Raw genomic sequence first — 72,089 nt, 5'->3', positions numbered from 1 at the left:
TAGGCGATTGGTTACAGTTTTATGAGCTAGACAGTATAGTTACTGACGATAGCGTTACTTTTATATTAAATAGGCTAAAGGGGCGACGAAGCGAACGAGATTACGAATAACCTTCAGCAGGTATGTAAAGTTGTCCCTTCTTTCTTTTGGCATGTCTTAGATTTAAGTGACGAATGATATGAGCTTTGGGGTAATTCTATTCATAAGTTTCGAGTGTGGTTCATGATTCTTATTCACTTCTTGATGTTAGAACTCCTAAAATGATTGAGATTCCCTCTTCAGTTTCCTATACGTTAGACAATAGTCGATATATATAAGCTCATATTCTACGATAACTGATGTCCTTGACTTCTATAAGCTGTTTCATACTATATTGACATATTTCTATGATTCCTAAGGCTCTTTTGATATTGTTTATGATGACATTCGAGGGATATTTGATATGATTGTCGCTATTGATACTCAGGCGTAAATCCCTTCTTCTTATTCTGTTTGAGTCTTGATAATGTTTTAAATTGCATATGGTTGCTCACTACTCTGCTCGTGCATGCCTCAATAAGTCTTTCACCGAGTCCCGGGCCGGGTATGTTATCGTGCACAGTCTCACTGCATTATTTACCGAGTCCCTCACTAGAGGGCCGGAATATGATATATATATATATATGATGGAGTTATGCTGTGTTATGGAGTTATGCTGTGTTATGGCGCCAAAGACGGGGTGGCGACCATGTTCCTCGAGTCCCATAATGGGCCGGATATGATATATGATATTGACATGCATGATTTATGTTTCAAAGGGCAAGTGTTTTGGTATTCTGGACATTGTACTTGTTTTCTGTACTCCTTATTTCAGTTATGATCCTTTTACTGTATTTCATGCTTTATATACTCAGTACATATTCCGTACTGACCCTCTTTCTTCGGGGGGCTGCGTTTCATGCCCACAGGTACAGACAGTTGGTTTGGTGACCCTTCAGCATAGGATTTCTACTCAGCTATTTTGGAGAGCTCCGTTGTTCCGGAGTCTAGACTTTTGGTTCAGATCTTACGATGTATGTTTATCCAGGGGTACGGCGGGGCCCTGTCCCGTCATATTTCATTATCGATACTCTTAGTGGTCTGTAGACATATGTGTGGGTTGTGTATAAGTTCTGTTCAGCTGTGTCTATATAATGTGCTATGATATGATGTCCGTCTGCAGTGGCAGCCTTGTCGGCTTACATATGAAATGATATTGATGAGTAGTGGCAACCTTGTTGGCTTGCGCATCGTCTTATGATTTGATCAGTTATGACTCCTCAGGAGACAGTTTATCTGAATATACATATATGACGACGTTATGAACCGTTGGAGTTCTTTTGCAAGTTTCCATATTGTTCATAGTTTCAGTTTGGCTATATCTAACAGGCACGTATATGAGTGTTGGCCTCGGGCACTAGTCATGGCCCATGGGGTTGGGTCGTGATAATTAGCCAACACATAAAAATTTAAATGACACTATATTAGACTAAACCAAAGCAGACTTCTATTACGAAAGCTAATAACAGGCTAAACTAATTATTAATTTACAAACTAATCTCACACAAATACATATAAATCCGTGAACACCCTTAAAATTACTGAAACTAAACTATAAGGAGGAGGTTTTACCTTCTTCGGGTGCAGCGAAGTGGGGTTTGGCGTCGTCGATATACACTCGAACAGCTGCCAACTTCGAGTTTGCGTACACCGGATTCGCAACAGTAACAGGGAAAAAATAAAAAAGATGAATCAATGCTTCAAATGTCAAGGAAAACAGTGAGCTAATACTTTTAGGAAAAATGGAGGCGGCTCCACAACTTAATATTTTTTTAGGGGATTTCAGGGTTTCAAACTTGTTCCAGAACTTATATTTTAGGGATTTTATGGCGGCTGGAAAACTTCTTTGTTTTTTAGGAATTTTGTGCGGCTAAAAAGACTCTATTTTCAGGGAAGGGTTTTAGGCGATTCCAAAACTTGTCCTAAACGAACCCAGAAAACGATTATTTATAGGGGGAAAATCTAGGGTTTGCTCGGATTACACAGATTTGAGCATGATTTTTTGAAGTTCAAAATACCCTTTCAAGTCAACAACGCTAGGGATTTTTCTATCCTCGATCAAAAACGGATGAAGAAGAATACAAAACCCATTAAAACCCTTGTACCCGAAAGTAAAAAAAAAAAACCAATAAAACGATTTTTTATCACAACTTGACAAAACTCATCAGAATCATTTCAAATTCTCGCAGAAAAGAAAGAAGAAGAGACAATATTTACCCGCGTCAACGATCGAAAAACTGACCCGGGGGGGGTGGTACAAACATTAACTTCGCTTCCCAAATCGACCATGCATAGGTCTGTGAGAAGCGAAAGGCTTCTGTAATTTTGCCATCTTGGTCGTGGAAGAGAAAGGGAGTGAGGAGAGAGAGGAGCGGGAAGAGAGAGAAAAGAGGAAGAGTGCGGCGCTGAAGAGAGGAAGGGAAACCCTAGTGGTTTCCTTATTTTTGACACGGACGGGTCGGGTCCGGGTCAAAAGGTTTAATGGACTGGGCTATTCAAATAAATGATGGGTTGATCTAAAAAATATTAAGTTGTTGATTGTAAATGGACTGAATTAATATGGGCTGGTTTGGAAACAATTGTTTGGGCTCGGACTTGGACTAATAATTCGGCTGATGAAAGAAACAATCTGGGCCTCTAGATTTAAATAAATACCCATTTTAATAACTCTATACTAACGTGTGCTAAAATATTACCTAATATAAAATATGTAATTATTAGTGCTCAGATAATAAAATTATATGACATCGTAATAGCCGTGCAATAATATTTTGAAAATCAACATTTAATTATGCGAAAATAAATGCGATGCTTGTGCATAAGCTGGTAAAAAATGCTGGGATGATTATAATGCGGGTTATAATAATAATACTGATAATAATAATAATAATAATAATAATAATAATAATAATAATAATAATAATAATAATAATAATAATAATAATAATAATGATGATGATGATGATGATGATGATAGTAGTATTAAAAATAATAACAGCTAGTGACCGCAATAGGATAACGAAACGCCGGTATTGATAAGAAGCTAATAATTATAGTAAATATAAATAATTATTTCTTAAGTTGCTAAAAAAGTATTAGAAGCGCAAATAGATATTTCGGAGGAAAGGTGGGACAAAATTGAGTGTCAACAACTTGTCCCTCTTTGCCCGGTAATGATGAAAGAATTTTCAGGCAAAGATGTTGACTCAGTAGCCTATTTTGTCCCGGCTAAAGGATTTTGGAGGACTAAGGGTAAAGAAAATTTAAGAGGGTTACGGCCGAACTCTGGTCTCCGAGTTGCCTACATATCTCGGGTTGCATGAGAATCAGGCCGCGTGTAGTTCTGGGATAACTACGACATCTATGAATAAAAAAATCCCGATTGGCACGAATCTTTGCAAAATTGTCCCGGTGTCGAATCATGATGACACTGGGTATTATGACAGAACTCGAGAATTCTGATGTGCTGGAATGCAAGCGGGATATTTGGAGTTGGAGGCGAGTGTTCGAGGTAGATCTTTGACCCTTGTCGGGAAGTCTGCTTGTCCTTCCCAACGCATTGCCCCAGTTCGCTGCCGATGAAAATAGTTCCACGTTGCGCTAAAGCTCCTGCGAAACTTAAACTAGATAAAATAATCATTAAAAATAAATATCGGGAGTAAAGCGATGTAAAATAAGCCTATAAAAAGCTGCAATGATTTAAATAAATGATAGCCTTTGCTGAGGCTAATGCGAATGAGGTTCTTGGCCGATGATTCATGAGGATGATTCCTTTGGCGATGATTAATGAGGCCTTAAACCGGATCTGAATATGGGCTATTTAAGCCGAATGATTTATGAGAAATGAGGCTTTCTAAGCCGGCGTAATGCGGTGCGTTTGCAGGTCATTTGAAAGTAATAATGCGATAGATGTGCAGTGCGTTTGCGAGCATTGATGCAGTGCGCTTGCAGGGCATCTGAAAGTAATAATGCAATGCAGGTGCGGTGCGTTTGCGAGCATTGATGCAGTGCCTTTGCAGGGCATTTGAAGGTAATAATGCAATGCATGTGCAGTGCGTTTGCGAGCATTGATGCAGTGCCTTTGCAGGGCATTTGAATGCAATTTATTGCGAGCATTCGCAGGGCATTTGAAAGTAATAATGCAATGCATGTGCGGTGCATTTGCGAGCATTCGCAGGGCATTTGAAAGTAATAATGCAATGCATGTGCGGTGCGTTTGCGAGCATTCGCAAGGCATTTGAAAGTAATAATGCAATACATGTGCGGTGCGTTTGCGAGCATTGATGCGGTGCCTTTGCAGGGCATTTGAAGTAACAATGCAATGCATGTGCGGTGCGTTTGCGGGCATTAATGCAGTGCCTTTGCAAGGCATTTGAAAGTAATAATGTAATGCATGTGCGGTGCGTTTGCGGGCATTGATGCAGTGCCTTTGCAGGGCATTTGAAAGTAATAATGCAATTCCTGTGCGGTACGTTTGCGATCATTCGCAGGGCATTTGAAAGTAATAATGCAATGCATGTGCGGTGCGTTTGCGAGCATTCGCAGGGCATTTGAAAGTAATAATGCAATGCATGTGCGGTGCGTTTGCGAGCATTCGCAGGGCATTTGAAAGTAATAATGCAATGCGTGTGCGGTGCGTTTGCGAGCAATGATGCAGTGCGTTTGCAGGGCATTTAAAAGTAATAATGCAGTGCGTTTGTGAGCATTGATGCAGTGCCTTTGCAGGGCATTCGAATGCAATGTATGTGCGGTGCGTTTAATTGATGTTTTCCGGTAATCTAACCGTTGGATCAATCCCAAAATGTAACTGGGTGTTCATAACACATACATATAAAATATGAACGGTGGAGATTGGATTTGGAGGTCCGGAGCAGTACTATACGAGCCACGAACAGTAGCTACGAAAATCAGTGAAAATCCTCTCAAGGTTTCCAAATTCAAAGCTTTTGGAATTCTTCTTCAATGATTCAGACTTTTCTTCAAGTTTTGGAGCGATTAAGGTATGTAGAGTTACTATCTATGTATGGGAACATCATTGTTCTTCCCCACGCCTCATAATCCATAAATTTTGATTCTTTACGAAAACTAGGGTTTCTATACCATGTTCATGATAACCCTAGGTCCATGTCCATGATTATATTATGTATGAATTGTTATAATTCCATCATTGAGTTCTTAATATTTCTTTATGATTATTAAGAATCTGTCCGTAATCTATGAAAAACCCATATACCTCATTCCATGGGTTCATGCATGCTAGTTTATGATATATTATGTTATTTTCAAGAAAATACTATACATGTTTTACAAGTTCATGCAAGCAAGCTATAATTCATGATATCCATGTACAAGAAAGTTATATTCGTGAAAACCATGGGCAGCAAGTGCCACTTATTTTACATGTTCATGTTTTTGGGAGTTGCTTTAATTACCGACAAGGGCTTCAGATAGCCTGAAACTACGTAGCCACCGTAGGATGAGGATCGCTCCACCCATGTCCCGGACGATCTCTCATAATGACTGGATCCTTTCATATTTTATTAAATCTCATGTTCCCAGGCAAGGACTGAGTGTTCTGCTGGTGGGACGCAAGCACCAGACCATGGATCGGTTATAAGTTATTGCTCTCCCTACTTATGATATTTTTACCATGTTATATATAAATATATGTATTCATGTTCATGTCCAGGTTTTCAGTTTCAGTTCTTATCATGTTATTTCATGTCCCATGTTATTTCATTCAGTTGCTTTACGTACCAGTACATTCAATGTGCTGACGTCCCATTTTATTGACTGGGAGCCTGCATTTCATGATGCAGGTACTGATATACAGGACGACACATCTGCTCAGTAGGACAGCATTCGTATCAGCTTATTGGTGAGCCCCATCTCATTCGGGGTTTAGTCAACTTTTGTTTTATGATTAGTTATGCATCTAAGGTATGCTGGGGGCCTTGTCCCAATAAGTATGTTTTCCAGTCAGACTCATGATAGAGGTTTCATAGACTAGACAAGTCAGTTATGTTATGTCAGACATTCGGAGTAGTATAGCCATTTTTCCTCATTCATGTTATTTCCGCACTCACGTTTAAACAAGTATTTTTATTAAGTATTATGACTTACTACGTTTTATAAAGGCTCATCATGCATTCACGTTATATTCCGCTCATGTTATGCCTCATGATGATTCAGCAAGCCATGTGATTCGCTCGGTCACATGCAGTAAGGCACCGAGTGCCGTGTTTCGCCCAGGCCATGGTTCGGGGCGTGACACAGGTGCTCGAGGTGAGTGATATGTTGACTGGGTATGGTAAACGGGAAGGGGAGTGGGTGGAGGTTGGTAGTAAGGCTGAGGGGCTTGGGTGTAGTATGAAGGCTGGGATGAAGGGTATTGGTAGGTTAACATTTGGTTCGGTCTTCGTTCCTGGATGGTCATGATCGCGGACACTCCGTCCCTCTTTTTCTTAGCTGAATCTGCTTGAATTGCCTTATTTGTGGCTTGCATGGCTGCAAGATTTGTAACTCTTCCTGTCTTGATTCCTTCTTCAATGAAATCTCCCATTCTGATGACTTCGGAAAACTTTTGTCCAATGACGCTTAATAGTCTTTCGTAGTATGTGGCATCATTTAAAGACTGCAAAAACAAAGCGTAGTCATCTCACTCTCCGCCATTGGAGGCTGGACTTTTGCGACTTACGCCCTCCAGCGCATAGCATACTCTCGGAAAGTTTCTGTTGATTTCCTTTCCAGCTTCATCAGGTAGAATCTATCTGGGACAGTCTCAGTGTTAAATCTAAATATGTCCATGAATTCTTGGGCCATCTCTCCCCAACTGTGCCATTTCTACAGGTCTTGGCATGTATACCAGTCGAGCGTTTCTCCCGTCAAACTCCTTATGAACAACTTCATCCTGATAGCTTGATCTTTCCCCACTCCGACAAGCTTATCGCAGTATGACCTCAAGTGAGCACGAGGATTTCCCTTCCCATCAAACATATCAAATTTTGGGACGTTATATCCGGCGGGCAACTCGATGTCAGGATGGATACACAGATCTTCATACTCAAGTCCTTCACATCCTTTGTTGGTTTGGATATTTCTAACTGCTTCTCTCAGACTGCGAAGCTCCTTTGCTACATTCTCGTCTGCTCTCGCCCTGGCTTCCCTTTCCATCTCTTCATAAGGGTCAACCTCTGGATGCTGCGCGGCCTGCAACTGAGTAGTGAAAGGTTGAGCTTCTGCTACATATACCGGTGCCACATACTGCGTATTATGGTTAGCGGTATGTGCCAATGGTATGTGTTGAGTTGCTTGGTAGTTTTGGGTAAGTGGGGTAGTTTGGGTAGCTGCAGGCTGAGGAATATAGGGAGTTGTGAAAGGTGGCGGATTGGTTTGTTGGAAGTTAATTTGCTGGGGGGTGGCTTGTTGCGGGTCATTTTGTTGCGGGGTGGTTTGTTGTATGTTGGTTTGTTGCGGAGTGGTCTATTGTGAGTTGAGCGGTGGTGGAATGGCTTGTTGTGGATTTGACTGTTGTGAGATGGTTTGTTTCAGGCTAGTTTGTTGTGGGTCAGGGGGTAAATTGGTGGTGCATGGATTGACTGTGTGAAGTGAAAGGTTTGATGGAAAAGGCTGAGGGGCGGGTGAATCGACAGGTGAAAAAGATGGTGGGATTGTCGCGCTTGTTCTTTGTTCAAGGTGAGGCGTGTTGAGGGTAATGGAGAGGTTGGTAAGATTTCGCAGTCACTCAATTTCACTCTGCATATTGGCTATCTGCTGCACCAGTTGGGCGATAAGTTCATCATTTCCTTCTCCCAAAGCCTCAGGTTCGTCTGGTGAAACAGTGACAAGTCCCAAGCCAGTCTGTTCGGATACCTCTGAATCATTCATATCGTTGGATGCTCGTGCTTTTGATCTTGTAAAGTACGGGTGGTCTGCCAGTTCGCGGTGAACACGAATCAACCGTTGGGGGAAATAATCAAAATAAAAAGAAAAACCTTCAAAAATGAAGAAAACTGCGTTAGTATAGTGCGAATGATTGCTGCTTTAAATAAAATAATGCGGGCATTGGGCAAATAATGTTGAAAGAAGCACATATTGCATAGCAAACAAAATCATAGAGTAAAAGAGAAATATAGCAAACATAGCGCGATCTATTATGCACGGGACCTCTTTTGTGCCAGAGGTAAACCTAACGCCAAATACTCGGGATTATGATAGAGTGATCCAAGCCATTTAATTAAGACACTTGAGTTTGAAAAATAAAAAGGCCAAATTTTATTGAAATAAATAGAAGCGAGTACATCAAAGATGGTAATATGTAAAGACAATCCTAAAACTTGGCCTAAATTTTTTTTTTTTCATGTTGGCGGCTGAACTGAGAATAATGCCTCGTCACTGCTAGGACCTGCTCCCGCATTCCCTTATATTTGTCATTTGATCCCACATCTCGGGAATTTGGGGGACGAAACCCATCCTACAAAAAAAAAGAAAAAGAAATGATTTCCCAAACTTGACGCATCATAATTAGGCTTGGATCCTTCTATCACTATCACGTTACACATAATATGCTTTGTCGGTCGTTGGGTTATAAAAACCCGTCGAAAATTTGGTAGGTTTCTTAATTGTGGAGTTGATACCTGGGACTGACCCACCTAAGGTTTATGCATGCATGACTTAATAAAAATTGGTGGCAAAGCTCTATCTTAAGTTTTCTAAGATTTGGCTTCCTAGACACAAAGTTCCCGAGTGGACTACTCGAGTGAGAAGACTACGTGGTCACCAGAATTCGGACACCCCGCGCCTATGCCAACTCTCCTAAAATTTTGGATTTTTTGAAAAAATTTGCGGGTGCGCAAAACACACCTCGCGTGTATGTGTGATAGTGTGAGTTTCAAGAAGTGGAGAAATATGAACGGAATGCCAGTTTAAGGAAAGCAGTAACATAGAAAATTTCACATAATAAAACAGCCACTTAAAGCATATAAGAAAACAATAAAAACAAAAATGAAGACAAAACACCCAAAACATCCAATTAATTAACCTAAGTTGTTATGGTTAAGAACCTAATATTCCCCAGCGGAGTCGCCAAGCTGTTATACCCCATTTAAATGGGTTAAATTAGGTACAACATATTGGAGATTCCTATATTGATTTATTTTAAGGAGACGCCACCTAATTGATTTTAAGGTGAATTAGGCACCTAACTATTAACTATGGTAAAGTTAGCTAAACCCCGTTAATGGTCTGCTTAAATTTTAATTCTAGGTAAGGGTTCTAATTATCCCAAAGGCAAAGGGGTTAGGCATCCTTTAGAATCCGTTAATTACGGTTTACCGGCCAAACTTAGGTTAATTAATTAAGATTAAATATAGTGCTTAAATTTTAGAAAATGGCTTACAATTATTGCTAAAGTTTTACAAGAAAATAATGTTAGTTAAAATAAGATTTACAGAAAATATAATAATTTGTATAAAAGAAGAACTTTAAAGGCTATTTCTAAATAAGACTTATAAAAGTTGTTAAGGTTTTGAAGAAAGAATATAATAAGACTTCGTAGAATAATTTGCACCAAAGAGAGACGTCAAATGCTATTTAAAATAAAATGTAAATATTTCTATGTTTAAATAATAATGTTATTTTAAAAATGAGACTTGCAAAATATAATGATTTGCATATAAATAGAAGCTTTTAAGAGAAGACCTAGTCAATTTAAACTTGGAATAAAATTATTTTATGTGTAGAAAATCTAGACTTATTTTTACAAATAGAATGCAAAAGGTGATAGAGTTTTCTTTCTCTTTTTACTAACTTTATTTAACTATGCTCGCCTTTTAAAAAAATATGTATAATTTGATAAAATTTGAAGAAATTCTTTAAGAGTGTATTTGAGTTTATATTTGCGTATTAGCGGCGTTTTAATTTTCTAAGGCAATTAGAATAGGATATAATTCCTTTAACTCAAAATATTAATTTACGCTATTGAAAATCAATTATTCTAAAGTAAATATTATAGATATTATAAATAACTTTATTATATATAAAAAAAAAATGAAACTTGTGGGACTAATAGAGAATTTTCTCTTAAATTTACTACTCATTATACTAAAGTCAACCCACTAAATTCGCTAAGGTTCATCTAAACTAAGAAAACAAAACAAAGTAAAAGGTTAGTTGCATAATACAAATTAAATGCAAGAAAATAAAATAAAAGAGCAAATCATATCAAATGGGCCCAGCCCGTTTTGGGACTGCTGGATCTATTTGTTGTTGGGCTTCGGCCCAGCAATTTTTATATTGCTGCGGATTGGGCTGCTGTTGTTAGGCTTAGCCCAGAAATTTTATTTTGCTGCAGATGGGTTGGCACGGGAATGACTCAATAATATTACATTGGCCTTTGGCCCAACAAACATGCGGAAGACGAGTCCCTCGGACTCGTATGCGAGGTTCATGCATAAAAACGAAAGGAAAGGATTAGTATATAATCAATGAATAAGGTTAAACATATAAAAAGCAAACTTAAAACAGATCAGTAGATTATGTATATAACGTGTATATTTAAATATACCTCATGTATGCACATTCACAAGGATGTATAGAAGGTTAATATTGGAAAGCTTTCACCCCCGTCTTCCCGATGTTGCACAAGTTCCAAGGGATTTCATGAATCCCAAGCATGGCTAACACCGGGGAGGGCTCAATCTTGATCCATAATGACCAAATCTAACCTCCCTATTGATGTATTTTCATGAACATACTTCAAATATACATTTATATACATGTTTCAACTGAAATATACTTGCAACAAATGCATAAAATTTAAACGACCCGAACTGAAATTAATAACGTCACGTACAGGGGACTACTTTATGGGCAAACATTCAACAGACTGACTACCTTAGGGCCTTAGCCAAATACAGTCAGGCACACAGACTCAGCAGTCATATTTCACTATCAATATTATATTTCTAGAGCATAGCATTTTTAGAAGTGGACTGAGGCCAGCTCACTATAGAAGCAGTTTAACAAACAGCCTTATGAACATGTAAATAAATAAAAGCATCGATCTGAGACAGGAAATGAATCACGTTGAAAGAACATAGACTGAGCTTAAGATAACAAGCAGTTGTTTTGAACGTACCCCACAGATCCATCCTTAACCGTATGATAGCTTTCTTTTGTCCAATATTAATCTAAACACATGATTGTTTGACAAGGACATATACTCACCAATTGTGCATATGAAACACAGCTCAAATCAAATACAATTCATACTAACCCAACATTTAGCTACACATGATTTGGAAACTCTAACTATCATGTTCCACATAGCGAAGATCTGATTTCATTAAGTAGATAAAAGGAAGAACACGATTATATAATGGTTTGGCTAGCCCACATGTTAGACAGGATCCACCATTTAGCTTAGATGAGTAGTGGCAACCTTGTTGGCTTGCGCATCATCGTCTTATGATTTGATCAGTTATGACTCCTCAGGAGACAGTTTATCTGAATATACATATATGATGACGTTATGAACCGTTGGAGTTCTTTTGCAAGTTTCCATATTGTTCATAGTTTCAGTTTGGCTATATCTAACAGGCACGTATATGAGTGTTGGCCTCGGGCACTAGTCATGGCCCATGGGGTTGGGTCGTGATAATTAGCCAACACATAAAAATTTAAATGACACTATATTAGACTAAACCAAAGCAGACTTCTATTACGAAAGCTAATAACAGGCTAAACTAATTATTAATTTACAAACTAATCTCACACAAATACATATAAATCCGTGAACACCCTTAAAATTACTGAAACTAAACTATAAGGAGGAGGTTTTACCTTCTTCGGGTGCAGCGAAGTGGGGTTTGGCGTCGTCGATATACACTCGAACAGCTGCCAACTTCGAGTTTGCGTACACCGGATTCGCAACAGTAACAGGGAAAAAATAAAAAAGATGAATCAATGCTTCAAATGTCAAGGAAAACAGTGAGCTAATACTTTTAGGAAAAATGGAGGCGGCTCCAAAACTTAATATTTTTTTAGGGGATTTCAGGGTTTCAAACTTGTTCCAGAACTTATATTTTAGGGATTTTATGGCGGCTGGAAAACTTCTTTGTTTTTTAGGAATTTTGTGCGGCTAAAAAGACTCTATTTTCAGGGAAGGGTTTTAGGCGATTCCAAAACTTGTTCTAAACGAACCCAGAAAACGATTATTTATAGGGGGAAAATCTAGGGTTTGCTCGGATTCCACAGATTTGAGCATGATTTTTTGAAGTTCAAAATACCCTTTCAAGTCAACAACGCTAGGGCTTTTTCTATCCTCGATCAAAAACGGATGAAGAAGAATACAAAACCCATTAAAACCCTTGTACCCGAAAGTAAAAAAAAAAAGAACCAATAAAACGATTTTTTATCACAACTTGACAAAACTCATCAGAATCATTTCAAATTCTCGCAGAAAAGAAAGAAGAAGAGACAATATTTACCCGCGTCAACGATCGAAAAACTGACCCGGGGGGGGTGGTACAAACATTAACTTCGCTTCCCAAATCGACCATGCATAGGTCTGTGAGAAGCGAAAGGCTTCTGTAATTTTGCCATCTTGGTCGTGGAAGAGAAAGGGAGTGAGGAGAGAGAGGAGCGGGAAGAGAGAGAAAAGAGGAAGAGTGCGGCGCTGAAGAGAGGAAGGGAAACCCTAGTGGTTTCCTTATTTTTGACACGGACGGGTCGGGTCCGGGTCAAAAGGTTTAATGGACTGGGCTATTCAAATAAATGATGGGTTGATCTAAAAAATATTAAGTTGTTGATTGTAAATGGACTGAATTAATATGGGCTGGTTTGGAAACAATTGTTTGGGCTCGGACTTGGACTAATAATTCGGCTGATGAAAGAAACAATCTGGGCCTCTAGATTTAAATAAATACCCATTTTAATAACCCTATACTAACGTGTGCTAAAATATTACCTAATATAAAATATGTAATTATTAGTGCTCAGATAATAAAATTATATGACGTCGTAATAGCCGTGCAATAATATTTTGAAAATCAACATTTAATTATGCGAAAATAAATGCGATGCGTGTGCATAAGCTGGTAAAAAATGCTTGGATGATTATAATGCGGGTTATAATAATAATACTGGTAATAATAATAATAATAATAATAATAATAATAATAATAATAATAATAATAATAATAATAATAATAATAATAATAATAATAATAATAATAATAATAATAATGATGATGATGATAGTAGTATTAAAAATAATAACAGCTAGTGACCGCAATAGGATAACGAAACGCCGGTATTGATAAGAAGCTAATAATTATAGTAAATATAAATAATTATTTATTAAGTTGATAAAAAAAAATATTAGAAGCGTAAATAGATATTTCGGAGGAAAGGTGCGACAAAATTGGGTGTCAACATCAGTGAGCATGGCAAATGAATCAATTAAATGCTCGGGCAAGTTATGATACCAAATAATCACCCCTTTTGACAGGGTTTCCCTAAATTTCTTAAGTAGCGCTGATTCCCTTTCGTCATCGACGAGATCACTGTCCTTAATAGCACATGTATATGCAGTCACATGTTTATTTGGGTCCGTCGTCCCATTATACTTCAGGATATCGGGCATGCGAAATCTCTTAGGGATTTTCATCGGTGTCGCACTCGGCGGAAATGCCATTTGAACAATTTTTTTCGAATCCGGTCCCTTCAACACTGGTGGAGCCCCCGGAATCTGATCGACCCTCGAGTTGTAGTTCTCCACCTTCTTGTCGTTCGCCTCTATCTTCTTGTCGCCAGACTCGACTCGTTTCGTCAATTCTTCGAGCATTCTTATCAATTCGTTGTTGTGCCCGGGATGGTTCTCGTTACTCCGTAGGACGTGCCTTTCCTCCGTATCCTGGGTCTGTTCAGATGGGGCAATATCGGGTGCCTGACTCCGATTTTGCAATTGCGCTATGATCTCTTGCTGGGCCTGTAACTGAGCCATAGCCATGTCTAACTGGTTTTGGAGTTGTTGCAGCATGGCTCCGTTATTCTCGCCAGCCAGTACGTTGCCCACCGATGATCCGGCTTGAATAGGAGTAACGGGGGGCGCGTTGTTATTTTGTACACCCCCATCGTTATGCTCGTGATGGCTTGGTTCGACTTGGAAGTTGACGGAACAGGAATCCGACATTTCTGGTATACCTGAAATCAAACCTTAAAGAACAAGTGTGAAATATTGAGCGTAACCAGAATGTTGTATTGAACCGCCACTACTATCTCTGGCCCCACGGTGGGCGCCAAACTGTTTAACCTTAAAATGGAGAACAATTAAATTTATGCGTGATGCCAAAGATATGTGGCTAAATTCAATCCGATATTAGATTACGAGATAAACAAATAAATAAATAAAGAAGCGGATCTGACCAAATGTTAATTATGACTGGCCTCAGGTATCGGAACCGAGGTCGAACCCCTTACGGCCGGGTGCTTATACGATGAACAATGAAAATAAACTTAGAAACAATGTCAATGAACTCAGATGATCCTATTGCTTTTTTGTATGAACTCCTTTTCTCTTTTTGTTGCCCCACCACCTACAATGGATGGGAACCTCCTCTTTATATAATAGAGGAGTCCTAACCCTAGTACAATCCTAAGTAAGGAAAAGAAATCTGGTGACAGCTGCTGCCGAGATCGACGCCGAAATATCCGGTTGAGGGCGGATATTTTAGTCTTCTCCTTATGGTAGTTAACCGCCTCTCCTTTAACGCCTCGTCCCAAATCGAGCTCGAAACCTCATTCTCGATGAGTCGGTCGTGTCGTGCCCGAGCATAACCATGACAACGGGAAATCGAGTATGTCTGTATCCTCGGTTTTTACCGGTATACATACCTGACAAAAATGAAGATTTTGGAGCTTATCTGACAAACAAAGATTTGCAGCAATGGAATAAATATATAAATGTATAAGAAGTACTCGACAAAATTGAAGATTTTGACGTGTGACAAAAGTAAAGAATGATAACTGAAAGAATAAATTGTAATGTAGCTTATCAAGTAATAAATGAAGATCTGCACCAACGTGCCACAAAAATAAAGAAAGAAAATTCAACATGCACCAATGTGCCACGAATATACGATAGAAAGGAATGAATAGATAAATGTAGAACAAGTATCAACAAAATTATAGATTTTGCACCAATTCAACAAAAGTAAATATTGATAGAACTTTTTAAAGATATGATGTATCTTGTCGGAAAAAATGAATATTTTGCATGAGCTAACAACCAAAATAAAGAGAGAAAAAAAGGAATTATACCAGTACTAGTTTAAACGATATAAGGGAACTTTTATGATTATCATGCACAAGTTCCACTTAAGAAAAGGAAAGTCACTAAATTACATACACAACAAGTTTAAGAGTTAAAATGAGCAAATGATTTGTATTGATATAAACATCTAAATGCATCAAGAAAAACCCAAGTAAGAACAACTAGTTGAGCACACCGAATTAACTTCATACTTGTACATTTCTAGCTAGGACGATTTACATTCTTATTTCTTTTACTCGTCTTAACTTTTGGTTCATCTTAATTCATCTAATTACATTTCAGCCCTCATCAAATTTACTTGTACTTAAGATGCATGTTATTCAAAGTAAATAGAGCCATTTTGTCCTTTTAGTAACAAATTTACTAAACTTCAAATGGATTATGAATATCCTAGGCACAGTGGCGGATCCAGCATTTTCACCATAGGGGTTCGAAAAATAAAAATGTAGTGTCTGAGATTTTAACCTAATCTCAAGGTAAATTTCGAACCCCCTTAACCAACCTCTAGTCTTGTGTTGAGGCTATTCGAAATCTATATGTACATAAAAAATAAAAACATTACCTTATATATATAGTTTTAATTTTTTGTGGGGGGGTTTCAGGAGAACTTAGATCCACCATGCCTATGCATAGCAATAACACCATAAATTTTTAGAATCGATTAACTTCTTCGCAAGGCCAAGTGACTAATCTGAAATCCCTCTGTGTAAGGCTCATTAAAGGGCGAAACGCTCCCTATCAAGATTTTTTCTAGTCTCAAAGCTCGAACACGAGATCGTCCACATGCTTATTAGATTTGTACACTTCCTTAACGAATCATATACCTAATTAAAAAGTTAAACTAACCTAAAGAAAACCTACTCCATACAGTACTATCGAAAACATGAATTAGCTAAACAACAAGATTCATCGCTAATGCTATTTAGCGACTGATTAGTGAAAAGATTTGTTAGCAACTACCAATTTACTGATAGATTAGCAATGAAGTTCATAGCTTCACGTATAAAACCTATTTTTTAGTGATAATTTGTTTTAGTATGTTGAAATTATATAGATTCTTTATAATCTAATTCTCGCACCACATCATTAAACTGCTCAAAAATATATATCTGAACACCTATTTAGTTACATTGTTACAGCATTAGTTAATGGCTTTATCTCTTTAATCTCTTCCACTTATTTCGATCTTGTTTTTCGAAATCTTAACATTTTTAGTCAGGATGCTCAAAAATTTCACCACTTAATCGTAGCAATATTGGGGTCGTCGTTGATATATACTCAATATATAACAGGTGTATAAAAATTAACTATCAAAATTATTTTTCGTTATATAGACTTTGTTAGGCGTTGTTGTACAGTATAAAAATCCCTAAAAGCCAACACAAACAATCACATAGATTAACAGACATCATCTGTCTTTTAAAACAAAAAGGATCCAGTGTGTGTGTATATATATACGTATGTTACCTCCATAAAAATTCGTGTAGCATCTTCAGGTGTATGAGTGTTGATTATGTTATCTAGAACCCCCTCCTAAAATTAACAAGTAAATAAGAAGTTAACACATCAGCATTACTTGTAAACTCAATTTATATATATATATATATATATATATATATATATATATATGTTACCTCCATAAAAATTCTTGCAGCTTCTTCAAGGGTATGAGTGTTGATTATGTGAAGAACCCTCTTCTAAAATTAATGAGTAAATAACAAGAAGTTAACACATCAGCATTACTTATAAACTCAGTATATATGCATTAGAAAATTCAAAAGAAATTAGGGAGGTTATATATATATATATATCAAAAGTACCTTAAGGGCATTGAATTCTTCTTGAGTTAAAGTCTTGGTGATGGTGTTGATAGCGGTGGTGATAGTGGTGGTGATGATGATAGCGGTGATAATGGTAGTGATGATAGCGGTGATACTGGTGATGATAGTGGTGCAGGGGCGGATCTATTAAGGGTCGGGAGGGTGCCACGCCACCCGCAAGCCTCACCCGAAACCCTGTGTATATATATGTATATATACAGAAGCTATGTACAAATATTTAAAGTGGCACCCCCACTACAAAGTAACCTGCTGGTGCCAGTGGATAGAGGCTTTGATTCTTGCTCTCTGGTCGCGGGATCGAGCCCCAGCGACTGCATAAATGTTTTTATTTTTTTACCCTTGCTGCAGTGCTGCTCAACATATAACAATGAGCAGTAGCAATCTTTGTTGACTTAATTTAATTTATTAATCTTTGACTTGTTTATTTCTTAAAGTTAAAAATAGAATTTTCCCTCTTCCTTCTCATTAAAAAAAAAACACAAACCCTCTCTCTCTTCTCAATTCTCATCAAAGAAACAAACTCTTCTCAATTCTCATCAACTAACAAACCCTCTTCATTGCTCCAAAGTCAAAATCCCATTCGGCTGCTTCCTCCATTGACCCATTGTAAGGATCTTTTTGTCTTTCTTTCTTGATATCTTTTGAGTTTTTTTTCTTACAAAAATGCTTTTTTGTGTTAAAATTGCAATCTTGCTTGTGAGTTTTGTACATTTATGTATAAAAGTTGTCATTTTGCTTGTGGGTTTTGTACATTTACGTATAAAAGTTGTAATCTTGATTGTGGGTTTTGTACATTTATGTATAAAAGTTGTAATTTCTTGTGCGTGTGTACTGTTTTATAGAAAAGTTGTAATCTTGCTTGTGCTTTTTGTAGAGTTATGTATAAAAGTGTAATTTTGCTTGTGGGTATGTACATTTTTGTAAAGAAGTTGGCATATTGCTTTGTGTGTTTTTTGTTGGCTGCTTAAATTTGTGGTGCTTTACTTCAGTTTGTTACATAGAGCGTGATGTATTCACAAATGTAAGTAATGATGTCATCATTGATCATTTTCAGAAGATGAAACCTCGTCGAGGACAATTGTAAATGAATGATGGATATTTATGATATTAGTAATATTATTGAAAGTTTTATGCTTTTCTCTTCTGTATATTGCTATAAATAAATGTTTCATCGGAAAAGACGAATAACCCGAATCAAAGTTCGAAAAGACGAATAATCCGACCCGAAGCCCAAATTGATTGAATGACGCATGGCACCCGGAAACTTCAAATCCTAGATCCGCCTCTGTAGTGGTGGTCATGAAAGCGATGAGTATGGCGGTGTTAGCGGTGAAAATGGTGGTGATGATAGCGGTGATGGTGGTGGAGACTCCATAAAGTGCTCAAAAAATAATAGAACTAAAAATCGGAGAAGAGATAAATTAAAAAGCCAGAAGAGTATGTTACCTCCATAAAAATTCGTGTAGCCTCTTCAGGTGTATGAGTGTTGATTATGTTATCTAGAACCCCCTCCTAAAATTAACAAGTAAATAAGAAGTTAACACATCAGCATTACTTGTAAACTCAATTTATATATATATATATATATATATATATATATATATATATATATATATATATATATATATATATATATGTTACCTCCATAAAAATTCTTGCAGCTTCTTCAAGGGTATGAGTGTTGATTATGTGAAGAACCCTCTTCTAAAATTAATGAGTAAATAACAAGAAGTTAACACATCAGCATTACTTATAAACTCAGTATATATGCATTAGAAAATTCAAAAGAAATTAGGGAGGTTATATATATATATATATCAAAAGTACCTTAAGGGCATTGAATTCTTCTTGAGTTAAAGTCTTGGTGATGGTGTTGATAGCGGTGGTGATAGTGGTGGTGATGATGATAGCGGTGATAATGGTAGTGATGATAGCGGTGATACTGGTGATGATAGTGGTGCAGGGGCGGATCTATTAAGGGTCGGGAGGGTGCCACGCCACCCGCAAGCCTCACCCGAAACCCTGTGTATATATATGTATATATACAGAAGCTATGTACAAATATTTAAAGTGGCACCCCCACTACAAAGTAACCTGCTGGTGCCAGTGGATAGAGGCTTTGATTCTTGCTCTCTGGTCGCGGGATCGAGCCCTAGCGACTGCATAAATGTTTTTATTTTTTTAACCCTTGCTGCAGTGCTGCTCAACATATAACAATGAGCAGTAGCAATCTTTGTTGACTTAATTTAATTTATTAATCTTTGACTTGTTTATTTCTTAAAGTTAAAAATAGAATTTTCCCTCTTCCTTCTCATTAAAAAAAAAACACAAACCCTCTCTCTCTTCTCAATTCTCATCAAAGAAACAAACTCTTCTCAATTCTCATCAACTAACAAACCCTCTTCATTGCTCCAAAGTCAAAATCCCATTCGGCTGCTTCCTCCATTGACCCATTGTAAGGATCTTTTTGTCTTTCTTTCTTGATATCTTTTGAGTTTTTTTTCTTACAAAAATGCTTTTTTGTGTTAAAATTGCAATCTTGCTTGTGAGTTTTGTACATTTATGTATAAAAGTTGTCATTTTGCTTGTGGGTTTTGTACATTTACGTATAAAAGTTGTAATCTTGATTGTGGGTTTTGTACATTTATGTATAAAAGTTGTAATTTCTTGTGCATGTGTACTGTTTTATAGAAAAGTTGTAATCTTGCTTGTGCTTTTTGTAGAGTTATGTATAAAAGTGTAATTTTGCTTGTGGGTATGTACATTTTTGTAAAGAAGTTGGCATATTGCTTTGTGTGTTTTTTGTTGGCTGCTTAAATTTGTGGTGCTTTACTTCAGTTTGTTACATAGAGCGTGATGTATTCACAAATGTAAGTAATGATGTCATCATTGATCATTTTCAGAAGATGAAACCTCGTCGAGGACAATTGTAAATGAATGATGGATATTTATGATATTAGTAATATTATTGAAAGTTTTATGCTTTTCTCTTCTGTATATTGCTATAAATAAATGTTTCATCGGAAAAGACGAATAACCCGAATCAAAGTTCGAAAAGACGAATAATCCGACCCGAAGCCCAAATTGATTGAATGACGCATGGCACCCGGAAACTTCAAATCCTAGATCCGCCTCTGTAGTGGTGGTCATGAAAGCGGTGAGTATGGCGGTGTTAGCGGTGAAAATGGTGGTGATGATAGCGGTGATGGTGGTGGAGACTCCATAAAGTGCTCAAAAAATAATAGAACTAAAAATCGGAGAAGAGATAAATTAAAAAGCCAGAAGAGTATGTTACCTCCATAAAAATTCGTGTAGCCTCTTCAGGTGTATGAGTGTTGATTATGTTATCTAGAACCCCCTCCTAAAATTAACAAGTAAATAAGAAGTTAACACATCAGCATTACTTGTAAACTCAATTTATATATATATATATATATATATATATATGTTACCTCCATAAAAATTCTTGCAGCTTCTTCAAGGGTATGAGTGTTGATTATGTGAAGAACCCTCTTCTAAAATTAATGAGTAAATAACAAGAAGTTAACACATCAGCATTACTTATAAACTCAGTATATATGCATTAGAAAATTCAAAAGAAATTAGGGAGGTTATATATATATATATATATATATATATATATATATATATCAAAAGTACCTTAAGGGCATTGAATTCTTCTTGAGTTAAAGTCGTGGTGATGGTGTTGATAGCGGTGGTGATAGTGGTGGTGATGATGATAGCGGCGATAGTGGTGGTGATGATGATAGCGGTGATAATGGTAGTGATGATAGCGGTGATACTGGTGATGATAGCGGTGATAGTGGTGGTCATGATAGCGGTGAGTTTGGCGGTGTTAGCGGTGAAAATGGTGGTGATGATAGCGGTGATGGTGGTGGAGACTCCATAAAGTGCTCAAAAAATAATAGAACTAAAAATAGGAGAAGAGATAAATTAAAGAGCCAGAAGAGTATTAGTTTTATGAATTGAAGAAGATATATTAGAAATAAGGATTGGAGAACAGAGAAAGAATGAATATGATAGACAAAAACAAGGGAGATTTTATGAAGAGTGAAGAAGAAAAGGGATAATAAAGAGGGGAAGTGGCAAACGTTACAAAATCTGGCACCATCCATGCATGCCTTGTTCATTATCAACTAAAAAGATTCCAACAATTTCCAGCCTTTTCTCATCTTTCAAGTTTAACATCATCTGATATTTGCCACTTCTTTTTCACCTCTTTCCACTCTATTCCATAAACACACTCGCACTCCCAACAACTTCTTTTTTTTCTCCTTATTTCTCTCTCTCCTACTGGTGAGAACTTATTTTTTGGCGATCGTGAAAATGGAAAATTAGATGGTTCAAAATAATCTTGGAATTATCTTATGAGTTTGAGTTTATGCACTGTTGATATAAGAAATATTACCAACAAGGTTTGTTGTGACATGGATAGGATCCCTAATCAAAGGCCCAATATGACTTTCAGGCTGAATGGGAAACCAAAAAATAATCTTGGAATAATCTTATGAGTTGACTTTTATGCACTGTTGATATGAGAAATATTACCAACAAGGTTTGTTGTGACATGGATAGGATCCCTAATCAAAGGCCCAGTACGACTACCAGACACACTGAATGGAAAATCAAAAAAAGATATAAGAAATATTTACAAAAATCAAGTTAACTATAAAGTAGTTACGGGTAAAATCTCTACGATAAACATAGAAAATGGTGAATACCTTCTACCGTAGGTTAAACTACATTACTTGTGTAAAAAAGAATCTGTGCACTAACTGAGGCAAGTCGGAATTTAAAGTTATGAGTTTTGAACTTGCCACCAAATTCATAACTCGTTTTAATTTCTAGGTTCGTAATTAAATATTTATACATATTTAATGACATTTCTAATACAAATGAGGATCCAAGAAAAAATTATTTGGTTTGGCCAAACTCGTATCTAATATTGTAGTATCGTCCCTGATATATATAATTTAAATATTCTTATCTTATACCCAATGACAATGTTACTATAAACGGATTACTCTGTCGTTGAGTCTTGGTAATGCTTTGTTCATGATGTGTACTTTGCAAATTATGGGAAGCAATTAACCTCTTTATCATCATCACCATAGTGCATCTACTTCAGCTTCACCTTCTCCATCATCGGGTCGTAAAGGAATAAGGTCATGTGCAAGGACAAGACATATAATTGGGCAAACTAAAGCACCAGCTATAGAGTTGAAGGCTTTGATAGCACAAACTCTCGTCTGGTTGCTACGGTTTGAACTTCAATATTAAAATTTGACCATAAAACATGTTCAATGAAGAAGAAATTTGACTAGAAAAAAAAGAAGGGAAGACGGAAATTTTGGACATTAATTAGCAATAGAGGAAAGTTTATGAATTTTCTTGTATATCTTTAATGCAAATATGTCTATCTTAAGCAATTCTTTATGTAAGGGGTATGGTTCATCAATTTTGTTTATTGCCTTTTGTAAATGCATTCGAGTGGTTTTTGACAATTTGAAAATATGTAATATCGTACTGAATGGAATATGTTTCCTTTTTGTACGTGAATGTTTCAGTTAAGTTTCATTTATCCAACGAGCATATAGGTTTCTGGTCGCGTTTTAGGTTCCTTTTCCCCCAAATCAATGAAAAAGAGAGACGCTTTAGCTTCTTTTTCCCCTAATCAATGAAGAAGGGAGACGTAAGTTAATTCTTTCGAAGAATCAAAAGTATAGCTTTATGCAGGGGCACAACGGAAAATGAAATCGCACAGGAAAAAATTAGGGCTCCTAATATTTTTCCACGCTCAACGAGATGGTCTTTAAAAGAAGGAAAAAGATGCAAATATACCCCTCAACTTTGCGATTTAGTGCAGATAAATCCTTTATTAAAAAAGTTATGTATATATACCCCTGCCGTCACAAAAAGGTGCAAATATACCCTTTTTGCTGACGGAATTTTTTGTAAAAATCATTTAGTTTCTTTTTTATTTAAAAAAAAGGCCACGTGCCTTTAAAAAAAGTCTACCCATTTTTTCAGTAGGCATATTTTTCTAAAGCCATATGGTAATTTTTTTTTTCTGGTGGGTCGCGTCTAGTTCATTTTAAAAAATGGATAGACTTATTTTTTTAAAGTCACAGAGATTTTTTTTAAACAAACCAGGCCCCACTCACCAACAAAAATTCTCATGTGGCTTTAGAAAAATATGTCTACTCAAAAAAAAATGGGTAGACCTATTTTAAAAGCCATGTGGCATTTTTTTTAATTAAAATATAAGCTAAATGATTTTTTTTTTAAAATATTGTCAGCGAAGAGGGTATAATTTGCACCATTTGTGTAACAGCAGAAGTATATTTGCACCATTTTGTAACGGCAGAGGTATGTATATACCACTTTTTTAACAAGGGGTATATTTGCTCTAACTCGCAAAGTTGAGGAATATATTTACACCTTTGCCCTTGAAAGAATTGATCAACCATCCTTGAATGAAATTGCTTTCATAAACTTTCCCTTGACTTTACTTTCGCGTTTCATTTTGTAAAACTCATCTAATGATGTGTTGTTGAAGGTTCCAACAACCTCACTTGCAATTCAATTTCTACAACACAAAACAATGGATCAAGTAAACAACAAATACATAACGGGCATTATAACGCCACCCTATCTTGATTATCTCCTTGTATTTCAGTGAAGAAAAATAAAAAGAGAAAAGACATTTCACCCCTGAACTTGGCACGAAAATTCACTTTAGCAACTAAACTTAAGTTGTATTTAAATACCCCCTTAACAACTTTCATCATAATTAAATACAACCCCAAATGCTGACGTGGCAAAAAAAAAACACAAAAAGGTGGACCCGCTGATATATATATATATATATATATATATATATATATATATATATATATATATATATATATATATATTATTATACAATTAAAAAATAAAATAATTATGTTTTTCTTAATTTTTTATTTTCATTTTAGGTTATATTGAATAAAACTAATTTTAATAAAAAGTTTACCTGTGGCTCGACAGTTATATGGGAAGACACCGTTGTCTTGGCAGGCCCATGAGAAAACGCCTGAGTGGGTGGCTCTACTAGACCCGCTGGCGCCGAATCCTAAAATAGAAAATATTACTAAATAATGAGTAACATATATATTTAAAATAAGTAATTTAAATGAACAAATAAGTATTTTAAATACTAACCGGGATCAAAAACTCATCGAAGTCAAGAATCCTGGCTCCCTCTAAATTCCTCGCAGGCCACTCATCAGCTAATGAAGCACGTAACGCCGCCCAATCGACGTTATCACGCTCTTCCATATATGCATTCTGGCTCGGCTATGATGAAGACCCAGGTATCTCAACAAGTAGGAGCACCAGCGTAAACGTAGGTAAGTCCCCAGGTGAGCTGCCACCGGCCTGGAACGGCTGCAGATGGACTAGACCGGGAACATCCTCTACAATGGGATCGGCCTCATCTACCAGATGGTGTCCTCCACCATCAGGTCCTCTAGCAGCAGCACCGCGTCCTCTACGCGCACGGCATCCTCTGGCATCACGGCGTCCTCTGGCAGCACGGCCTCCTCCTCTGCGAGCACCCGGTCCTCCTCTTGGCGCTGGCTGATACTCAGCCTCTGGAACAGGCTCCTCCATGCGCCTAATCTCTCATGCCTGCCGGATACCATCCTCCGATATCCGAACCATCTCCGACGCAAGCCCCGCAAGCCCGGGGTAAGGCATATTAGGGGTGGGCATGGTACGGTATATACCCAATACCATACCGAAATCAAAATTTTTAATACCGCGGTTTTGATATTACGGTATTTGGCATGAATTTTAATATTATTGGGTATTCGGTATGATTTTCGGTATTTATAAAAAGAATACCAAAATACTGTATACCATACCGAAGTTTATACTACACATACAATCCATATATATTATATTTAATACTATTAAATATATAGACTAGTTTTTATACAACAAAATACATCTCATTCAAGTTCGATTTTGGATGTCACTAGGTGGAATTTTTGGTGTAAAATTGTACAGGACTAAGGATTATGCTTAATTTTGGTTAATGTTGTTTAGACTTTGTAACTTCGACTACTCTATCGTGATTCAATGTCATTTTTGTGTAATTGAATAACGAAGAAAATTGTTTGTACTTTCTTTTGAATATGTCAACATGTGTAAGGTGTTAGTTTAATATAATTGAAATGTTCCTTGAAAAGTTGAAGTCATAATCCTTTATTATATGATTATACATGTAAGTTGAAGTCAAACAAACTATGGTTACCGAAAAACCGTACCGAAAAATACCAACACCGAACTTAGAAATACCGAACCATACCGAATTGTTTTGGTATGGTAATGGTATAGTATTTTTAGAAACCAAAAACCGAAGTTTCAAATACCACGCCATACCGTACCATGCACACCCATAAGGCATATGTTGTAACCCCAACATGCGTAATCGTTGTACGGCCACCAGCTGCATTTGTGTTCGTACTGCCTTGTACTGCCAATTAATGCAATTACCAATGCCTCGTACTGCCTCGCAATTACTCTAACAATTAATGCAATTAAATAAATCTAAATACGATAAACTTACCAATGCCTCGTACTGCCCCGCGAGTGCTGAGTATCCTACATCCCTAGCGGGACGCAAAGCTGGGTTGCCGATCAATCGGCGTGTGATCTGATGATACCAGCGCATGTAATCCTCAATGGGAGTCAAATGGCCGACCACCGCTAAAGTGCCCAACCTGTTCTCCCAACGGTGGAGCTGGACAGCCATGAAAGCCAGAAAATCATCATTAACGGCAGCCCGATCGTCCCGCTAGTAGTGTCGAAGCTCATGACAAATGTCAGGGGGTATACTTTGTGTATGCCCAAACTATCGTAAGACACGCTCGGGCATGTGGTCCTCTACGATGTCCAGGTGTATCAATGGTCACCACGACCACCAAACCCCCTGACTTGCCCTGCAAAAGGCCGGCAAACCATCTAATATAACAGCGTACGGCGTCCATATAAATAGTTGCATAACATATAAATACAAATCAGTGATCACCAAGTAGAAAAGACGTTTAATTAAATTAATAATGTAAAGTTAAATAGTTTTACCGCATCGTCCGTCATGTGATCAAGCTGGTCCCGGAATAAAAGAATATTGTGGTGCGTATCCACATCCCGATCAATACCCGTTGTCCACTTCCTCGCATAAGGTATGTCAATCTCGAGGTGATGCCTAAGTATGGGCTGAAAAGGCAGCATCCTCTCCCACGCCCATAACTATAAGTGATATTAGAAAATACGATTTTTTAGTCGTCGTTTCAAGAGGTTTGTTTACATTAAAGGAACGCACACTTAAAATATTACCTGCAGAAGAGCAAAAAATCCATACACATCTCTGACAGCACCAATAGATGCTCGGCATAGGCATCTGTAAAGATATGCCAAAACAGCACCGCCCCAGCTGTAGTCTCCCAAGCAGTCCAGATGCTCAAGAAAATCAAATAACGTAAACTGACAAAGACACCCGATGAGTTCGGGAACAAGATTCCCCCGAATATAATAACCAGGTACAAAAGGGCATGACAATCAATATCGTCCTACTGGGTGCCGTCCACAACCGGATCCAGACCCTCTAAATAAGTGCAGAGTGCACTAAGCTGAACCCAACTTTGTCCCGATATCTGGGCCGCGGCATCAAGCACGTAGTGGGTGAGCCTAGTCAACTCTGTCACCCATGTCCGACCAGTAGGAGGCTCGTACCGAGTGTATAGTGGCTCTCCATCTACCCGCAATCCAAAGAGGACCTCCACATCCTGAAGTGTAATCGTGGTCTCACCAGTGCGAAGATAGAAGGTATGTGTCTCCGGCCTCCACTGCTCAACCATGGCAATAATGAGCGCCCAATCATGTTATACCTGACCAACGGACACGCAACGATAGATGCTGCCCCGAAACAATATCTCTAAGATGCGAGGGTGTGGGGGTGCTCACGTAAAAGAGTCCACGCTCTCTGCAGCCTACGGGGATGGAGCCTAGTCGATATCCCTCTAGTACCAGCCCATAATAACTCTGACCTATGATTGCCTTGCAAAGACAATACTGATCTATCAGCGGGCCCCGAGTGAACAGCGGGCCCTGGGTGATTATCGGGACCAGGGGGAACATTCGGATCCATGAAAAAGTTCGGTCTATACAAACTAAATTAGTCATTATTCTTGAAATGAAAGATAAATTATATTAACTAATTAATAATCTGTAGGGAATATGTGCATTATGTAGTATTATATCTTGGGAATAATTAATATGGGATAAACAATTTCACAAATAAATAAAATAACAATGGCATAATTAACATAATAGGAGATTACTATATTTTGGGGGTATGTAGTCTCTATGTATGTGCGTTGCACGAATATTTCTTGTCGATTTTTATAATATTATTTATATTCTATTGATAAGCAACTTGGAAAAAAAAAATCTACTTATTATCTTGTATACAATATTTATTTTGAATGTATGAATCTTTATTAGATAGTCTTTTCCAAAAATTATTTTCACTCTCCAACCAAATATTGGAATAAAAATAATTATTTTCAACATAACTTTCGTCATATTAAATGTGCGGTAAATTTAATATGTGATAGTAAGGATACATATGTGATGGCAAAGACTTTTAAGTTAATTAGTTTTGAATTATGTGATAGCAAAGATTTTTAAGTTAATTAGTTTGGGAATCGAAATTCAGCGGTAATATTTGTTTAGAACTCTATTTTGAATATGTGATATATTTTTAGTTGACCAAATAGCCAACACAACTATGATAAAATTAGACTAAAAGAGTATCTTCGTCGACCACATATTTTCCTACAAACTTTACATTTTATCATTAACTTATGTATTTATGAAAAGAAGAACTTTAACTATTCTTTTTTAGATAATCTTTTTTTATTGAACATATATATTCATGCTTTTAAAATAATATAGATCAACAATTCATAATCATTTACAACTTGTTTGTGTCACACCCCAACCTTACCCGCTGATTCTTATTACATACTTAATCTCTTTAGACTTCTATCTTAAATAAAATGGAATGCATATTAGGAACTTCCAGAAATATTCTTTTTCGTTGTTCTCAAATCAAACAAAATCTGTGACCATGTGGAATCTGTGACATAATAAATAAAGACACATCGGCTGGTGAAGCCGCTTACAAGACTGACATACTATACCCCGACTCTGTCTGCAAAGTCTCTAACTTCGAACCAGACTTCATAGCGTAGTACTCTGACCCGGCAACACTCCAGAGCAAATGGAGCTTGCCAACTCCGCTGAACCATCTTCTATAATAGCTTCTATTCATCTGGGTGTACCTGCGCGGCATGAAACGCAGCCCCCGAAGAAAAGGGGGTCAGTACGAGCAATGTACTGAGTATGTAATGCATAAATAGTAACATAGTAAGGGATATAAATATGACTAATAACAGAATGGAAACATAGAGCATATCATGAGATAAAATAGTAACCTGTACATCTGAGTGCCTCTTAGGGCGGATGCCATGCATGCTAGCTTCCTTTTGAAAAATAACATATAAATATTTACAAGTAAACTGCCCGACCATATAGGTACGGTGTAATGCTGCCCGGCCATTTAGGCACGGTGTGATCATCATTAGCCCGCGTCCAGGCCTCCCACGTCATGGGTAATCATAAACTGCCCACTGCAGTGGTGTGTCTGCCCGGCCGCCTATTGGACGGCGCGGTGTTATACTGCCCGGCCATGTAGGCACGGTGTTATTAAAATACATACATAATTATAAAGCATGCATGAGAGCCCAAGTGAAAGCTACAACTCTATCGGAGTGACGTAAGGTCGGTAACCTCCGATTACATTATGGAATAACCATGGTCGCTTTGTCTCACCTTGAAGGAACGATAATTATAAGGTGAGACTAGCAACGAATCACAGCGTTAAGAGAACATGTAATAAGATCACAAATCTCATAGGGCGTCGTTTCATATACATATGCACATAGAACAAATTCTTTTGACTCGATGGGTACGTACATAAATCGACACATGAAGGCTCGGAAACAAGTTTCGGGTCAATCCGACTTAGTATAAGGAAGTTAGGAGCGTTTGAAGTACAGAACCTCCTACGAACGTTTCAGAGGCTATTTTTGGAAAATCATTCTTATCATAGTCATCATAGAAATACTCTTATCCTTGATATCATCAATGTCGTTGTAAAACATATCCATCGTTATTGTCATAAAAGCTTACAATACCATAAACCTTTGTTTTGGAAAAAATACGGACATTTTGGAAAACATTGACGGGTTATCGGGAAAGTAATCATGCCTTAGAATCATAGACATCTAACTTTCAAAAACAAGAAAGATATGGAAACAATTATGAAATCAAAACATCGGGATCATGCCTTGAAAGAAAAGGGACGAGCCTTAACATACCTGTTTCATGCCCTATTAGCTACGCTTAATTGTCCAAGCTCGTTATCGCTAGTCTACATTCAAGAAGATTTACATAATCATTAGATTCATCGTCACGCACACTTGTCTTAGTCTTTCAAATAAATTCACTTATGATCTGCCGAAATTTCGGCAGCATTTCCCCTGTAAATACACCATCCCCGAGAATCTAACTCAGCCCAAATCATTAATCAACAATCCGAGAATTCAACTCGGCCAAACTATCAACAACAATATCAACAATCGTGCCAACAACATCAACAATCAATTCAAGACGCACTCTAACATTAACAACCTTTGTCATACCATTCAACGACATTTCATTTATATTCAATTCAATTCACATAACATTCAAAACGACTCAATCAACATACTACTTTACCCGACACCTTCCAAATTCAACAAGAACAATAACAACCTATTTCCTTCTTTCAAATTCAACCACAACAACCCAACTTACAATCTTCCAACACATGTCTCATTTCCAAATTCATGAATTATGTCAATAACCCATACATTAACAAATTTATTCTTACAAATATAAGAAACCACACTAATGTCACACTAACTTCTTCAATAATGCACAAACGATTTCAAATTCATTTCAAGCCACCAAGCCTTCATTTTATATCATGGAATCCACAACACAACAATCAAACTACTAAATAAAATTAATTCATCACTTCTACACAAACAACCACTCACACGGCCACAACCATACACCTATATATTTCATGAATTCCATCCACTTATACATACAACAACATGCATAAACCATCCATAACATATATAAAAGAAGATTGAACCTTACCTTCCTCCACTTGTCTTCTTACTTGGCTAGGGTTTGTAAATCACCCAAATTAGTGCTTGGCTTACTCCAACAACTCCTTCATGTTAATGAGGACCTTCCAATTAGTTGAAATACTAGAAGAAAATAATTTTTCTTGATCAATTTCTATGACCCCAATTTTTGGAGCTATGGCCGAATGGCCCTCTCTTCTTCTTCTTTTCTTTCTTTCTTGAAGTTTCTTGATTTGGAAGGATGAATAATATACCTTGTTATGTAATTACTCATCTATATATATGTGTGTATAGCCCATGGCCGAAAATGGTCCCCCCCCCCCCCCCCCCCTTTCTTTCTTGAAGCTTCTCCAAACTTCTTGATTTAAAAAGATGAATATATCTCATATTTGGCCATCACCCATCTATATATATAATTAAGTCCTACAAATAAAAATATGGACACATGGCCATGGGTGGCTCCTTCAAGAACTTTCTTGAATATTTTGTGAAATTCCCATTTTGCCCCTAGCCTTCCATAATATTACCATGAACCACTTTGTGAATTTCCGTTTTTACCCTTAGCCTTTCTCAATATTTCCATACTAATAGTATCCATAACCAACTTGTACATTAAAACAATTTTGGAAAATGGTCTTGCCCTTAACTTACCACGACCACCTCGAAACATCCGAACGTACAAAATACGGGCTATAACAGTTTGGATGGTTGTTACCTATTGTATTATATTGTGTTGTTAGTTTAAATACAATGTTTGCTTTGATTGTTACTTTAATTTTATTGTATCGTATCGTTAAATCCATCGTTATTTAACGACGAAAGGTCCTATTTTATGTAACGACTGATTGGTCCTATACAGTACAACACAATACGATACATTATGAAACAATACATAACAATCATCCAAACAAAGTGTTAACAAAATAATAATTCATTACCAATCAACTTCTTTCACTTCATAACCAATATTTAACAACTAATTAATTCATAATCAATATTTAACAAATAATCAATTTTCAAAATAATAATCCATTAACAATTAATAATTCATAAATAATTAACAATTCATAAACAATTAACAAATTAACAACTCATAAACATATAACAATTTAACAATTCATAAACATTTAACAAATTAACAATTCATACACATTTAACAATTAATGAATTTGCCAAAAAAAGGGGGGGGGGGGGGGGGGGGAATAGTGGCAAAAGCCACTGCCCAGCCTATCAAACCAAAAAAAAATGAAATTTGACTCTTTTTTTTTTTTGGAAATTAACGACGATTAAATGTTAAACATGCGTGCAATATAATGTATATAACAAATTAATAACAAAAGTTCATAGTAAAAAACCTTAATCGAAGATTTTTTGTAGAGTTGTGTTAATCGAGTTGTACGCCGCTTTTTCCCACAATTCAAGCTTAGAATCTTGCTCCTTGACTTGAATATACCGAGAATCTAAACTTTGCCGATGAAAATTAATAGAAAACGACGTATTTTGATGTGGGGACCACCTTGAAATCGCCTCCAATGGCGATTTTTGAAAATTGTTTTTGCCACTGGAGGGACCAGTGGTGGAACCTGATGGGTTTTTATGTTGGGTGATATAGCGCAGCATTTTACTGCGCTATAGGGGAGAGAAAATATTGTTTAGCGCAGTAAAATACTGCGCTAAAGCACTTAACGGCTCTGTCACGGTTAAGTTTTACTGCGCTAAAGGTACTTCTGTAACCTTTTTTTTTTGTTGGGATATTTTGGTTCAAAAGATTTTTTTTTAGGACATTTTGGTTCCAGACTCGAAGAAAGGTTGGTGGGTGGGAGTTAATGTTGGAAAAAATGTGATTTAGGAATTTTAATAATTGATTAGGAATTAATTAATGTGAAAATATGATTAATATTTTCAGTTGACAAAGATGGGATTTTTCAGTTGGGTTGATTTAAGGAGACGGTGGTTATGGTGGTGGTGGAGGTCGTGGTGGTGATTGCTACAAGTGTGGTGAGGATGAGGAGAAAGAAGAAGAAGAAGAAGAAGAAGAAGAAGAAGAAGAAGAAGAAGAAGAAGAAGAAGAAGAAGAAGAAGAAAGAGAAAGAATAATAAAAGAAAAACAAAAAATGAAGAGTTGGTAATTTTTGACATGGCAATGACGTGACAACGATGTGGCAATGACATAGCGCGAGCAGAGGCGGAGCCAGGATTTCAAGTCTGGGGGTTCGAATCATAAGACAGGACAACGACCTCAAGCTAATGTATAACAACCATTAAACTAACGAACAAGTATCGGTATTTAATATATTCAAAAAGGCGACAAACTACTTATACACTACATAAATATAAGCATTATCATTACAATTGCACTCGACGAGTTGTCATCTTTTGAAAACGATCAATGATCGCATCATTAGGTACACTTTCAAATACTTCATCCTCTATATAACAAACTAAACAATCATTCAAAAATCCATCACTAATTCTACTTCGCAAGTCATTTTTAATAAACTTCATTGAGGAAAAAGCTCTTTCCACTGTTGCAGTAGCCACAGGTAATATATCAAGCTTAACTTCACAAGCAAATAAACAAGTCCCCGTGTCTTGTGCATATTTGATTTAACCAACGCCATCGAAAGATCTCCAAGTCCTTTCAAATTTGAAAAAGCTTTGTCCACTTCTCTCACATAGTAAATATAATTGTCAAGATCAAAACTAAGATCATCAAGCTTGGAAGCACCGAACTCATTTGGATAATAAGTAGCAAGCTTCATGATCCAGTTTTTATCATAATTTGCAAAAGAATTCTCGGGACTCAAACTAGCCATGCCAAGAAGTAGATCAGTATTCACTTCACTAAAACGATTGTTAAGCTCTGAAAGTTGCAAATCAATAACAGCATAAAAAACTTCCACACGCAAATGATGAGAATATATAATTGTCACGACCCAAATCTGACACTCAGGCCGCGACAGGGCACCTGACGAGCTTCTACCCAAAAGGCGAACCCTCTAAGCTAATCATGCGAAAATTAACGAATAAAATGGATAATACGCAAAGTCTCATAATATAAAGAAAAGTGCGGAAGCGACATACAAATACTGAGTCTTGCCATAAACCCCATAAAATGTCTAAGTCATGGAACTACTAGTCTGAATATAAAAGTACGAGACGTAGCTCGGAATACTACTAAGTCAACTAAAGAAGAAGAGGCCGCCATGATCTAATGGTGGCTCACCTCGACTGAACTGGACTGAACGAAGCTGGAATGAATCAAGTATCGGCTACCTGGTCACTGTTAACCACACCTGCACACATACAACATCAACAAGCGTGAGTCTAAAAGACCCAGCAAGATCATCGACACTCTAAGCTTACCCCAAAGACAAGTCTTTGAAATCCCTGATAATGCATAAAAGCAATTACGCAGTACAAGTATATTAAATATATACAAACACTGAAGCTAAAGCTGAAATCATGAAGCATAAACAAGCAAAACATGAAATACTCTAAATCTTAATCTATGCTCACGGAACATAGTACGTATTTATCTATGTCTTACCCCGTTTTCCGGAGAGGGCATTATTTACCCCCATCTTACCCGAACGAGCAATAGATACACTACACTGAATCTGAATTTATGCTCACGGGACATAGTACGTATTTGTCTATGTCTTACCCCGTCTTCCGGAGAGGGCATTATTTACCCCCATCTTACCCGGGTCACTTAAGATTCTAGCATTTATCTCTCACTGAACATCAATGGGACCTATGGAAGTGTGCCCCTCTGAAGATACGATACGTGGAACATACATCCGATCAATACCACTTCTAAACTTTACATTTATATAAATAGTATCTATTTAAGCGAATTTACGCTAAAGGACTCATACGGTCATTACTTTAGAAACTTGGAAATTATCCAATTTAGATCATGCTTGCCCACTCACACGAACTAAACGGTTTAAATGCATACATACAACACAAACCATATGCTTATTATGAAAAGCAAGTAAACTAAGAGTTTAAGCCTCACTTGCCTTATAACCGAAATGCAAACCTCTCTTGAAACGCCAAATTCTCTTCAAACGATCTCCAATAGCCTCAATCTATTCAATAACATAAATGACGGGTCCAAATTAGTCTAGGAAAACTAATCCTATAACTTTAAGTTTAGAACTAAATCTCAACATTCTATACTCCGGTTCTTGAAGTTAAAGATTAAAAACATATCTCATAAATTGCCATTCAACTCAATATTTTATATATAGCTCATACATAACTGTTTGCATGGAAAGAATGATACTTAAACCAAAGACTAAAGAATTCACCTTAATCGTACACTTGCTGTCGCCCAAGAATTGTAAGCCTATGTGAAAGTTTTCTCTTAATCTCTTTGTTGATTCCCTGGCCAAACCAAATGACCCTTTCTTTCCAAGAAAACTCTCACGCAATCATAAATGGATGGAATTGAAATAGCAGTGTTTTGGTTTCCAATAGTGCCGGTGCCGTAATGCTTTTGTTTCTCCAAACTAAAATAAAGGAACCAACTTCACGTTCCTTATTTTCCTTCTTTTAGGCTCTCCACTAGTCAGCCATATAGGATGGGTTTTGGCCCACTTATTAACCCATTAAACTAATGTAAAATTCTATGCACTCTTTACTATTTTCTTAAAACATTATTTAGTTATCTGATCATTAAATCTAACCCACCAACCACTAGTTATTCACAGGTAGATCACATATATACCAGTATTAAATCCCTATAATAAACTTACATATTATATGAATATAATCACTACCCACTTCGATATGTAACCAGTTAAAATTATATAAACTATAAATACAAAAGTAATTCTAAACACTAAAAAATATCGGGTTATTACATTCTCCCTCCCTTAAAATAACGTTCGTCCTCGAACGTAAGAAAAGTTCTACCCGTGGTCAAAGAGGGATGCATTGGCAAACTTTAACCATTTTAACAAGTCTTTTAGGTCTATCGAAATTTCGACAGAATTTCCCCTGTAATTAGGACTAATGTCATTTTTATACGTGTCTCGAATCAGTTGAAGACAACACCAAACATTTATACTTTATAATAACATGTACTACAGAGTTCTAGGAGACTCTGTACCATTCATCCTATGCAGAAATTTAAAATAAGGTATATATAACCATCGGAAAATCTTTAGGTAGCTGCTACTGTAAGCTAAAACAGCAAGTGTTGCATCGAACTAGCTTGACCAACAAGGTCTTGGATTTCCTCATATAAATTTTTGTATATGACCACTCTTATAAGCTGTTAATTAACACACGGTACTTGTTGAACAACTTACTTTATTCATTGAACTTCCCCTTATTGCATAACCATGTAGTAGCCAGATTACACCGTGGTGCTCCTTCACTTGTTGTTAAGCTTTTAGCATTTCTAGAGTCCATAATACCTAATTTTGACAATTTATTCTTCACACTAATAAGACTACATGCATGTCTCCATTACTTGCTCTTGGTTCCCAGCCTGGTGTGCCTGCATAGTTCCCTCTTCCCATTCACGTTCCAGGCTTCTAGTTAGTAAATTAATCGCCATTTTATCCGTGCCCCTACATAATCGTGGTAATTATTGATAACTCCAATTTCAAAAAAATGGAAAATGAAAAAGTTTCTTATACAGTTCCAGATTGTTTTGTCCATCTAGTTTCTGAATCTGATATGTAGTAGCTAATCCCGTGGTCAAATTAGTTTAAAAAAGTGATTCCACTCGCTTTTCTAAACTTCTCAGTCAACTGGTACTATTGATGATACTAATTTTTCCATCATTGTATCTTATTTACTGAAGATTAAATTTGTTGAGGTTGGATGGATTTGTGACAGTTTTGATTTTGATCAATCTTCCTTTGCAACATCACTTACGACCCCTTTAGGACGGTTATCATGGCTAGCTAGTCACTTATTTGGTTCACATTATAGCTAGATACAAATGCCTTTATTTTCCATCCATCAATGGCAAAGGGTGTTCAAAATGTTGAATCAAGGGTCGCGCATTCCATTCTATACGAGAGCATTTTACCATCCTACTGCCCACATCTGGGGGCCCTCCATTGCAATTGCAAAATGTATAAGCATTAGCAGAGACATAATGCACAAACACACATAATAGTTCATCCCGCTCACAGACTCCCCCTTCATTCCTATATTTGAGAATATATTTCGGAACACAAATGCAAGATTAGATATTATTGCCCCCATAATTCAACTTTTAATATCCATCACAATTCCAATTTTTCACATTTAGACCGTGCTTACTCTTTATCCATCTTCTATAGTATTAGAAAGTTCTGAAACATAAGATCATCCTAGTCTGAGCCATATTAAGGCATTTTCTTTAAAAAAAAAAAAACTCACCTTATCCAAGATCGATTACACTAATTCCTAATTCTTTAGCTTCGTCCCCTTGAGCTCCAGCTACTTAACTAGTGGACAACACTGATAGTTCATGATACCCTAGACCAGGTGCGAGAAAATTTACTCACATGTGGTGTTGACATCAAATTGCATTGATGTGTCAATTAAGCAATAAAAGTGAAATACATGTTAACTTAATTATAGTTAAGTGATGAAAGTGTATATAAAAAATACAATCATGTATGTAGAGACATTAGGGATAAAATCTCTAACATAATTAATCACACCTAAAAACTGTTGGAGCTGCTTTGTCATAAAATTAGTGTCTGGGAATTTGAGCAGTTCTTGACCACTATGTGAGAAGCTAGTCTCAAGCAAGCCTTTGTTTCATCACTTCCAAAGATGTTAGCAAGCCGGCCCATGACGATCATTGAGGAGAAATTTCAATCTATAACGATCCCACCGGTCGGCTACATCAGGCAAGCAATATTTCTAGCGTTGGATGATATCAGCACAAAGAGACATATAAATCCTCAAATGACATGGTTTATGCGCACTATCCTTACGTGCAAACTCTTGCTAAACCACTTTTAGTTCTAATGACTATCCAAGTCAAAGTTAGACATCCTCAAAAAGTTTCCAAGTATCACCATTAACCTATTCAGACCGTTCATTAGCGGGTGACCCCAAATATCATCAATTAACTCACATCGGTATCCAAAACACTTGATACCATCGTTCTGGCTGAACGGTGGGCTGTCCCTCAGCAATATCCAATGTGAGAGAGTATCTAATGCAACTGCACAACCTCTTAGGTCCTATATCTATGCAACTATTGTGCTGCCACTATTGAATTCTGCCACAGATGTCCACCTCTCTGAACCTTTAGCTAATGCCAGCACTGAAGTTATCGTCAAAATTATCTCAAATATCCGACAACTTAACTAACACCCAACTGTTCTTCAGAACTGAATACTTATCTAAGTCAACTGAGTCGAAAATGATGTCATAGTCAACGCCTTCAGATGACGATCATCATATTTGGCTAGATACAGAATGTTGTGTACCCCCACGGTGGTAGTGTTTCTATCTGGTACTGAACTGTGCCAATCACTTTAGGATCCATCTAAATCCTATATCTAATCTAAATCCTATATCTAAACTGAACTCATACTATTATTCTATGGTATAAACCTAGAACTTGCTTACTAAGAACTCAACACATAGGTACTCCCGGTATCTGTAAAACTGCTCTCAAATGCTCGTTGCTACAATATGAGTATCAATGCTGGCTCGAACCCTTGGTTCTTAGAATCCACAATGACTGGCCATATGTTGTTTATATCATAGACTCCAAAGCCCTTATCATGACCTCAACAGATCTTGGAAAACTATCTCCAAAACCTCCAACTCTCTTTATTTCTTGGTAGTTACGACAGACTCCAAGTAGATCTCAGAGAGTCAAATTACACCCCATAGTGAATTATTAGATCTAATAGACTTTTGTCGGTAACCCACGTATTTGATCCACCAACACTTCCAACTCATGAAAATGACATATATGTCAGTGTAAGAGCACGTTGATCTGGCGACACATCACCTTAGACTTTTATTACCTCCTTAGACAGATTCTCATAACCCCCGAAGTATCCCCTTTGGAAACTTGCAACCTGTGAGACTGTCTCGAGAGTCAACACTCTACTTTAGTGTTCAAGCTGACACAATTATATACGTCGAACCCATTCTTCTCGATCTTACTCAACATGTCATAAATGACCAACCTTGCCCCTAGGCAACCGTGAACTCACTTCCATATAAAGTTCTAATTTGATTAAACCCATTGCTCCATGCTAAACTTGACTTTCTAGTCAACATAACAAACCACATAAGATCTACCATAATACACTTCCCCACTTAGGGCTGAAACTATATTAACTCATATAGAACTCAAGTTCCATCTCTTTTCATGAGAAATATGGAAACTATCAACATCTTGATTGTTTTCCTCAAACTCATGCTATACGAAGCGTACACATATCGAATCGATTATAGGAATTGGAATCCATGATCGCTAACGGTCATATCACCTACCTTTAAATGTATCAAACATTCTCTGAACTTGTCTCTTTACAAAAAATGTGCAGTAGTAGTTATACTTCAGGTTTTACTCAAGCTGTGATGGAATCATGCCCTGGTGCGCTTAGTCTCATTCTCAACGTCTTACTAGATATAAATGAAGGTACTCTCTGTTATGTTGAATCTCGCACTTCAACTCTCTACTAACTATAAAGGATAACAAAACTGAGATGACAATTATGACACGCTATACTGAGACTGGTGATCAATGTATATATAGTTGTAAAGAGTGGTATGCTGATATTTTTCTCAAGTATAACTTGGATGAACCAAAATTCTTGCTTTTCACATACCTTTTTTTTTAATGTGCTATTGACTGTATAGACAAAGTTGTCGCTTAACTAAAAATGTACCTCTGCTCCCACTTCAAGGGACATACTAAGGTGTTATCTCATGAACTCAACTTAAATCTTTTGAGTCTCCAAAGACTTTATATTAACTCATTCATAACTTCTTCCAGCCTTGGCAGCTAATACTATGTCTCCGGTTGTTCTTTATATATATTTAGGCATGTCCTTTAAACCTGTCACTTATCTCTTGAGACTTCTTTACCACTTCTGTGTGGCATCCTATATTGCTGGTTCGCAATCCAAGGAACATGTTCCCAAATGTCGCTTACGAAGGGAGAATAAAGAATGTTACCATCCCTACTTCAATCTCCATAGCACGAAAGATGAATCAAAGAAAGAAGGGAAATTTCCTAAAATGCCCCTGCAGCCTCTTGTTTATAGATATGGTCGACAACAAATCCATAAACAAAACTCTACTAGGACATTGTTCCATGACTCACAGGACTCTAAAGCCTAAGCTCTGATACCAAGTTTGTCACGACCCAAATCTGACACTCAGGCCGCGACAGGGCACCTGACGAGCTTCTACCCATAAGGCGAACCCTCTAAGCTAATCATGCAAAAATTAACGAATAAAACGGATAATACGCAAAGTCTCATAATATAAAGAAAAGTGAGGAAGCGACATACAAATACTGAGTCTTGCCCATAAACCCCATAAAATGTCTAAGTCATGGAACTACTAGTCTGAATATAAAAGTACGAGACGTAGCTCGGAATACTACTAAGTCAACTAAAGAAGAAGAGGCCGCCATGATCTAACGGTGGCTCACCTCGACTGAACTGGACTGAACGAAGTTGGAATGAATCAAGTATCGGCTACCTGGTCACTGTTAACCACACCTGCACACACATCGGTTTAGGCGAATCCCACATCGGTTGGGGAGGAGAACGAAGAGTGCTTTATAAGTGCTTGGATACCTCTTCCTTGTAGACGCGTTTTAAAACCGTGAAGGGCTGAGGCTCCAAAGCGGACAATTTCTACATGCGGTGGCCTGGGCTGTTACAGTTGGTATCAGAGCCGGTGGTGGGGCAAACCCGGTGGTGGAGCAAACCTCATCGAGGACGCTGAGTCCCAAGGGGGGGTGAGTGTAAGGCTTGCCTTAGGCGAATCCCACATCGGTTGGGGAGGAGAACGAAGAGTGCTTTATAAGTGCTTGGATACCTCTCCCTTGTAGACGCGTTTTAAAACCATGAAGGGCTGAGGCTCCAAAGCGGACAATTTCTACATGCGGTGGCCTGGGCTGTTACAATAACACTTTAGCTTTTACGCTTCGACTTTCCAAGACCATACTTCTCATTCATTTCAGGGATCATAATACCATTCTTTTCACAAAATAAGGAGACGTCTTCTACCAAAGAATTCCATTCAGATTCCCTCATTGATTACAATTTTCTTTTTGTGAAATCAACAAGCTTCATAGCACTAACAATATCTTGATATTTTCATTGCAAAGCCATATTCAAATCATATGTAATCGCCAAAATTTTCAACACCAAATGCAACATGTAGATAAACTCATAAGATCTAATGTCTTCCACTAGACTTTTTGCCATTGCTTTCTCATGATAATTTGCACCCTCATTTGCAAGAACTCCAAGTACATGCAAAATTGATGAGAATAAGGAAATGAAGTTACGTACCGTCTTAAAATGAGATCCCCAACGGGTATCACCAGGCCTTTGAAGTCCAAGTTCTTGATTTAATCCACTTCCCGTATGAACTTCACCGAGCACTAGTAATTCCTCTAATTTTTCAGCTTGATCATCTCGAAGCATCTCCCTACGCTTAAAAGAACCTCCAACGATATTTAAAACATTGGCAAGAATGTCAAAAAAATTATTCACATCATGATGTTTTTTTGCAACGGCTACAAGAGTCAATTGCAATTGATGAGCAAAGCAATGTACGCAATATGCCGAAGAATTATCTTTCAGAATCAGAGTTTTAAGACCATTAATTTCTCCTTGAATGTTACTAGCTCCATCATAACCTTGTCCCCGTATTTGAGATCGACTCAAAGAATGGTCTAAAATCAAAGAATAGATCGCTTATTTCAATGACTTTGCAGATGTATCTTTCACATGAACAAGACCAAGAAAACGCTCAATAACTTTACCCTCCTTGTTTACATATCTCAAGACAAGAGCCATTTGTTCCTTATGAGAAACATCCTTAGACTCATCAACCAATATCCCAAAGTAATCTCCGTTCAAGTCTTCAATAATTGCATTCACTGATTCTTTTGCACAAGAATTCACAATGTCTTTTTGGATATCGGGAGAAGTCGTGGTGTTATTTTTTGGAGCTTCTTCTAGTACCACATTTTTCACATCTTCCTTCTTATCGGCATACCACTTTAAGAGATCTAGAAAATGACCCCTTCTTGTAGAAGTTACACACTCATTGTTGTCACACCCCGACTACTTTAAAACTCTCACAAGTGACGTCATGAAATGTAACATACGTAAATTGTGTACGCCGCCTCATTTGACCCGAGGTGGGCCCATTGTTCCCGGATTTTTCCAACGATAAGTGTTGTAACTATTCTAATGAGAATATTTCTATGATGATAATGACAACGATAATGTTAAGAAAGAGAATATGCCTATGACAAGTATGACAAGAATGATTCCATGACTAAGAGTCTTGAGCTAAGGATTCAATATGAGTATGAAAGTATCAAACTAGTTCTCGATCTTTAATCCTATTTCTTGGTTATGACACTATCTTCTAAAGATTCCAAAGCAGATGAATTGACTTCTATGACATCCATGACTTCCTTCTATGTTTCTTTCAACGGTATTCTCCGTTGGTAATCTCGCCATAAAATACTCATTCCTTCAAGGTGAGACAAAGCGATCACGATTATTCCATAATGTAATCGGAGGTCACCGACCTTACGTCACTCCGATGGATACATGATTTTCTTTGGGCTCTCCTGCATGCTTACATGACATATGTATATAAGATATGTATATGTACATGGGGTGGGGGAAAGGGATACATGGGGGATAGGACGGGAAACATGTTTCATTGCCACCTGGCCAGCTGGCTTATCATCCCGGACGCGAGATATATGGGCGAGCCGATGTATTTCGGCGCAATGTGGGCGAGCCGACATTGTTCGGTGCTATGATATAACATGATATGGTATGACATGATGTGATATGACACGACATGATGACATGACATGATATGATACGATATGATATGATATGAGATGATATGATATGATAAGATATGATATGACATGACCAGATGAGCATGCATGGTATTCGCCCTCAGCGGCACTCATATGTACAGGTTACTCTTTTATCCTATGACATGTTCTATGTTTCCATGCAGTTATTGTTCATACGCACATTTCTTACTATGTTACTATTCCTGCCTTACATACTCAGTACATTGCTCGTACTGACCCCTCTTCTTCGGGGGCTGCGTTTCATGCCACGCAGGTACACCCAGACGATGCGAAGTTAGCATAGAAGATGTTCCAGCGGAGTTGGTAGGCTCCACTTGTACTGGAGTGCTGCCGAGTCAAAGTATATGTACTATGACACCTTGTTCGAAGTTAGAGACTTTGCAGGCAGAGTTGTGGGTATAGGATGTCGGTATTGTGAACAGCTCCACCAGCCTATGTGTCATTTTATGTTATGTTATAAAGTCCATATGATCACAGATTATATTTGACTTGAGTACGATGAGAAGAAAAAAAAAATTGAAAGCTTTACTATGTTTTACACTCCTTATTTATGTAAGAATCTAAAAAGGTTAAGTATGTAATAAGAGTCAGCGGGTTCGCTCGGCTCCGAATATGGGGTCGGGTGCCCATCACACCCTAGTAAAGTCGGGGTGTGACAATTGTGACCCCGGAAAGGCATTCCTTCTTTTAAAAGATACCTTATCACATCAACCGAAGCATTCAAGCGAACCCGATAATCACCTTTAAATTTCTCAAAAGGCTTGTCAAATGAAGTTAGAATAGATTGTTCTTGATTCATCAAATCTAGCATCATCATGAAACATCGAGTATGAACACTATTCACTTCTCCCACATGCTTTTTAAGCCTTTCTATACCTTTATTCCAATTTCGAAAACCTTTCGTTGTGAAAGCATCACTTACTTTTCTTCCATATCCTCCAAGCTCATTTTTAAACAAGTCACAACCATTGAGAATAAGCAAAATGCTGCATCTTTTTTAACACTATATTCTAACCATTGAGAATATGGATCGTCAAACCAATCGGGATTAAAACGACGCAATTCTCCTCCAATATCTCTACTTGGAAATTCAAATTCTTCAGGTTGGCAAGGTTTCTTTAGTATGTAATATCTCCTCACTCGGTCACGTATATTAGGAGAAAATTTCGACATTTGTTTTCTTTCAGCAGGATCTGATTTAAGATCCAAATCAGCCAACACTTTGTCATTATCCGATGCATTGAAAAGATTGACAGGCGACGAAGAACTTGGCAAATGAGAACTTGGCAAAGGAGAGCTAGGAATAGTATTTGAAGGAGCTTGAGGCTTGAAGAAATTCGTGATCATCTTGACTTTTGCTTAAAGATCCTAAAAGTCAAGAAAACGCAAATTACACTTCAAATTTTGGAGAGCATACAAAAGCAATATAAATCTGTTGTAGTTCACCATAGCTTTTAAAGGCCATTAACATTTAACAATCAAATAATCTTAGTGTAGACTCATCTAAAAACAGCATTTGCACTTCTTTAATTAATCATAGTTCACAATCTTAAAGTAATTTATTTTGCAAAACAATATCTTAAGCTTGGTCTCATAGTTAAAGAGAAACATATTGCACTCTATGTTGGTACAATTTATATGCAGATAAATATCATACATGTAGATAAATATCATACTGATACATGTCAAATTCAAGAATTCGGAGCTACAACAAACAACAAGGGAACAACAATTGCTGGATAAGACAACAATTTCAAAGAGAAACAAGAGGAAATTTAAGATAACAATGGATACCGTACTGGATATTTGCACAATCTGGATGACACAAACGCAAAATGGGTTCTTCAGCTGCAACATTCGAGCTAAATGGGTACCGATCTAGAGTAGCTTGAAGAAAGAAACACAAATAGCTGAGCTTAGATGGGAGAATTTCTATAGATTTAGATTTCCATTTTTTTGTGGTTCGTTGAACTGCACTTTCCCTTTTGTTTTTTGCTTTATGTTTTGTTTTTTTTTGTCTTGTGGACCCTTTGTTTTAATATTAATAAAATCAGCCCCTTTTGGGCCTTATTTAAAAAAAAAAAGGAAAAAAGAAAGCAGTGCTTTATATCAAAGGTGCTAGCGGGATTCGAACCTGCATCACGAGTGGGATAGTACTTCGCTAGGCACTACCCAGCCACTGAACTGTTTGCTTGCTTATATATGGGGGTTCGCAAGTAAATATTATCTATATTTACTAATTTTTCTAATACAAATACAGGGTCTACGAAAAAACTGAGGGGTTCGGCCGAACCCCCCTATATAACTATAGCTCCGCCCCTGAGCGCGAGTGTAATATACCTCACATTGCGAGAGTGGTATTATTTTTCAGAGTGAAAAAAATAATTGAAACGCAAGTTGTTAACGGGGTATATAAATACAACTAAAAGTTTAGTTGCTAAAGTGAATTTTCGTACCAATTTCAGGAGTGAAATGATGTCTTTTCTCAAATAAAAAAGACTAACGTCATGCCAACTACAGAACCACCAAACTGAAGAGTTCATTCTCACGAAAAAATTTACAATGGTAGAGGCACACCCAACAAAAGGTGTGTGAGGCTCCACTTATGTTGTGAACTTGGATAGTGGGCCCATTTTGCACACTTTGCATCCACTCTCCACCGATTCTCCTTTCAACCTATCACTTTTCTCTTTTATTTTTTTTCTTCTTCCTTACCAATATCCAACTCCAACTCAAATGAAAAAAAAATCCCACTCACATTCTTCTTCTATCACGATCTAATTCAATTCTTCAGACATTGGAAAATGAGAAAATTTTAAAAAGGCAAAATTTAAAAACATAAGCAGGATCAGAGAGATGCGGTCAAAGCTAAAACTTTAATTTGTTTTATTTTGGCCATTGTTTAACTTTAATTTATTTTATTTTTGCCATTGTTTTGTCATAGAGACGTCTCCTGGGAGTACGTAGCCAGAACTGAATTTTAAGGAAAGAACCATAATCTATTTTTTTCATATAATGATATTTCTTTCTCTGTATTAAAAACCTCCTAGCATCATACCCAAAAACAAAAAAACTTCTTAGAGAAAAAATCAAGCTAAAATTCCACTTATTTAATTATATTGGGTGGGAGTTAGATATTTATTGGTTAGGAAGAAGAAAAAGAAGAAGAAGAAGAAGAAAAAAAGAGAGAAAAGGGATGGGCTGAAAGGAGGATTAGAGGAGAGTGGTGTGCAAAATGGGCCTACCATCCAAGTGTCACGAAATGAATAGAGCCTCACTCACCTTTTGTTGGTTGTGCCTCTATCATTGTAAAAAAAAATTCTAATTCTCAAATACAAACAAATTGTTATTTCTTGTAAAGTTTTGAAACAAACACACACACTTAGTATTATAGAACCTACTGACACAAGTGTAATACATGCATAACCTTAGCTCTAAAACTAGCAAAACACCAAAAAGAAAAAGAAGAAGGAAGCTTTCACATTACATAATTTATACTGGTGCCAAAAAAGTGGTCAGTGTCGTTTTGGAGACTTCAACCTTTTCTCTGGTTGGGGTTACAGGTTTAAATGCTAGCGGCTATCCTCCTTTCCGGTATATGACCTTTTTATCCTTGAAAGAAAAAAAAAAGTGAACTGTTTTTCTTCCTCAAACAATTTAAACTGACCGGATTTAACTTATATATACTGATAGTGTAATATAAAATAATTTAGGCTATTAGTAATCGTGATGTTTGGGTTAGCTTGTTCGCATCTTGACTAATTCTACGGGTCATCTGCTACCTCTAATTAGCATAAGTACTAAGTAACTCTATTCGCCAAATCTTAGACAGGCGCGAAGAAATCACCTACTCCCTCCATCCCAAAATAGTTGTCACGTTTCGCTTTTTGGGAATCAATATTCGACTAATTTGCGAAGCTAAATTAAATTAAATTAATTTCATATTTTATAATAAAAACTTAGATATTCAAAAATAATATGAAAAGTACTACTGTATGTTGCAATTTTTCTCAAATCAACATGGTGAAAATTGTATCTCAAAATGTTAGTCAAAGTTCATATATTTTGACTCTCAAAAAGCGAAACCTGACAAATATTTTTGTACGAAGGGAGTCGTCCTTTGCCTCCGTTGAAAATTGAATCGTAGACCTCATAGTGTTCAGCCAACTTTATTAAGCACTAGGTCATGCTCTTGGATTTCTACCGAAGTTAGGCCTAACTTCTACCCGAATAGACATAATTTGCTACGAAATTCTGCCTTGTGAATTTTCCTTCTTCTTTTTTTTTTTATACTTTGCTGGGGTTCGAATCAAGAATCTCATGAATATTTTCGGGGGGAAAAAATTAAGACCAACAATTTGAGGGCCAAAAATTAGAGACCCCTCCTGCAATAGGATATTTGTGCGAATGACCCTAAGGTAATCATAGGAATTTGGTTAAGTTTCACCGTTCTGGGCAAGAGGGTAGGACCATAATTTCGGTCCATGTTCTGTTTGGTTTGGGTTGGAAATACAACAACTTTGGGTCTATTGATTCATGAGGTTTGTGTTCAATGTGATTGGGCTGGGCTTAACGAGCTTAAGAAAAGGGCTGAGAAGTTTCAAAACAGATTCTTTTTTTAGAGCCCGTTTGGATTGGCTTATAAGTTGCTTATAAGCTGTTTTCAGCTTTTTTGATTGTTTGGCTGGCCAGCTTAAAGTCATTTTGTGCTTAAAATAAGCTCAAAAAAATAATTGAGCCCATTTGACTTAGCTTATCTAAAACAGCTTATAAGCTGAAAGCAGCTTATAAGCCAAAAAAAATAAGTTAGACTACCCCAACTTATTTTTTTTAGCTTATAAGCTGCAAACAGCTTATAAGCATAAGCCCATCCAAACAGGCTCTTACATATATATATATATAATCAAACCAGTTGCTAATTGGGAACTTAGGTAAATGTACCTTTTGGCAAACTAGTTTACCAACATGGCCGAAGTAAACACTACCTATACATTGTGTATATTAGGGGTGTACATGGACCGGGTTGGTTCTGATTTTTTACAAACCAAACCAAACCATTTGTGTCGGGTTATTAAATCTATAAACCAAACCAAACCAATAAAAGTCGGGTTTTTCGATATCAATTTTTCTCGGGTTTTTCGGGTTTTTTTGGGTTTCTCGGGTTTTTCATAGTATCTAATGAAAAGCACAGAGCAGTGCTTCTTAAAAAGAGTTCTAGTACAAAATATCAACATATAAGATGGAGGCAGAACACTGTTTGAAGTTTTAACTTTATAATATAACTAAAATGTTAAATGGCCATAAAATGTCAGATGTAGCAAAACAAAAATCCAAATCAGTGCAATATACTACAGCAACTGAAAGGAATCACTGCAGCTTGAAGATTGGGCAAAAATCCAAATCACTGCAGCTTGAAGATTGGGCAAAAATCCAAATCAGTGCAATATACTACAGCAACTGGGCAAAAATAAACAAAGGCTGCAGCCTGCAAGATACATACAGCAACTGTTAGTTACATGGAAGTTATCAACTATGGATCAGTATGTAGCTTGTATTTATACATATATGTGTGTGTGTGTGTGTGTGTGTGTGTGGATTACACATTGTAATTTTAACACATTGAATACAATAATCCAATCCTACATTCTTCATTTCTCTATTGGACTGCTTCTCTTCTTCTTCTTAGTTCTTCTTCTTCTGTTCTTCTAATCTTGTGTTCTTCATCTACTCTCATCTAGAATCAATCACATAATCATCCATCTCAAATAACAACATGGTATCTTGGCTACAGAATTCATGATCCAAGATAGAACAATGGCATTGACCCTTTCCCAATGCTCCCACATAGATTCGGGATAGTTTTCTATTCTACAAGTTCTCAACCACTGTTCATGAATACAGGACAAAATACAACTGACACAGAAGAATGGGACTACATACAAATGAGGCAAAGTCAGCCTGAGACAAGCACTACTTCTACAAATGAACTGACTATGCCGCATCCAATGGAGCATGACTTGGCTAATGAAGGATCACAAAATGATCATAGTCGACAACATCACAAGCTACAAAAGCAGTTTCTTTCTATGCAAGAGGGACTAACAGGAATTCTATCAACTGCAATGTTGTAATGTGCAGGAACTGTTATAATATAGGAGAATAAGTTCCAGCCAATTCATAACTATCAAAGAAAATGAGCTGTACAAAACAACTTTTTGTAGAAGAATCCTGTAACTTTTGTAAAAGAATAGTGTAATCAATTAACATACCAATTCTCACACAGATAGTGCATCGTGAACGAAACTGGCTAATCAATGCTCAAAGGTGAGTCTCCATACTTTGCAAGAAAAAAGAATAAATTAATATATTGGATAAATTAACCCAGAAAGTAAGAATGAGACATCAGAGAGAAAATGGAATTTCTGTAAAGGGTGGTTGCCCTCTGTCTGCTATATGTCCATGATTTCTTTCTCCATTCATAAAAGAAAACCAACAGCTCTTTGAGAAATAAGTAAAAGAAACCATATATGCATTTAGGCATAGATTCCAAATATTTTTTTGCTTCTGCTACTACTGCAGCCCTGCAGCTGATTTTCGCAAATATCCACTTTTTAAACAAGTATTATATGGTATTGGACTATTGGTGCAATTCAGTTTCTGCATGGAAGAAGGAAGCCAAAGCAGAATTGCATATCTGCTGACTGCTGCAGTTCATAAGTACCATCAGCCATCAGGACATGAGCAGGATAAAAAAATAGGGTCATGCACGCAAATATTCATCATATGCTACTTGACAATACCTTCATCAACTTGCTTAATGTTCTGGACTTCTTCCAAACTGTCGTGAAAATTGTATTCTTTAGAAGGTGATTGTAGCCATTGTTGAGTACAAATTAGAGCTTCTACTGTTTTTGGCGATAAAGAACTCCGGTAAGAATCAAGAATTCGACCACCTGTACTAAATGCCAACTCAGATGCAACAGTAGAAATAGGAATAGAAAGAACATCTCTCGCAATTTTTGAAACAACTGGATATTTACTAGAAGAAACTTTCCACCAAGACAAGATATCAAAATCTTTATTCTTCACCACATCATCCATCAAGTATATCTGAAGATCAGATTTTTTTGCAATATTTCCCTCGTCTGCCAAATGTTTCTCCCATTCAGATTCCAACAAATCATCGGTTTCACTCATGCTAGTATCACCTCCAATATTGTCATTAGAAGAAGCATCAACGACAGAGTTATTGTAAGAATCATACAAACGCGTTAAAACACTTGCCACATCTTCCGACTTTAATCTTCCCAACAAAGGACCATATGCTTTGGAAAGAGTGAAGTTTACATACTTCATCTTATATCTGGGATCTAACACAACAGCAACAAGCAATAACATATTCATATTCTCAAAATTTCCCCAATACTTCTCAAATTTACTTTTCATCCTGTCTACCATATCAACCAAAATAAGATCTTCGCATGTAGAATACTTTTTAATAGAACTTCGAAGAGTAAAAAATTCACGGAAGAAACAGTTGGAAGTAACATACAAAGTCCCTGAAAATTTTAAAGTGGTCTGGTAGAAAAGATCAAGAAACTTGACAAAATCTCTCACATTCTTCCAGTCATTTGCTGATGGATTTCCTCTTAATGCACTTATTTCTCGACAATACTTTTGGTATTTATGGTCATCCAGATACATTCTTGTAAAGGCTTTTTCAAATTTTATAGTTGTATCTAACATTGTATATGTCGAGTTCCATCTAGTTTCAACATCAAGACTCACAAGACCATGAGTGTCTATCTTTGTTTTTTCAACAAATGACTTAAAAGAATTAAACCTTGAAGGAGAAGATCTAACATATTTTACTGCATTCCTTACACGAGAAATGGGTTCAATTTGTTCATCTAACCCTTCTTTTACAATCAAGTTCAATATGTGAGCACTACACCTAACATGTAAAAATTCATTTCCAAGTATTACGCCATTCCAATCATCCATTAGCACCTTCAAATGCTTAATGGCAGCATCATTGGCAGTCGCATTGTCTAAGGTTACTGTAAACAAGTTATCAATGCCCTAACCCAATAAGCATTCCTCAATTCCCTTAGCAATAGTCTCGCCTTTGTGATCTGGTGTTGGAAAAAAGTTCAGAATTTTCTTTTGTAAATTCCATCGGTCATCAATCCAATGTGTGGTGACAACCATATAACTCAAATTTTGGAGTGATGTCCACGTGTCACTAGTAAGGCAAACACGTTGGTCCTTGATAAGATATTTAAGCTTATCTTTCTCTTCTTGATAAATCCTCAAGCAATGCCTTGCAACAGTAACACGAGAAGGTAGTTCAAAATTTGGTAAGGCTTTAGCCATCAATTTCCTAAAGCCTTCTCCCTCTACAACTCTAAATGGCTGCTCATCAATAATTACAAATTCCGCAATAGCCCTCCTAATTTCATCTGCATTATACACTACTCTTTCATTAGAACCCGAAAGACCTTTTGTCCACCCTTCTTTAATAGGTTTTAATGTTGTTTGTCTCTTATCAACGATTCTAAAGGGAGATTTGTTACATTTAACAGTTAGATGTGACCATAATGTAGTAGTCCCATTCTTGCTTTCGGCAGCAAACGCTTTTGGACAGTAATTGCATTTCGCCCTAATTTTACCTCCTTTAGCTTTAAATTTGGAGAAGTGATCCCAAATCTCGGAAGTCTCTCTACCACTATTCCCAGATTTAGAAGGCTCTTTAGGAGTTGTTCTTTTTTGCTTTTTAGGAGGAGTGCGTCGATGAGGAATGTTCTTACCTTGTTGTTATTGAGATTATGTTGGCACAATCGGAGGGTTGTTGTCAATCACTAGCGATTTAGTTCCAGAAGTTGTAGCTTCCATCGCGAAAGACAATTTCTGTATATAATAAAAAAGTTGTAATTTGTAATAAATCAACAAATTGATAGCAATATAAATAAATTTGTAAAACGTTAAAGCTAATTAGGAAAAACAAAAGGCTTACAGTGTAAAGTTGAGTCTTGTAGGGTTGCTGATTTGAGAGGAAAGCAAAAGAGGGATCTGAAATGAGAAAAGGAGAACGATGGCTTTTGTGAAATGAGAAAGGGATCTGAATATCTGATTTTGGGAGAAGGGTTCTGTAGCCGAATTGGGGCTTTTTAGATGGGCATTCCGTTTTGGACTTACTGGTGTTCATTTCCTTATGGGCTTTTTTTGTATATTATTTAGATGGGCTTCTTAAGTCCAAATCTAAATGTAACAAAGAAAATAAAAATTATGAAAAAATTTAAGAAAATATTTATAAATTACATTTTAATAAATATTTTTGTGTATAACATAATTTAAAAGTAGTATATCTATAATCGGGTCGGTTTGGGTTCGGTTTGACTTTTTTTAGTTAAAACCAAACCAACCCTATAATGGTCGGGTTTTTTTTCCAAACACCAAACCAAATCGAACCAAACCACTAGTCGGGTTTTTTTTTCGGTTTGTCGGTTTGGTTCGGTTTATCGGTTTGCCCTGTACAGCCATAATTAGATGGCTGAATTATATTTGGGTGTACTTTTCCCTTGCAAATTGCTATTAAGGTAGGGTCTTAGCTTTCACTATTTGAAACGATTATGGACAGGTCTCCGACTAGAAATCACATGTGCATGTATTAATTTGACTTATATAAAGTCAGAGCTAAAAGATTGGATTGAATTATGAAATAGTTTAAATCTTCACTTTCATATGATTTCTAATTTTTTAATGAGACGGTAACTGTAGAAAAGAAGACTTTAATTCTCCTCTACGGTTCTCAGGTGTCAACAAGAAACTAATCCAACTAAACGAGTCGCGGATGAAAACCTTTTGTAGGGAATTGGACATAGACAGACACTGGCTCATTTTAGTTCCAAGGTTAAGAAAGTGATAAGGAATGCAATTAAAAACAACGATTAAAGACAGGAAGCAATAAGGAATACTCGGAATTTACTTGAGTTAGTGTGAATTTTACTAATCTTTTGCGTATTGATTGGATAATTATATTCATCATTATACAAGATGTTTAATTTATTCAAAAGTCCAACATTCTAATTGTATTAAACTTTTTTTTTTTTTAGAAATCTAATGGAGGCACTATAATATATTACGCATCACACAAATTTCTTTGCACGTCGAATATTTGTTCTATTGATAACATTCGTTTGACATTTCTCACTCGCCTATATGTGTTGATGTCAGTACTTGACTTAATCTTTGTGATAAAAAGTGTTATAGAGCCTTGTTACGACAGTAACCCTTTTGTGTTCATCTTAGCTTGATATGGGATATAAGTTTATTCATTCAACTAAATACGGCCATTAAGTTATTGATAATAATACTACATAAATATGAGTCTTTCTTTTTGTGTTCGTATGTGAAAAAATTAAAGTAATGCGCATCAAAAGTAAAATGTAATAGTGCAAAAGAGCGAGAGGAGGATTACATGTTGAAGGAAAGGTGTTCATAACTACTTATAGTAGAGTTTTGAACTCAATAATTTATCCAAAGTTTATTTGAGTCATAGCATTGTCCGACTATTATATTGCGGAGAGATAAGTTAAGAATATTAGTATTGAATCCTCACGAAGATCTACTACGACGGGTTTAAACCTCCTTTAAAAAAGCGACATATATCTGCATTGAAGATTTTGTTCTTTTTCTTCATCTTTTTTTACATTTGCATTTCACCAACATTTAATATATTTTTGTAAAATTAAGGTACAAATTAAATGTCGATCTCTAAACAAGAATAAAACACATTTTACTGGGTTAGGTAATTGATACAAATTATTTCGTCAATTTTATCACGAACATAAGATGCAATTACTTTAATAATATTTGAAAATTAATTAGAGAATGTTTAAAGTAAAACAAGATCAGTTAATCTCTTGTATCGTTTAGTTGGATTACTTTCTTGATGATGTCTCATCAGAACCATCGAGCAGAAGTAAGTCATATTATATACTCCATGTGCCTGAACTTCAACCATATAAAACTTCAAATATTGTGGCTGAAGTTGTCCAAAGTGGATGCAAGAATATTTTAAAAAGCAGTCCCAAATTAAATGGTGACGTTAAAATTGGGTATACGCCTCCAAATTGGGAAGGAAAGTCTCACACTGGAGGGTAAAACGCTCCCCTAACAAAGCGGCTTATCCTGTAAAGCTCGAATCTCAGACCTCTAGTTAAAGATGAAGGAGCACTTACCACTCCACAACAATGAATGAAAAAGTAAAAAATAAAATTAAGGATAAAAAAGTACTTACCAATCGAACCAAAACCTCTGCTTAAAGCTCGAAATTAAGTAGTTAGCGTGGAACAAAGTAAATTTAAAACTCCACTTAACGGGATGAATTGGGGGAAAAGTGTTGAGTGGCTCGTTAAGGGAGGCGAGAGAGAGAACTAAGAGCGATGAGACACGTAGAGAAAAATGATTGTGAAACGAACATGTAGAGAAAAATGATTGTGAAACGAACATATTAAAATTGGACTCTCATACTATGTAAAAGAACCAAAGGGAATAAATGTGTTGTCCAAAACTAATACAAACTCATTTGAAAGTTCACACTACATGTGTGGGAGTATATAAGAACGTCATTTAAAAAATTATGTTGTTACATAAGGAACACATTTATTTATTTACTAGCAAACTATGCCCGTGCGATGCACAGGGCACAACATAATTAATTTGGTTACTCACTTTAGTTACTCTTTATGATTTGTATATTTTGCAAAGGATACTGCGATTTTACTTAGTGAGTCTCCATAGTTTTTTCTTTTCCTCTTATTTTCCCCCCTTAATTTCTCAATTGTTGTTAAAATTTATCTTATTTTGGTTATGTCCGCCTCTTTTTATATTTAGTAAGTTGACAATTTAAATATCCGACATGTCATGTTTATAATCACAAGATTCAAAGAATATTTTATTATATTATACACATTTTTAGTTTAGAACCACAAGATTTAAAAGTCTATCTTTATTTCTTAAACTCTGTGTTTAGTCAAACATAGACACTTAAATTGAGACAGAGGGAGTATATGTCAAATGAAAGGACAATTGAGATACTGCGGACGCGTGGGGACTTAAAAAGTAAACACACAAGAGGTAGTATTAATGTTAAACTTCTTAAATGTACACATGTTAGTTTTTTCCTCTTAATTTCTCAATTGTTGTTAAAATTTATCTCATTTTGGTTATGTCCGCCTTTTTTTATATTTAATAAGCTGACAATTCAAATATCCTACATGTCAAGTTTATAATCAAAAGATTCAAAGGACATTTTATTATATTATACACATTTTTAATTTAGAACCACAAGATTCAAAATTCTATCTTTATTTCTTAAACTCCGTGTCTAGTCAAACGTAGACACTTAAATTGAGAGAGAGGAAGTATATGTCAAATGAAGGAAATGAAAGGACAATTGAGACACTGCGGACACTTAGGGACTTAAAAAGTAAACACACAAGAGGTAGAATTAATGTTCAACTTCTGAAATGTACACATGTTAGTCCCTGCTTAGAATACAATTTCAGTTGCTTTTTGTACAACTTATTGTTGTTGTGTTCGTCTACCTTGGGCGTTTATATCTAATAGAAATATAAAAAAAAATAGACATATATTTTTAGTAATGTGGCCAAGTGATATGGGACGAAGGGAGTACTTCATTTATTAATTTTTAAAGAACGTGAAAAGTCAAATATAGTAATGTAGCTAAGTAATATGGGATGAAGGTCTTTATTTCTTAAACTCTGTGTCTAGTCAAATGCAAACACTTAAATTGGGACGGAGAGAGTATATGTCAAATGAAAGGACAATTAAGACACCGCGGACTCGTGGGGATTTAACAAGTAATATGGGACGAATGGAGTACTTCATTTATTAATTCTTAAAGAGTGTGAAAAGTCAAGTAATGTGGCCAAATAATATGGGACGGAGGGAGTACTTCATTTATTACTTCTTAAAGAATGTGAAAAGTCAAAAGTGAACAAGCAAAAGAGCACGGAGGAAATAAATGTGTCGGAGAATTAAAATTGAAGTGCATACATGTATACATGAGAAGAGAATAAATATTCAGCAAGAACGTGAAAAGTCAAAAGTGAACAAGTAAAAGTGTACGGAGAAAATAAATATGTGTCGGAGAATTAAAATTGAAGTGTGTACGTGTATACATGAGAAGAGATTCAGTACTATGACATATGTCCACGTGGGATTTATTAATTCTTAAAGAACGTGATAAGTCAAAAGTGAACAAGTAAAAGTGCATGGAGTAAATAAATTTGTATAGGAGAATTAAAATTGAACTGCATGCGTCTATACATGAGAAGAGAATAAATATTCAGCAAGAACGTGAAAAGTCAAAAGTGAACAAGTAAAAGTGCACGGAGGAAATAAATGTGTCGGACAATTAAAACTGAAATGCATACGTCTATACATGAGAAGGGAATAAATATTAAATACTATGACATATGTCCACGTGGGATAAAAAAAGTAGTTGGTTAAAGTGTACAATTTATATAGCTTATGGTATGAGCATTCATTACGTGTACAATTTATAAAGCTTTTGGTACAATAAGGTATTGTGATGTTGGTTAATTCTTAAAGAACGTGAAAAGTCAAAAGTGAACTAGTAAAAGTGCACGGAGGAAATAAATTTGTGTAAGAGAATTAAAATTGAACTGCATACGTCTATACCTGAGAAGAGAATAAATATTTAGCAAGAGCGTGAAAAGTCAAAAGTGAACAAGTAAAAGTGCACGGAGGAAATAAAGGTGTCGGAGAACTAAAATTGAAGTGTATACTTCTATACATGAGAAGGGAATAAATTATGATATATGTCCACGTGCGATAAAAAATTAGTTGGGTAAAGTGTACAAGTTATATAGCTTTTGGTACAAATATTCATTGTGTGTACAATTTGTAAAGTTGTTGGTACAAGCATTTGATGTAATGTTCGTACCCCCTTGACCGCTTATATATATTAGAAAAGAAAAATATAGAATAAGAAAATAGACATATGTTTTTAGTAATGTGGCCAAGTAATATGGGGCGAAGGAGTACTTCATTTATTAATTCTTAAAAAACGTGAAAAGTCAAGTATAGTAATGTGGCTAAGTGATATGGGATGAAGTGCTTCATTTATTAATTCTTAAACAATATGAAAAGTCAAGTAATGTGGCCAAGTAATATGGGACGGAGGGAGTACTTCACTTATTAATTTTTAAAAAACGTGAAAAGTAAAAAATGAGCAAGTAAAAGTGCACGGAGAAAATAAATATGTGTCGGAGAAATTAAAATTGAAGTGCATACATGTATACATGAGAAGAGAATAAATATTCAGCAAGAACGTGAAAAGTCAAAAGTGAATAAGTAAAAGTGTACGGAGGAAATAAATATGTGTTGAAGAATTAAAATTGAAGTGCATGCGTGTATACATGAGAAGATAATAAATATTCAGTACTATGATATATGTCCACGTGGGATTTATTAATTTTTAAAGAATGTGAAAAGTCAAAAGTGAACAAGTAAAAGTGCACGGAGGAAATAAATTTGTGTAAGAGAATTAAAATTGAACTACATTTACATGAGAAGAGAATAAATATTTAGCAAGAACGTGAAAAGTCAAAAGTGAACAAGTAAAAGTGTACGGAAGAAATAAATATGTGTCAGAGAATTAAAATTAAAATGCATACTTGTATACATGAGAAGAGAACAAATATTCACTACTATGACATATGTCCACGTTGAATAAAAAAAGTAGTTGGTCAAAGTGTATAATTTATATAGATTTTGGTACGAGCATTCATTACATGTATAATTTATAAAGCTTTTGGTTCAAACAATCAATGTTGTGTTGGTCCCTCTTCCACACTTATATATAATAGAAAACATTTATATTTGCAACATCTTGTTCTTGCATAAAAGTTCTAGATCTTTCTTTGAAAACTTGAATCTCTCATCATCGGGGGTGGAGCTAGGCATGGGAAGTGCAATTTTGATAGAATTTATTATTTTGATTCAGAACCCATATATATTCATCAAATTCATAATTCATAAATTTCAAATCTTAAAACTCACGTTGCACTCATCACTGCCTAGTCACATTAATTACCTTGTTGATAAAAGTACAAACTCATATATATAACCTTAATATTGATAAACTAGTCATCTTATATTGCTTGTGCATGACAGTTTTGTCAACGCAAACATCCTAACTTAGTACTACTATTAATTTATTTATCACGAACGTTGTACACAGGTAATCTGTTCTAAAATGATCAACGATGGCTCTTAGTTGGCTTTGTGTTGTTAATCACACATAAACACATTCCAATAGTAAACAAATAAAAATTGTCGAATAAATAATTATAATTTTGTTTGAGCTGTAACCCGAGTTTCAAAAGTAGACTGAAGGAAAGAACATCTGTGACTGTCAGTCTTGGAAAAATGAAGGTGCATATGAATTAAGGTGGGATAGGATACAGGTGAAAGGACCTCAGGAGATTAAATTAGTCTCTAATTAACTGGAAGAATCTTCTTTATAGTTCTTTAGAAGCACTTAATGGTCAGGGTCCAACTGTCAACAGTGATGAAATAGCTTTCAAAGGCCGTAATGGACTTCTTTTTCAAAAAAAAAATTATTTACTAATTATACATAAAATTTGTCTTATGAATTTTGAGAGTGAAGCGAGTTTTTCTTTGATTGTAATTTTTTCATACGTCTTTCAAATATTTTGAATTGTCAATTGTTGTGATTTATACACATTTTACGTAGGTTTCTTCAAGTATGTAAATTTATTACAAAAACTTAAAGATTTAATTTCAAAATTTATGGTCAAAATAAAAAAACATGACTCAAAATTTGGACGTCGTCTTATACGTCATATAAATTGGGACAAAGAGAATAGAGTATATAATTAGGAGTATCTTTTAGTTTGACATTATTAGTCTACAGAAGGATCTGTAATTTTCGAAAAACTGGTTTGGAATTTCAATAGAAGTTAGACGAAAATTGCAAATTTTATTTGTACACTAGCTAGTATATCAAACTCAATGATAAATTCAGAATTTATTTGGGGTAATTTTTAAGTTGAAAATGTTAATTCTGAATATGTGTGTGTATATATAGTTTATATACCATTGAGTCATTGACCTAGAAGCTGGTTATGTCAAACCTATGACTTTTATATTGGATGCAACTAGTCAAAAAAATAATATAGTTTATATAAAAAGGCTCTACTATTTTGGTACTAAAGGAAATAAAAGTCTAATTGAATCGTTTTCTATTCAGTGCTAATCATATTTAAATTCCTGTTACAATGTAAAATCTACTGTGATTAAGGGGATAAATGACGAATTACGTTAATGGAAAGAAAAAATAAGTATCTAAGACATTATAAATAATTACTTTTTGTATATTTTTTTAATATCTAAATTTTTATTTAAAATATAAAGTTGACCTATTCCAGTATTAAAAAATAAAAAAAATCAATTACTAAGATATTTGAACTTAAGATCCATTGGTATTTGAATCCTCAACGTTGTGACTTGTACTAGGATTGATGACAAAATCAACTTAGTTCCTATTTCCAGGTTTAATCGATGCCAAGGATCTCCCAAAGGTTATAAAATGAATTAATCAATTTGACAAGTTCAAACGAAATTTCCAAACATGTTCACTGTAAATGAATATAAAAGAATTACTAATAGAAAACAAAGACTTCTGTGAATGCCTTAGGCGGCAAATTTAATTTATGGAGTACATAATAATATTATATTAAAAAAAGTAATCTTTACACTTGTATACGGTAAAAATCGGATATATGCTGGACAGTTGAGACCGGAGATCGAGCGAAGAAACAAACAAGCACGGGCATGAAGACTTTCTTTTGGGACCGGAGGAGTGCTTGTTCTGAAGAAGGCGAAGGACATCGTTTGGTCCGGTTTCTCCATAGCCGAGTTGATCGTGGCCGTTGGTCCGGTTGAACGTGGTCGTTGGTCCGGATAATCCGTTACACAATTGTCACGCGTCAATACCGTTCTGCCACATTGTACTGCCAATCGTACGGGTGTCAGACCGTACGACAAAACCTTATCCTTTTTAGGGTTTTTCTTTATTCAAAAGAGTTTTATGTTGTATGAGGCTCGTGAGGCAAAACTATAAATAGGGATCATTACCCTACTTTTAAGGGTTGACTTCTTGAGTTCTAGACATTGTGATAGCAAAATATATAAAATCTCCCTCTCATTCTTTGATTTTGGTCCGGATTCAGTTGTTATTCTTTAGCTTTGTTTAATTAAACAATACTCATATATTATTAGATACATATATCTAGAGTAAATCACCGATTATTATTCGCTTCTTCATAGCATATCCTTATATATCCTTTTTCTACCAAATAGATTAAAGCTTAACCACATATCCTATACCTCACTCATAAATTTAATTGATTACCTAAATTCGGGGTAAACAGTTTGGCGCCCACCGTGGGGCTAGGATAATAGTGGTCTTTGATCTTGATTTTTATCTTACCCGTCGGAATCAAAAATATCTTTTGTTCGTCTCTATAAAAACGGACCAAATGGCTAACAGTGGACAATCTGGTCACGTCAACAACAACGAGATTGTGGCCGAAAATGAAGACAGTGGGCCACGAGGATTACTAGCGAATCCCGCTGACCCGAACCCCGTTAATTCGAGGGAGGGCCTCAACCGGCAAAACACCGTGAATCAGGAGAATGCCGCCCTGCCGGCCACCGATCCTTTAAATACTCGCAATTCAATTACTTTGTCCCAGACACAAGGCCGGAAAGTACCGGATACCCCGGATGATAATATTGACTTACATTTAATTTTTCAAATGTTGCAGGAACAAAGAGCAGTGATTGCCGAACAAGAAATCGCAATAGCCCAGTTGCAAAACAAAAGTGATAAAACGACCCCGGAGAAGGCGAAAGGTGTTGCTGAACCCAGAAAGGATGAGACGCGGATGGTTGAGAGCAATGGGTCCGGAGCTAGTTCATCCACCGAGGTTCTGAGAATGCTCGAAACATTGACAAAGCGGGTAGACTCGACCGAAAAGAGGGTGGAAACATATAACTCTCGGGTGGACCAAATACCGAGGGCTCCGCCTATTCTGAAAGGACCAGATTCAAAAAGGTATGTTCAGAGGTCTTTTCCTCCGAGTGCGGCTCCGAAATTGATCCCGAAAAGGTTCAAGATGCCGGATATCCAGAAATACGACGGCACAACGGACCCTCAGGAACACGTGACTTCATACACCTGCGCTATAAAAGGCAATGACGTTGAAGAGGATGAAATCGAATCCGTGTTGCTGAAAAAGTTTGGGGAAACTCTGTCAAAGGGAGTATTGACTTGGTACGACCATTTGCCCGAGCATTCGATCACTTCTTTTGAAATGCTCGTCGATGCTTTCATAAAAGCTCACGCCGGTGCCAAAAAGGTGCAGGACCGTAAGGCGGATATTTTCCGTATAGCCCAAAGAGACGGTGAGTTATTGCATGAATTTGTCAACCGCTTCCAAAGGGAACGAATGGAGCTCCCTCCGGTTCCGGAGGAATGGGTTGCACAGGCTTTCACAAAGGGGCTCAATCCTCGGAGCTCGACGGCCTCGTTCAAATTAAAGGAGAGCTTGCTGGAATACGAGGCTGTGACCTGGGCGGATGTCCATAACCGATACGAGTCAAAGATTCGGGTAGAGGATGACCAACTCGAGCTTCCCCCGGGGCCCATAAATATGAACAAAAGCTCGGAAAGATCACGAAAGAATTACGAACCGGAGGCCATACCATCGAGGGAAAGGTATCGGCCATACTCTCATTCGGAAAAACCAAGCTTCAGGTCGGAAAAACCGTAGACCCCCTTTCTTGTTGGTCTACGGGGCCGAAGCCCTCATTCCCGTAGAGGTTGGTGAACCGAGTCTCCGGTTCAGGTATACCACCAAGGAGTCAAATGAGGAGGCCATGGCCGTAAAACTCGATCTCACGGATGAACTTCACGAAAACGCGTTGGTCCGTATTGCAGCCCAAAAGCAGAGAATGGAAAGGTATTATAATCGGAGAGCCAATTTTCGACATTTCCAAGTTGGGGACTTGGTGCTTCGGAAAGTTACCTTGAACACCAAGAAGCCCAACGAAGGAAAACTGGGTCCGAACTGGGAAGGACCGTACAAGATAACCGAGGTAACGGGCAAAGGATCGTATCAGCTGGAATCCATGGACGGACAATGGTTGCGCAATAACTGGAGCGTGGCTCATTTGAAGAGATATTACTGCTAAGGTATGTACACCTCGTATTTTACTATTAACCCCTTTTTCTTTTTTGCAGGAAGTCAAGTACCAGATAAAGTTAGAATCTAGGTCTGAAAACACGTGTTGCACTCTTTTCCTTAGTGCGGTTTTGTCCCAAAATGGGTTTTCCGACAAGGTTTTTAACGAGGCAACAAATACAACGTGTTACTGACAAAGACGAGGACAAACGCCCGGAAACTCCGGGTCACGGCCTACGAGTGGGGGCTTAATAACGCTTGCCCGATCTTGCAGCTCGGATAAGGACTAGGGGGTTATTATACCCACATCGAGGTTTACCCCGGTTGGTGGAAAACGGAGGAGCTCAACAAACCAAGACCGAACCTTCTATATTAGGTTTCGATGTAAGGACCAAACGATCAGAATGAATCGTGTCCACTCAGTATTTGCTACAACAAAACCTAGATCGGACCTTTTGCATTAAGTTTCGGTGTAAGGACCAAACGATCAGAATGAATCGTGTCCATTTAGTATTTGCCGCGGCAAAAGCAGAAGGAAACAAAAATTCTCATATCGTGTATGTACAAATACTTGCAATACAAAATCATCGAAAGTTCGGATTACGGTATTTCGGATGACTTCTTGCTAAAATACCCTACCTCGATGATTATTGCCGTATTTCGGCATTGCCTCATTCATACCCTATTCCTGGCACTACGGTCGAAATTCGACAAAGGCAACAAGGTCACAGTGAACCGAGCCAAGATCTTTAAACTCCCTCGAATGGGGACTGTTATATCAAATTTTGCTAAGGCTGGGATTCAGGTGTCCGAAAAACACCAGCCCTAAAAAATAGCCGAAAAACACCGGCCCTAAAAATGCCTATCGTGATTCGGAGACGTCTGAATTCACAAAGCATTAGATAAGTCCCACGGGCAAAAAACTCGTTCAAATTCCCGGACAAAACGTACAGGACGAAGAGAAAAGCCGATATTCGGGCACAGTGCGGACTAATGACTCCGAGTCTGCTTGTCCTTAAAACGGACCGACAATTCGGGTAAAAGTCATAACTGACATTCAAACAAAAGAATAAAGAAAATCAAGAAAAATGCATGTTCCATTTATACAAAGGTTTTTACACCGGAAACCCCTACAAAGGCAAAAAAAAAAAGGCTAAGCACCAGCCCTGGTCTATCCGGTATGGCTGGATCCGGAGTGCTCGGACACTGTCCGCTCGGAGTCAGGCTCGAGAGCTCTCTTAGGTTCTTCCTCGACCTTTTTAGCTTTGAGTATCAGGGCCGGAAGATCCGCAAAGCCATGCCCGGCTCACTCAAGGGTGATCCTCCGAGACTTCCACCGTTCATACTCCACAGCAATCGTAGTATGAGCCTCGGTAGCCTCCGCACTCTTAAGGACTTCTGCCAAATCGGCCTCGGCCTGGGCTAACTTTTCCACCAGTTCATCCCGATCTTCTTCGAGGACCTTTTGAATTTGAGTTGTCGACTCGAGCTTGCCCTGGAGAAGGTCATTTGCTTCGGCCGTCTCCTCAAGTTCGGTTTTCAGCTCATCACATACCCGGGCCCTGTCCTCTGCTATTTGCTCAAACACCCTCATCCGCTCTTTGTTCGTGGCACTCTCAGATTCGAGCAGCCGATGCCTTTCGGCCATGCTCGTGGCATCAGACTTGACCGAGTCCAGCTCCCTCCGGAGTTGAGAGATGGTGGTTTCGAGCTCACCAAGCCTTGAGGAAAAACGAGCGTTGTCCTGGCTAAGGCCGACTTTGTCCGCTTCTAGAAGCCGGTTCTTTTCGACCATTTCAGCCAGCACATCCTTTAATCGAAGGTTTTCGGCCTTTGTCGTATCGAGCTCGGGTCGGAGGTTGGAAAGAGTAACTGCTCGGTTCAACTCATCCTCCTTCACCTGCAAAAGGTGCTGAAACTTCTCCGTTTCTCGACCTTGGGCATCCAGTTGGCCCTTGAGATCGTCAACCTCTTGCTGAGCACGGACGAAGGCTTCGTTAACAAGCACCTCACTCTGTAAAAGAAGCAAGTTAAAACTCGGATAAACGAGAAACTAAAATTCTCAATGAATTGTGCAAAGGATGGCTGATAAACTTACTCGATTGCCCGCGTGCATGCCCTCGTCAATGAGACACTACTAGGGGACTCCATTCATCCTCCATTTGTCCGAATCCGAGATGAGCGTCCTCAGGGGACATGATGCAACTGTTCCCACCAAAATGAAAAGATAACGACGAACAAATGGAGCCACCGGTTTCTTGATTCATCCACTTCCCGTTACTCCGATAAAACTACGGTCTGGAAAGTGTGGGGACTATCTGTATACGGTAAAAATCGGATATATGCTGGACCGGTGAGACCGGAGATCGAGGGAAGAAACAAACAAGCACGGGCATGAAGACTTTCTTTTGGGACCGGAGGAGTGCTTGTTCTGAAGAAGGCGAAGGACATCGTTTGGTCCGATTTCTCCTAGCCGAGTTGATCGTGGCCGTTGGTCCGGTTGATCGTGATCGTTGGTCCGGATAATCCGTTACACAATTGCCACGCGTCAATACCGTTCTGCCACATTGTACTGCCAATCGTACGGGTGTCAGACCGTACGACAAAACCTTATCCTTTTTAGGGTTTTTCTTTATTCAAAAGAGTTTTATATTGTATGAGGCCCATGAGGCAAAACTATAAATAGGGACCATTACCCTACTTTTAAGGGTTGACTTCTTGAGTTCTAGAATATTGTGATAGCAAAATATATAAAATCTCCCTCTCTCATTCTTTGATTTTGGTCCGGATTCAGTTGTTATTCTTTAGCTTTGTTTAATTAAACAATACTCATATATTATTAGATACATATATCTAGAGTAAATCACCGATTATTATTCGCTTCTTCATAGCATATCCTTATATATCTTTTTTCTACCAAATAGATTAAAACTCAACCACATATCTTATACCTCACTCATAAATTTAATTGATTACCTAAATTCGGGGTAAACAACACTATCGTTATAATTTTAACTATAACAAATTTTTATCGTCTCTTACCATACGGTGCTTTTTTATTAAATTTAATCATTTTCAGGTAGTTTAGTAGTACTAATACTTACGCAATATGTATAGAAATTAAAATATAATTATATGACGTCCATACCACCTTCTTTTTTCATGTAACGGTTTCCTTTTGTCCTTAAACGGACGTAACACGTGACTCAATGTCACATATCCAACTCCATTACAAATTACAAAAATATTTTAAAGCATGGGGCTTAATAGCTGTATTCAAGGCCAAGTGGTACACTAGCATCTAATAAATATTAATATAATGTTCTTTTGTTTCATTCTTTTCTTTTACTTTTTTTTTTTTAATGTCATGTCATGCTACTCATAGGATATGTATAAATCCATTGCATTATGTGTTTAGAGCTTTAGGTGTTGAGTAAACAATAATATTTTAAATTAAGTGCCTACATTAAGCGGAGAAAGTCGTTATACTATAACAACCCGTAGATAAGAGAACTCAATTTGAATTATAATATCACGAGTTCAACTTGAACTACAGTATAATGAGTTAATTATATCAAATTCGAAGATGCAACTTATGCCATTTTCTTCTAATTTCAAACACTTCTAAATTTATTTTGAAGGGGGAAAAAGCGTTAAAATTCGATTAAATTGGCACTATGTTCATCTAATTTAACAAGAACGGAGAGGACTTACTTGACGTTGTTTGGGACTATTGTGTATGTTGATGTTCCTTTCATGTATATAATATGCACTCATGGTCAATGCATAGAACATGCATATAAAGAAAGCACACATGTATAGGGGCAAAGTTATATTGCCTCAAACGGTGTCACGAAAATTACTACATCCTCAGATGACCTTCTTCCTTTATGCATTTGGATTATTTGGACAAGAACTCTAATCTCTTTAATAACAAACATGATTAATTTCCCATCCTTTAGTGATGCTTACAGCAAAGCTGTTGAATTTGACCAACTGTGCAATCATTTAAACAATCCCCTAATAGAATTACGATTAACATTAGGTGGTAACCACTTCTTATGGGAACTTACAAGTTGAACACTGGCGGTTCCTGTTTGGGCAACCCTGGGATCGGAGGAATTGGAAGGGTGATAAGGAATAGCAATGAGAAGTGAATTACAAGATTCATGCAAGGCATCCCTAAATCGACTAACAACTTAACTGAATTACTAGCCATTTTGCAAGGACCCAAAATAACTCGGGAAAAGCAAGCTAGTACCTCTGGAGATCAACACTGACTCTAAAGAGGTAATCAATATGTTAAAACATGGTCATGCTCCTTATAGTGGCTTTATCTCTGAATACATATTGTTGATGGAAAAGCTAGGAAGCCCAGAGCTAAGGCACAAATATAGAGAGCACAACATGGTTGTTGATCTCCTAACAAAGGAGGGGCGAAGAAGAAACTTTTTGGAAGGGTGAAGATATTTGTAGTTCCTCCTGTGTTTGTCAATGATGTGTCTCAGGCAGAAATGTTAGGAACTATCTATAAACGATATATATATATATATATATATATTCTTGTAGTAGCCCCACTGATGGAGGAAACTCAAAGCAATTCTAGCTATCTACTTAACAGAAAAAAGAAAATTACTTCATCGGAGGATTGTACTACGATGAAAAAATTGGGTATAAATATTAGAAAATGACACACTTAGGGGTGCTCATGATTTGGTTAAAAACTTGTCCAAATCTAAAATCGAACCAAACTAATTAAATAAACCACACTTTTTTGGGTTTGGTTTGATTTTAATTTTGGGCAACTTATAGGAATAACTACCTTTTAAGGGCTGTTAACAATTAGTAGCTACCTTTTTATCAATTTACAATTTGTAGCTAGTTTATGGCAAATTCGTTGTATTTGAATGTATTTGAATACATTGTTCAGGTGTATCCAACCTTATCTGATTTTGCGTGTATTTGACCGTATTTGAATACATGCAACCTTAATTTCTTTGAATACATGTTATTCAAAATGATTGTATTCCAGTGCATTTAAATACACGACAGAGCTGTGTATTTTACTATATTTATATATTGATATATCATTTTGTTTTGGCTGTATTTGAATGTATTCGAGCTCCGATCAGCAAGGTAGCCACCGGCGCCGAATTTGAATGTATTTCAACAAAATTTCAGATGCAAAATTTCAAATACACCACATTTACGCAAAAAATTGCATACAAACATATGTATATTGGTCATTCAAACAACACATACAAACAAATACATCTACAATTAGCCAAATACATATAACTTATATTTACACTAAAAAAATGACGAATACACTCAAATATACTCATATCTGAGATACAAGAAGGAGAAGAAGCCATGGATTCCGGCTAGACGGATACACTCAGATTTGAGGAAAAAACAATCAAATACATTTAAGAATCGAATGGAAAGTAGGTTATTGGAGAAATCCATTCCGGCCGTTAGTTAATTTCGGTACCGTCAACTGTCGACTGACCAGCGTCGATGCTTTCCGGTCAATTTGCTACATCAAGATCGGAGTTGTTACTACATCCAAATTGATCTAGCTTCTTTTGATCTTGATCCAGAGATTTGATAATCAGAGATTAATTAACACATCGAGAATTTGTTTGATTAATTAAATACAAAGAAAAAAAAGTTGTAGATCGGGATTTGGCTCGAAGAGAGAAAGGCGAAAAGGTGAATTTCTATGTTTATCCACTGGTTCTTCTTGCAAACGTCATTTTTTCCATTTCGAATAGAAAGACAGGGGTGAGATCTGAACGAGAAGAGAGAGGGAATGGAGGGAGGGGGAGAGAGAGAGGGAGAAGAGATAGAGGTAAATACAAGCCATTAACCCTATGTATTTGGTATAACTATGATATATAAATTGAAAATTCGCTGTAGCTACTAAAAGTAATTAAATTAAATAGTAGTTAGTAACCATAAATACCTCTTAGAGTTACCTATGACATGTAATTTTTCCTTTAATTTTATCACTAATAAATTAAAAGACTTCAGGCCTTAAGTCCATTTCTTCAAAGAAAGATATGAATCAAAATCAATTTATGTAAAAAGATAATTATGATATTTCTAAATAATTAAAGAATTCATGAATTTCCAAAAGAATAAGATATGATTTTCTAAAGAACAAGCTTAAAGCTACCTTGAGGTTGATACGAGGCATAAATTATAGAAAATCGGACGCTTATCTTTAATTGTTCTATGCTAATAAGTGGTAATTTTGCCCACTTATCACTGTCTTTTACTATTGCTTTTGAGTCCGAAAGTAACTACTTAATGCTTCTAATGAAAAAATCTAGATTTCAGCGGTTGAAGTGATCGAGTTGGCTTGGTGAAAATGACCAAATATTGAAGATTGATGAGCCAAATGCTAATCACATATTCAAGTGCTGACCGCAAAAGCTGAGTGTTGACCGCAGAAGCCGGTGCTGATAGTAGAAGAGAGTGTTGACCACACTTGAAGGCGCACTGAAGAGCCGAAAATATAAGCTAATTGCGGAACTCACTGGATACTTCCCCATGAACACAATCACATAAGGTTCCAACTCTCGTTTTCCTTATATCCATATAAACCTTCGAGATATTTGTTAGCCTAAATATACGGAACTCGTAATACATAAACGAATACCTGGAGCTATTTGTATTCGATTCTCTTTTTGTCAACTGACGATACCAATCCTTCGATTTGTTTCTAAAATGAACCTCGCACACTGAAACCTATCACAAAAGCCACTAATGCGAAGGATTGGGCATTTGCCATGGATTATTATCTTGCTCAAATGTCTATAGGTGATGCTCTCTTTAAAGAACTATCCTTTACCTTATCATACATGACTACAATACCTCGAGACAATATGTTCGCTCTAAGTAATTCTCAAGTGACTCCATATAACATGCTTCTTTCAGCTTTCTAAGCCCATCGAGTTATATCAACAGTGAGATGAAATATATCGCACTTCAGGCAATGAATTTATGCCAAAATTTTATTTATTTCCAAGTAATAATTGTTAAGTCCTCAAGTAATAAATCTTGAAACTTGATAACTACTAGAACCATTCACAAGAGTCAACCACTTTCTTCTAGTGTTCTATGACAGAATTAAGTATGTTAAAACAACCCGTACTCTATTGACATATAACTTCCTAAAAGAAATAATCTCGCCCTTCGACAGTCAAATAGATTTTTCACTTCTGATGGTATAACCACCAAGAATGTCATGTTTGTGTCACCCAACAATCTTTGCATATTAAGCAAACATGGTAGATCATATTCGACAAGTTCTTACCCCAAGATGAACTCGATGGCACCCTTCTCAAGCCAAAATGAATCAACAAGTATATTTTAGACTAGAGGCTACAAGCACATATTCCCATAAGATTCGGCAACAAATGATGGACCCTCCCTCCCCCCCTCCCTTCCCGAGCTACTTGGCCTGAAGCCATTAACACATAATTCGAGAACTTACAATAAATCATCATTTCAACTACAATTTAATCTCAATTACATTCAACTTAACTTTCCAATAATATGCATATCACATCCATCATGTGCATACTTTGTCCTTGTGACAGTACCTGGCTCAAGCTATACATGCTTTCACCATACCACATCAATTTCACTTGATATGAAAAAAATACTCCATAAGAGCCTCATAAGAAGTCATTCAACCTCGAACCTCATCACATGACCAGTTAACTTTACCTATTTTTGTTGTTATCCAAATTTTCATCGATCCTTTATGTGATCAACTGATCTTTTTAAGTTTACGTTCATCTACATGATATTAGTACTTTTTCCATCTCATTAATGAACCAACAGAAGTCCATATATATTTTTATGTCGTAAGATTGAAGTAATGAACGGAGACAACGATGAACTATTTCCCATACTTGTTGCATCTCAAGCAAATCTTTTCTTTTCTTTTGGAACTTTTCAAGTCTTAGGAACACAACATGTATTCTATCTGTGGTCCTCTTCTCCACCATTATCGTTCATGACGATCACTGGAGACGTCGTTAGAGGTGAAACTTTGCGATAACTAGTGACTGAGAAAAAAATCGCCGCTACAAAAGGGGTGATTGTAATGGTGGGGCGGGATTTTTCATCTGCAAATAAAAGAAAATAAAAGGGGAATACATCCACAATGACAGAAAAATTAATTACAGAAAATCGAGAGAAAAAAAGAAACTAAAAGAGAAAGAAAGAAGGGAAAAAAAAAATCAATTTTGATTGTTGTATCAATCTTATTAAATCTGCATCGTCCAAATAAAGTATCTGATACATATTTTTTACTCCTCACACACCTATTTTCACGCGCTGGCCCTTTGACAAAAGTGATGTGTATTAAATACATTCTGAAATGTTGAGTGCGTAAAAAGTTATGCATAATAAACATGTGTGTCACAAGAATTTGATCTCAAGTTCTGTAGTAAACTATGTATTCCGCCAGTAAAAAGTTATGCATAATAAACATGTGTCACAAGAATTTGATCTCAAGTTCTGTAGTAAACTATGTATTCCGCCAATAAAAATATCTCACAATCCTTCCTCAGTTAAAATATCTCATAATTAAGTGGTAGATGATGATATACATGTATCAATCCCCTCATGGTCATGAACATTTTCCTTATAATGCACATGCATGTACACCTGAACATTCCCCCCCACTCTACAGGGAAAGAAAGAAAAGTACGAAGAGAAGGATTTGACTTCATTTGATTGATACAGGAAAAAAAAAAAAACAAAAACAAAAGAAAGAAAGAGAAAAAGTTAAAAAGAAGCAAAAATATGCAATCCAGCTGAATACAAATTTGACGTCCGCAAGAACTCTTTCTCTCTCTATGTTTCTCTCTCTAAAAAGGACAGCGCAGAGAAAACTCAAAGAAAAACTCTTCTCTTTTCTCTCTCTCTCTACTGAAACTTTTGGAAAAAAAGCCAAACAAAGCCTTATATATGCATACATGCTTATCTGTATCTATAGATACATATAAATATATATATAGAGAGGTGATTGTGAGTGTAAGTAACTTCTTTATATTTTTTAGCTTGGTGTGCCCTAGTTGTTATCGGTAATTTGAGCTGTAGATCTTGTTTTTTCTACTTTATTAAGCGATTTAAGGCTCGATCAAGTTAAGATGTAATATTTAATTGCTTGTTTTTGTTTTTTCTAGTGTTAAATTAATTACTGTAGTTTTTTTTTTTTTTTTTTTCTAATTTTTGAGTTTCTTGCTTGTTTATTTATGTTTTGGTGTATAGTACACTTTTATTAGTGATTAAGTGTAGAAGTTTGTTGTGTGATTTTACTGTTTTTAGATTTGAGTTTATGATTTATTTATGTTTTTATGGAAGAAAGGGAGATATTTGACACAATTTGACAATTTTTGTTCTTTTTTTTTTTTTTTTTTTTTTTTTTTTTGCAGGAGTGGATAAAGATAGTTACTTGAGCATAAAAAGTGAAACTTTAGGATGTTAAGAGTTAAATATTTTAGCTTTTACTTGGTATTTTGTGATTTTGAAGTTTGTCTTGATGATACACAACTAGGTATGCCTCAAAATGGGGAGTTTGGAATGTGTAGGTTTGATTCGGAGAGGAAATCGATGACTGAACTAATTGATATTGTAGATTCTGCTTGTTGTTCTGTGTAATTTAGTTTTTAGAGTTGGTATTTAAGTTTCTAGAGTTGGGTTGTTAGGGTTGGTAGATTTTAGAATTCTATAATTGGTTTAAGTGTTTGTAGATTGTTATAAAATATGGTTCCTTCAGGGCCTCCTAATCCACTTGGAGGTGCTCAGCCTGTTCCGTCTTCGTTATTGCGGTCGAATTCTGGGTTGATGGGTGGTCAAGGGAGTGGAATGCCTTCCCAGGGTGGTGGTTTTCCTTCGATTGTGTCACCTCGGACTCAGTTTGGTAACATGAACATGTTAGGGAATGCTCCAAATGTTTCGTCTTTGCTTCATCAGTCTTTAGGAAATGGTGGTCATAATCCAGGTCTTCCTGGTCCTGGAATGTCTCAGCGAGTTGATAATGGGGCCGAGTCTGACCCACTGTCTAGTGCGGGA

At 36.6% G+C, this 72,089-nt stretch overlaps 3 protein-coding genes and 1 long non-coding RNA gene across 6 annotated transcripts in view; 1 reads left to right on the top strand and 3 right to left on the bottom strand.

Moving 5' to 3' along the window:
- Positions 1 to 14,459: 14,459 nt before the first annotated feature.
- LOC132627229 (uncharacterized) lies at positions 14,460 to 21,790 on the bottom strand. Its single transcript, XM_060342450.1, has 8 exons — positions 20,914 to 21,790; positions 20,706 to 20,768; positions 20,549 to 20,614; positions 18,895 to 18,957; positions 18,700 to 18,765; positions 17,047 to 17,109; positions 16,880 to 16,945; positions 14,460 to 14,973 (listed from the first exon to the last, which is right to left on the bottom strand). Exons 1-8 carry the CDS (start codon positions 21,085 to 21,087, stop codon positions 14,878 to 14,880), a joined length of 657 nt encoding a protein of 218 aa, XP_060198433.1. The 5' UTR covers positions 21,088 to 21,790; the 3' UTR covers positions 14,460 to 14,877.
- Positions 21,791 to 28,286: 6,496 nt separating this feature from the next.
- On the bottom strand, positions 28,287 to 30,839 carry LOC132622288 (uncharacterized). Its single transcript, XR_009575858.1, has 3 exons — positions 30,595 to 30,839; positions 29,766 to 29,818; positions 28,287 to 28,667 (listed from the first exon to the last, which is right to left on the bottom strand). It is a non-coding gene; the product is annotated as an uncharacterized LOC132622288 (long non-coding RNA).
- A 10,067-nt stretch (positions 30,840 to 40,906) lies between these two features.
- On the bottom strand, positions 40,907 to 44,013 carry LOC132628904 (uncharacterized). The gene is made up of 3 exons (XM_060344656.1): positions 43,589 to 44,013; positions 41,581 to 41,843; positions 40,907 to 41,490 (listed from the first exon to the last, which is right to left on the bottom strand). Exons 1-3 carry the CDS (start codon positions 44,011 to 44,013, stop codon positions 40,907 to 40,909), a joined length of 1,272 nt encoding a protein of 423 aa, XP_060200639.1.
- Positions 44,014 to 70,830: 26,817 nt separating this feature from the next.
- LOC132627227 (transcriptional corepressor SEUSS-like) overlaps positions 70,831 to 72,089 on the top strand; it is a 9,482-nt gene continuing 8,223 nt past the window's right edge. The window contains exons 1-2 of one of the 3 annotated variants that reach the window (XM_060342447.1): positions 70,831 to 71,048; positions 71,450 to 72,089. The exon at positions 71,450 to 72,089 is cut by the window's right edge and continues 738 nt beyond it. In XM_060342447.1, coding sequence (XP_060198430.1) covers positions 71,781 to 72,089 — 309 coding nt within the window. In that variant the 5' untranslated portion in view covers positions 70,831 to 71,048; positions 71,450 to 71,780. Of the gene's footprint in view, positions 71,167 to 71,449 lie in introns of all 3 variants that reach the window. The other 2 variants (XM_060342449.1, XM_060342448.1) reach the window with 2 other exon arrangements.

This window comes from Lycium barbarum, chromosome 2 (assembly GCF_019175385.1).
Source record: "Lycium barbarum isolate Lr01 chromosome 2, ASM1917538v2, whole genome shotgun sequence".
Lineage (NCBI taxonomy): Eukaryota > Viridiplantae > Streptophyta > Magnoliopsida > Solanales > Solanaceae > Lycium > Lycium barbarum.
Note: the sequence above shows the minus strand (reverse complement) of the source record. Positions and strands in the feature narration are given on the sequence as shown.

Excerpts from the sequence above, each read along its gene's own strand:
- LOC132627229 (XM_060342450.1), bottom strand. The coding sequence starts at position 21,087 with ATGACCACCACTATCACCGCTATCATCACCAGTATCACCGCTATCATC. Across the intron at positions 16,946-17,046 it reads CTGCAAGAATTTTTATGGAG|GAGGGGGTTCTAGATAACAT; the intron begins GTAACATATATA and ends TGTTAATTTTAG. Across the intron at positions 14,974-16,879 it reads CTACACGAATTTTTATGGAG|GTATGTATACCGGTAAAAAC; the intron begins GTAACATACGTA and ends CATTTTTGTCAG.
- LOC132628904 (XM_060344656.1), bottom strand. The coding sequence starts at position 44,013 with ATGATCACGAATTTCTTCAAGCCTCAAGCTCCTTCAAATACTATTCCT. Across the intron at positions 41,844-43,588 it reads TTGGAGGATATGGAAGAAAA|GGGTCATTTTCTAGATCTCT; the intron begins GTAAGTGATGCT and ends TTCTACAAGAAG. Across the intron at positions 41,491-41,580 it reads GAGATATGTAAACAAGGAGG|ACCATTCTTTGAGTCGATCT; the intron begins GTAAAGTTATTG and ends CTTTGATTTTAG.